This window comes from Neoarius graeffei, chromosome 13, assembly GCF_027579695.1.
Source record: "Neoarius graeffei isolate fNeoGra1 chromosome 13, fNeoGra1.pri, whole genome shotgun sequence".
NCBI lineage: Eukaryota > Metazoa > Chordata > Actinopteri > Siluriformes > Ariidae > Neoarius > Neoarius graeffei.
This window is the reverse complement of record NC_083581.1, coordinates 70,812,697-70,874,929: the sequence shown is the minus strand read 5'-3', so window position 1 is coordinate 70,874,929 and position 62,233 is coordinate 70,812,697. Positions and strand designations below refer to the sequence as shown.

The window sequence follows — 62,233 nt, the reverse complement described above, 5'->3', positions numbered from 1 at the left end:
ATTTTGTATTTTATGAAATGTAATTTTCCATTTTTAATATATCTCCCTACTTACCTTCTTCTTTTGGGTGCTCCCGATTAAGAAGAAGAAACCTTTGTCACATGCACACTTCAAGCACAGTGAAATTCATCCTCTGTATTTAACCCATCTGAAGCAATGAACACGCGCACACACACCCAGAGCAGTGGGCAGCCACACTAGAGCACCTGGGGAGCAGTCAGGTGTCAAGTACCTTGCTCAAGGGCACTTCAGCCCAAGGCTACCCCACGTTAACCTAACTGCATGTTTTTGGACTGGGAAACCGGAGCACCCGGAGGAAACCCACGCAGAATTTTCTTCAGCTGAACACAGATAAAACAGAAGTAATTCTATTTGGAAAAAAAGATGAAAGACTCAGGATTACCACTATTCTTGACACAAAAGGGATTAAAACTAAAGAAATGGTTAAAAATCTTGGTGTTTTCATTGACAGCGAGCTAAACTTTGACAGTCACATGAAAGCAATCACTAAAATGGCATTTTATCACCTAAAAAACATTTCCAAACTAAGAGGACTTATGTCAAAAAATGATCTGGAAAAACTAATACATGCCTTCATCTCTAGTAGGGTTAATTACTGCAATGGCCTTTTCACAGGCTTGCCAAAAAAGACCATCAAACGACTTCAGCTGGTTCAAAATGCAGCGGCGAGGGTTCTCACACGAACAAAAAGAACAGAGCACATTACTCCAATTCTAAGGTCCCTTCACTGGCTTCCAGTAAGCTACAGAATTGACTTTAAAGCATTGCTGCTGGTATACAAATCTCTAAATGGTACAGGGCCCAATTACCTCTCTGATATGTTGCAGCGGCCTAACCCAATCAGATCTACCAGATCGCAACAGAAAAATTTACTATTAAAACCAGTTGTTAAAACAAAGTGTGGTGAAGCAGCTTTTAGCTACTATGCAGTACAGCTATGGAACCAACTCCCAGAGGACATCAAAAATGCTCCTGCTGTTGGCAGCTTCAAATCTAGGTTAAAGACCAAGCTGTTTTCAGATGCTTTCTGTTAAATAATTCATATTTTTACATTTTTTTATAATCTTTACTTTCTCTGCATGTTTTAAATTTACTTTAACTTTATTCTATTTTATTCCGCTGGTTTCTTTTTCTTTTTCTCCTTTTTCTTTTTGGCATTTTATAATTTTATTTCTACTATTGTTTAATTCTTATTATTTTCTTTTAATTCTTTTAATTGTTTTAGAATAAAAATAAAATTATTTTATGTAATTTTATTTCTCTATTGTTTACTGTTTTTGTTTTACTTCTGTAAAGCACATTGAACTGCCATTGTGTATGAAATGTGCTATATAAATAAACTTGCCTTGCCTTGCAGACACGGGGAGAACATGCAAACTCCACATAGAAAGGCCCTCGCCGGCCGCTGGGTTCCCTAATCAGGATCAGCCAGAAGAAGAAGAAGTCTTTCTTGTGTCATCCATATATTATTGTTATTTGCACTAACATTTTAATATTAAATAAACAAATCAAAAATCAAATTAGGGGAGTAATTTCAAATAAAATAATGTTTTAAATCCTTAGGACTATATGTTAGGGATTTTTTTGTTATCATTTTTGAGCTTTATCACAATCAATAGCTGGATGTCACAAAATTTTCTTCAGCTGAGCACAGATAAAACAGAAATAATTCTATTTGGAAAAAAAGATGAAAGACTCAGGATTACCACTATTCTTGACACAAAAGGGATTAAAACTAAAGAAATGGTTAAAAATCTTGGTGTTTTCATTGACAGCGAGCTAAACTTTGACAGTCACATGAAAGCAATCACTAAAACGGCATTTTATCACCTAAAAAACATTTCCAAACTAAGAGGACTTATGTCAAAACATGATCTGGAAAAACTAATACATGCCTTCATCTCTAGTAGGGTTGATTACTGCAATGGCCTTTTCACAGGCCTGCCAAAAAAGACCATCAAACGACTTCAGCTGGTTCAAAATGCAGCAGCGAGGGTTCTCACACGAACAAAAAGAACAGAGCACATTACTCCAATTCTAAGGTCCCTTCACTGGCTTCCAGTAAGCTACAGAATTGACTTTAAAGCATTGCTGCTGGTGTACAAATCTCGAAATGGTACAGGGCCCAATTACCTCTCTGATATGTTGCAGCGGCCTAACCCAATCAGATCTACCAGATCGCAGCAGCAAAATTTACTATTAAAACCTGTTGTTAAAACAAAGTGTGGTGAAGCAGCTTTTAGCTACTATGCAGTACAGCTATGGAACCAACTGCCAGAGGACATTAAAAATGCTCCTGCTGTTGGCAGCTTCAAATCTAGGTTAAAGACCAAGCTGTTTTCAGATGCTTTCTGTTAAATAATTAATATTTTTACATTTTTTATAATCTTTTTCTCTGCATGTTTTAAATTTATTTTAACTTTATTCTATTTTATTCTGCTAGGTTTTTTTTTCCCTTTCTCTTTCTTTTTCTCCTTTTTCTTTTTGGCATTTTAATATTTTGTTTCTACTATTGTTTGATTCTTATTATTTTCTTTTAATTCTTTTAATTATTTTAATTAATTATTTTAGAATAAAGATAAAATTATTTTATGTAATTTTATTTCTCTATTGTTTACTGTTTTTGTTTTTACTTCTGTAAAGCACATTGAACTGCCATTGTGTATGAAATGTGCTATATAAATAAACTTGCCTTGCCTTGCCTTGCCTTGCCTTTAACATCTTTTGGGGTTTTATTATTTAAAAAAAAAAAAAAAACACGTTAAACCAAATGGTTCTGAGCTGAGCATCAGCCAGTCAGCAAAAGACGAAGAAAGCGCTTAAGGAATCACGTGGTTTAAAACCGCATCTCGGTTTCCATAGCAGTGCTGATGGAGCTCTGTGATTGGTTAAAAGAGGCTGCGGTTTAGCCAATAGAAATGTGTGCTTTTTACAAATCGCTGTATACCCCGGAAGTCAACATACTGGTGTGGCGTTTGGGAAAAGAAGTACTTTTGTGTATTTCATAGATCAAACTTGATAACAAAACGAAAAAAACAAACAAACAAGCAAACAAACAAGAATTTTGAGTTAAAGTTAACTGGTATGTATGAGTGGATTTGTTTACTGGTATAGCGCGTTAGTTATAGTTCTATAGTTCTAGAGCTGTAACGGCTAGCGGAAATGCTCGCTTTCATTCACAGCTATAGCTGAAGAGTCAGAAAGTGTACATAAATAATTACTATAATTTGATCTAAAAGTGTTCAGATAAAAACTAAAATTGTAATGCAATAACTTCTTGTATTATACTAGACTATTTTTGTGTAGTTTGCTGATTATGTATTATTTGTACATGTATACTGTATACATAATGCTGTATATATATACCGTATTACGGAGTATATTTGTATGCATGTATGTCCTATTTATGTTTTGTTCATGCATATTGTTGTTATATGTTGTTATATTGTTGTTACATTAACCTGTAATATAAAATGGAATAGTGATAAATATTCATACTGAGATACACAGTACTGTGCAAAAGTCTTAGGCTATCTATCTATCTATCTATCTATCTATATACAGTGGTGCTTGAAAGTTTGTGAACCCTTTAGAATTTTCTATATTTCTGCATAAATATGACCTAAAACATCATCAGATTTTCACACAAGTCCTAAAAGTAGATAAAGAGAACCCAGTTAAACAAATGAGACAAAAATATTATACTTCGTCATTTATTTATTGAGGAAAATGATCCAATATTACATATCTGTGAGTGGCAAAAGTATGTGAACCTTTGCTTTCAGTATCTGGTGTGACCCCCTTGTGCAGCAATAACTGCAACTAAACGTTTCCGGTAACTGTTGATCAGTCCTGCACACCGGCTTGGAGGAATTTTAGCCCGTTCCTCCGTACAGAACAGCTTCAGCTCTGGGATGTTGGTGGGTTTCCTCACATGAACTGCTGGCTTCAGGTCCTTCCACAACATTTCGATCGGATTAAGGTCAGGACTTTGACTTGGCCATTCCAAAACATTAACTTTATTCTTCTTTAACCATTCTTTGGTAGAACGACTTGTGTGCTTAGGGTCGTTGTCTTGCTGCATGACCCACCTTCTCTTGAGCTTCAGTTCATGGACAGATGTCCTGACATTTTCCTTTAGAATTCGCTGGTATAATTCAGAATTCATTGTTCCATCAATGATGGCAAGCTGTCCTGGCCCAGATGCAGCAAAACAGGCCCAAACCATGATACTACCACCACCATGTTTCACAGATGGGATAAGGTTCTTATGCTGGAATGCAGTGTTTTCCTTTCTCCAAACATAACACTCCTCATTTAAACCAAAAAGTTCTAGTTTGGTCTCATCCATCCACAAAACATTTTTCCAATAGCCTTCTGGCTTGTCCACGTGATCTTTAGCAAACTGCAGACGAGCAGCAATGTTCTTTTTGGAGAGCAGTGGCTTTCTCCTTACAACCCTGCCATGCACACCATTGTTGTTCAGTGTTCTCCTGATGGTGGACTCATGAACATTAACATTAGTCAATGTGAGAGAGGCCTTCAGTTGCTTAGAAGTTACCCTGGGGTCCTTTGTGACCTCGCTGACTATTACACGCCTTGCTCTTGGAGTGATCTTTGTTGGTCGACCACTCCTGGGGAGGGTAACAATGGTCTTGAATTTCCTCCATTTGTACACAATCTGTCTGACTGTGGATTGGTGGAGTCCAAACTCTTTAGAGATGGTTTTGTAACCTTTTCCAGCCTGATGAGCATCAACAACGCTTTTTCTGAGGTCCTCAGAAATCTCCTTTGTTTGTGCCATGATACACTTCCACAAACATGTGTTGTGAAGAACAGACTTTGATAGATCCCTGTTCTTTAAATAAAACAGGGTGCCCACTCACACCTGATTGTCATCCCATTGATTGAAAACACCTGACTCTAATTTCACCTTCAAATAAACTGCTAATCCTAGAGGTTCACATACTTTTGCCACTCACAGATATGTAACATTGGATAATTTTCCTCAATAAATAAGTAAATGACCAAGTATAATATTTTTGTCTCATTTGTTTAACTGGGTTCTCTTTATCTACTTTTAGGACTTGTGTGAAAATCTGATGTTTTAGGTCATATTTATGCAGAAATATAGAAAATTCTAAAGGGTTCACAAACTTTCAAGCACCACTGTATGTGTGTGTGGTGGTTAGCACTGTCGCCTCACAGCAAGAAGGTCCGGGTTCGAGCCCCGTGGCCGGCGAGGGCCTTTCTGTGTGGAGTTTGCATGTTCTCCCCGTGTCCGCGTGGGTTTCCTCCGGGTGCTCCGGTTTCCCCCACAGTCCAAAGACATGCAGGTTAGGTTAACTGGTGACTCTAAATTGAGCGTAGGTGTGAATGTGAGTGTGAATGGTTGTGTGTGTCTATGTGTCAGCCCTGTGATGACCTGGCGACTTGTCCAGGGTGTACCCCGCCTTTCGCCCGTAGTCAGCTGGGATAGGCTCCAGCTTGCCTGCGACCCTGTAGAACAGGATAAAGCGGCTACAGATGATGATGATATATATTTGTTTTTTCGTACAAACTTTGTTATAGATTTCTGTTTTATGACTTCTACATTATCAAGTCAACAACACAAAAACATTTTAAAGTTCCAAACGTTTGTTTTCCAGCACAAAATTAAATGGTAAAGGGAAAAAAAGTTTGTATCTGAGCAGCATATTCCATCAGAGCCCACTTTTCAGATTAAAAAAGAAAACATAATGAAGGCTGCTGGGTTTTGGTGCAAAATGAAGAAGCGAGTGTGACAATCAAAGTGTCCAGAAGAACTGTGGCTGGTTCTGGAAGATGCTCAATAAAACCTACAGCTCATTTCCGCATAAAACTGCACTTGTTGTACCTGAGACTGCAGTGTTTTGTTTTCTTTTTAAAGCAAAGGGTCGACTCGTCTCACACCAAATACTGACTTTGTTTCATTTATTATGGCTTACTGATTACTGTTTATTGTATTTTTTTTTTTAATGTTGAAACATTTCATTTCATTATTTTTAAGCTATTTTTGGTCGACAGCATTTCTTTCCATGTGCCTCAGACTTTTGCACATACTGTATATAGGGGAGAGTGGGGAGACTTGGGACGGTTTTTGTATTCCCATAAATTAGTTTCAACCAATTGGGTTTTGGATGACATCAGAAGTTAGATTTTGCCCTTTAGAGTAAGTGACTTACTTTGGAGCCACGAAGCTGGACACTGCATTGAGGTTTGTGCAGTTTAATATTTTCATCAACTAAAACTTGTATTTTCTACTTCACCTCCACCTCCATTCTATGGTGTAATGTACGCTGGTGAGTTTGGGATTTGTTAGGAATTAAAGTATGGAGCCTAGAGTTACTGTATATAGAGTGGCGGCTACAATTATCAACAACTTAATGATCTTTTGGCTGTTGTAAAAGTAGAAAAGACTTTCAGTACGTAAATTGTGCATGAATAATTACTCAAACTTCCACTGGAAAAAAACCCCCCTGAGTTGATTCCTCGGTCACAACCGGCTGTACGTGCTCCTACGGCTGGTCTACGTGCAAGAAACGCACGGAGGGCGCGCGTGTGACGTGCTGATTTTTGAGCCGTAGACTGGCCGCAGACCGGCCGCAGAGGTTCTTTGTCATGTCAAACAAACTCTACGGGCGCTTACGTTTTTTTCAGGTTGCAAGACAAACTTACAGCCAACGTGCGTCTTTCTCCATGAACAAAAAAAACGCAGCGATTTGGGGAAACGCCAAAAATCGCACGGACAAAAAAAATCGTACATCCGGTTGTGACCTAGGCTTTACTTAGTGTATCAGATCACGTGACACCATTCCACAATGATCGACACCTTTGTCCACAGTTATCGACACCTTTCCACAATTATCGACATCCAGATGATTATTTATTTAAAAAATAAAAAATCAGTATGTGGTATTGTTAAAAAAACATAGTTTTTATTTAAAATTTGTTTTACATAGACTTGTATTTAGTCCAAAATATCTTTTATATAAATATATTGATGTCGGTGCTTGACATAAATGAGGAAATAATTCTAATGTTTGTAAACAAATTAATTAATCATGTTTAACCTGCGTCAGAAAATCTTTTTGTTCTGCTTCTACCCACTTTCTATTTTCGTAGATCACGTTTTGTTAATCATTCATTGTTGTTTGTATTAATTTCTAGGTTTGTAGTTTACCAATAATTCAAACAATGCTCTAATTTGTTGCAGTTAGATTCAGATTGGTGAAACTTCAGTATTTTCAAACAAATGATTTTTTTTTTTAATTGAGATTTTAAACTTGCATCTAAAAATATAAAATATCTACTGATTTTGTAATATGTGGTCGATATTTACAACAAATTGAAAAAAAAAATTCTGAATGGAATAGAAAAATCTGAATATTTCAAGAATGTAGTTTTTTATATGCTTGGAATTTAATTCTGGTCAAATTCTGTTCATTGCAATAGGATTCCAAATACTCTGTAAACATTCCATTCTATCATGGATCAGAAAAAAATTATAAATCACACCACTTTTTTTATTTTTATTTTTTAAAGTACTTCATCGATCACCAACGTTACACAAAGATCGATCCATAACAGCTGTAAATGTCTCTTAATTCCACAGGGTGTCGATAATGGTGGACACCGGTGAAAGTGATCACTATTATCGACACCTCACGTGACTTCTCAAACGCGCGTTTCGATACAAAATGGCGACTGTCAAATGAAAGAGTAAGAAACAAAGTAGGTTTCGATAAGGAGATCATGAAATATCGGTGAATTTGATAAGTAAAAACATGTCCGTGATCTTTCCACCATGCTTACCTGCGATAATAACGTTCAGGTTTTCCTCAGATTGCTGATCGTGCTGAAAAAAATTCCATCTCAGGTAACGAGGTGTGTCATCAGACGACAAATTCAAAGGGCGAGGGCGGTCTTCTGGTTGATTGATTAACCAATAATAACTGTTGGAACTGAAACTCACCTTTGTAAAATTGTTTTGTATTGGTAAATCTGAAAAGGTGTCGATAATCATGGACTGTCGATAATTGTAGCCGCCGCTCTAGTCTTATTATTAAACTTAAATTCTGGGGAAAATGCATTCAAGGATTTTTTTTTCCTAGATGGGGAGAGTCGGGACAGTTCATGATGTTAGTTTTTTTCTTGTGGTTTACAAATTTAAAATCGTTTGTTAAAAATGTGGGCGTGTACCTGCATGAGGATTAAGCTTATTTTATTCTTTCTTGACAATGGAACTGTTTTGTCGAGTCAGGTTTTGGGTAAACGGATATTTTTCTATTACTGTACCAGCATTATGTGTTCATACAGTTCATACGTTGCTAGTTTTGATGATAAATAAAAATGAAACATGTAGGCCTAGGTATTTTATTTTTGTTCCATGTTTTCCCGCTGTGCCCCAAGTCTCCCAGCATAATGTCTGATGTCTCTTGGAAAAAAAATGACAGAAAAAGTGAAGCCTGAAGGCCAGTATATGTGACAAGCTGAGAAATTAATGTTGTGGTAAGAGGGTATAGTAAATACTCTGTAATGCAATATGAACGTGACGCTACCTGCAAAGAATTTTACACAATCTACAAAAGCTGAAAACTTGTCCCAAGTCTCCTGGTTCTCACCTACGTTTTTTTTTTTTTTTCTTTTTAAACAGTAAAATGGCCTCCTCTCCAACAGCACTGCGTCCCCAAAACAATAGCCAGAAGGAGCATGTGAGGTAAATAAGCTATTACACATCCTAGAACACAACATTTCGACTCATTATATCGCTTTTATGTGAAGAGGCCACATCTGTTAAGCAACATTTGTGATTATACAAACTGCAAAATATCATCATGGTATCTCTTTCGATCTCTGATTCGCACAGGATTTCGAAGCACCAGGAGTTCAACAAAGTTCCTGAGGATTTAAGGGTCAAACATTACACTGCTCAGTCGTCCAAAACAGGAGCTGAGAACAAAGACCCGAATGAATCTGCCAAACCCGCAAAAGGAGTTCATAAACTGACAGGGGTCAGTAGGCTTCCTGTGCTTGCAAAATCGCTCCAGCCGGCTGTAACCAGTGTATCTCCAAATCCGGCTCATAAAAGATGGGAAGAAAGGCCTCTGCTGGTAGGTTCTGATTTTGCCCATTTCCTGTCGTACACTTCAAATATTCATCAATAAGTTTTGGAGCAAAATGAAGTGAACTTTCATATTCCAACCTCATGAAAGAAACCAACCCTGTGTCCGAAATCGCTCACTCATTCACTACTCCCTACTCCCTACATAGGGAATTACGATATAGAGGACTAGTCTGGCTAACGCGACTTCAAAGCTCTACGAGCATTTGGTCTGGCAAAGATATTAAGCCCAACCGTTTCCCAAAGCGCGTGGTTGACCCGCCTCCCTGAAATGCCTCAGTTTGCTACTGGTCGAAGCCAGAAAAGGCTGTGACGAAGCTTAAACCAATCACATCACTCTTTCCTCTGACGTATGTGACGCGACGGAAACTGCTTGAGTAACAGGAAGAAGATAAATACCTCCAGGGCTGCTCTTTGCTCCGTTTTCAATGAGAACTTCCCGTTGAATGCTTTCAATACAGCATCTACCGCTGTGTCAAAGGCTTGCCGCTGCTCCATGTTCGTAATGTTTCTAGTGAATGAAGCGCTTCCGGCATAGATTCTGTAAACAATCTATGGCTTCCGGTCGCAGTTCTACTACGTCACTGCCTTGAACACGCTTCTACCCAGGGCCGTTGGAGATGCTCAAAGTTGATTGGGTCCTGATTTTTCGGGAGCTTGGAAGAGCTGGAGATAGCTTGCCTTGCCAGACTAAGCTCGCAACAGGCCCTCGTGTTGCGTCACACTTGGGATGGGCGGGCCCAGGCTAATAGAGGACTATATAGTGAGCTCATTGGTAAAATTAAAAAACACTTTCGGATACTAGTCCGTCGCGCTGGTATTTACGTCATTACTGTCGCACAATTAAAACGTGCCAGATCAGTCGGCTGGTGGGTTTTCAAAATAATAAACGCATGCATACCTATATTTTTGTCATAAATCCATATTATACTGAGCGCATTTCCCACATTAATCAATACAAAGTACGTGCATCTTTCAGTTCTTTTAAATCAAGGCTGAATATTTTCTTTCTTCTTCGCCGCTGCCTTTTATTAAATCAAATTTGAGACTTTTAATTTGATTTCTTTCAGCACGACCGCAATGCATGATGGGATATATTGCTTTGGTTAGTGACCATTATTGTACACTACTTTTCGTGATGCATTGTGGGATACTTTGAGTGCACTATATAGGGTGTAAATAATCCTCACTATCGTTTCGGACAGCACTACAAAATGGCGAACTCACTATATAGTGCCCTAATATATAGCGAGTAGGGAGCGATTTCGGACACAGGGCAAGTATTTTTATTCTGCGTGTTAATTCCTGTGAAGTTTCTCTAAAAATTAATTGACTTGTGACCTGATCTCAGCACAGATACAGGACCAATCAAAAGTTTGGACACGCCTTCTAATTCACTGTTGTTGTTGTTTTTTTCCTTTATTTTTATTAATTAAAAACAACCACAGCAACTTGCCAACAATTAAATATTTTATTTATTAAGGATCACTCATACTTCTTATCCACTTATAGTACCAGTCAAAAGTTTGGACACGCCTCGATAATAATAATTCAAGTCACTTCATGTCTTAAAGTAATGATGGATGTCGTTCCTCTTTACTTAGTCGATCGGGTCTTGACATAATATGGATTACTACAGTTGTGGTGTGAAATAGGGCTATTTACTGTATTTTTATTCTTATTTACTGTTTGATCTCAAATACATTAAGAAGGCAAGAAATTGTGCTAATTAACTTTTGACGAGGCACACCGATTAATTGAAAAGCGTTCCAGGTGACTACCTCGTGAAGCTGGTTAAGATAACGCCGATAGTCTGCAAAGTGTCATCAAGGTAAACGGTGGCTACTTTGAAGGAGCTAAAATATGAAACGTATTTTGTTATTTAAGCACTTTTCCTTAGCACGTAATTCCTTATCTGTTCAATATGTTATTTCATAGTTTTGATGTCTTCAGTATTGTTCTACAGTGTAGAAACAATCTGCAACCAGTGATGAGTCTCAGGTCCAGGAGGACCTGGATATTGGGGAAAGTCGAGTTACCCCTTAATCACTATTGCTCCCAGGTCCGCTCTGACCCAGAGTGGTAGCACCTGCCTGGGTTCCAGTTATAGGTTAAATAGTATATCACCAATAAGGCGCTGGCAGCAGGACGCTTTTCAGTGCAATGTGGCAGATGAACTCAACAGGATCAATGGCGCACCACCAGATGGCATGCGGAAGAGCCGCTCAAATGGCCAACGGATGGCATCACTCGGCAAGCCAGTTGTCACTACAGGGCAACTTCCATACCCATCAGGTCTGTGGCACTTCTGTGCACCACTTGGCATCAGGTCTGGAGGTCCAGAGAGGCAACATGATGGGGGCATGGCATTGCTTGTCTTACCTTACTGTACAAACTGCTTCATTACCTCCCTTGCGACGGAGTAAGCGGGTTGAGATATTGTAATCAGTGTGGTTTGTTTGTGTGTGTGTCCGTTAACAATCTAGCATCTAGACGGTTGCACTGATTGACTTCAAATTTTCAGGGTAGGTGTGCAATCGTCCGTATATTACCTGATTAAATTTTGGGGGTAATCGGGTCAAGGTCACCGGAAAGGTCAACCTTTCGGTCAAAATATCATATTTTCCATTATAACTCAAAACGGTTGCCAATAGAGAAACGTCTACTGTTTTGAGCATATAGGAACTCCCATATGGCCTTTCATTTGGCTGCATGATCTTTGACCTTGAGTGACCCTGAAAGGTCAAACCCGAGGTCACGGATTTTCAGAGGGGTGTAACTTGAAAACGGTTGATGGTAGACAGATATTTACCATTATCAACTTATAGGAAGTGCCATATGGGCTTTCATTTGGCACCATGATCTTTGACCTTGAGTGACCTTGAAAGGTCACACTGAAGATCATGGATTTCCAAAGGACTATAACTTTTAAAATGGTTCATGATGGCCAGATGTTTACCATTATCAACATATAAGAAGTCCCATATGGGCTTTCAGTTGCCGCCATGACCTTTGACCTGGAATGACTTTTTGAAATGTCAAACTCAAGGTCATGGATTTTCATAGGTCTATAACCTGACAGTTGATGATTGAGAAATATTACCATTATCAACCTATAGGTATAAAATAAGTGCTGCCGGGTGAGGTTTGTTTTGCCTGACAACACTTGTCAGGATAGGAGAAAAGTATGCGAGAGCTCACGAGATCAGACATTCTGTGGCGGTTCGGCCGGGCCGTTTGTGCCGCTTCTGCGGATGACTCTGGCGCAGGCCTCGTGGCCCATCTGCTTTTCTGCGTATTCTAATGAAACAGTCATCATTGCTAACAATGGACAGCTGATGACAACGTAGAAAATAGTCAAAATACAGAAAAACCTATGAATTAGTAGGGTGTACAAACTTTTGGCTGGTAATACCGGTATACGTCATCATATAGATGGCATCATCATCAGGTGCCATGCCCAATTTGAGCTTTGACTACCATGCTTTCTTTCCCACGACTGTGCATTCTAATCCTCTTTTCTAATCAGTGGCGTAGATGGCCATGCTGATGAGTCATTGGAGAAGTGTACGCCACTGTCAGGTTCTAATGTACTTTTTCACTTCTGTAGGGTAAAGCTCAAAAGAGGAAGACCTGCACCAAGCCCGTCCCTTTCAATTTGTCGCAGTCTTGGACCCGCAACCAAAAGGGCACTGAAGCTTCGTCTGAACCAGCAATCAGGTCTAGAAATCCCACAACCTGTCTGACTCAACATACACCGGGGAAAACTCTCAGCGTCTCTCAACACGGAAATAAGACTGGAGCTGCTTCTCAAAATACTGCCTCGAGAGAAAAATCTACAGAACATACAGGCAATACAGTGACGAATCGTGTCTCTTTAAGCACAGAGATTCACACAACTGCAGCATTTAGATTGAACAACGCAGAGAAAGGCAGTGACATAGTATCCGTGATTCAGAAGGACTTGAGCACAAAACTGGGAAATATCACACTTGCACACTCGGAGCTTCCCAAGGATGGAAGGTTTTCTTCTAAAGCTGGTGGGTGTGAAGATCAAACAGGCTTCCGTCCAAGCACTAAAGGCTGTATACAGACTCTTTTATCGGCTGATTGTAAAACAGGTGAGTGCTGTGATGGTCTGCAGCAGGACTGTGTGATTCTTTTCTCTTTATTCACTGTAAATATCACGTTTTCTGACACGGTTAAGTCTTGAGGATGGAAAGAAAGAAAGCTGGGAAATTGTGACAGCAGCAAGTTTCAGACATGCAAACAAAACACACTACAACGTAAAGTACGATGAAAAATGCATCCAAGAACAAGCCGACTATACAATACAAAGATAAAAATTTACCGATTTAAAAAAAGTTTTATGTATATACAGTAAATATAATTTTTGCATTTGTGAAAAATGCTATAATAATAATTAGTGGAAAAAAGATACAATCTTAGCATCAAATACTTTTATTCCATGTTTTTTTGCCTTTTTTTTTGTATTTTTTTGGATTTTGTTTTCGAGTAGAGTTTTTATTTCGTCCTCGATTGGTTCAGCAACACGCTCCGCCATTTTGTTTTTCTCTACTCGCAGTATATGTGCTGATATCCTAGTAGTAGAGTAGCCAATCAGAGCGTGCAATATTTTTATATAAAACTTCTATCCACATTCACTGGATATGAGCAATCGCACACTCTGATTGACTACTCTACTATGAGACTATCAGCTCATATACCGTGAGTAGAGTAAAGCAAAATGCCGGCGCATGTTGCTGAACCAACCGAGGATGAAAGAAAAACTCTACTCGAAAACGAAAATACAAAAAATACAAAAAAAAGCAACAAAATATGGAATAAAAGTATTTGATGCTAAGAATGTATATTTTTCAAGAATTATTATTATTATTATTATTATTATTATTATTATTATTATCGCATTTTTCACAAATTGCTACTTTCATTTTGCCGGTTTGCTTACATTCTAAGCGGAAATTATTTTGTCAGACGTTTTGTATAAAGTTTTTATTTATCGGATTTGTGAAAAATAAAAACGCTCCGTTTCACAAAATCCTGTGACTGTGGATAGAATAAAACGGTTGTTCCACTCAATCTCATCGTACATGGCTTTTGGCCAACTCGGCGCTATGCACCTCATTGGCTATCAGCTCGTGTACGACTCGATTTTGTGGAATAACTGGTGTGTGTATGTGCTTGTTCAGGTGAATGTGCATTAATAGTACTAAAAAAAGAATCGAGATGAATGAAATAATATAAAAACTGTGCAAAAGTGACAGAATTGAAAGGAAGAAAAATAAATAACTAAATAAAAGCAAGTAATCTCTATAGTTACAAAGTGATGGGAGGACCAGGACCAGGGTTATAAACAGAACTATTCAGCAGCGAGTTCAGAGTTCTCGCTATCAATAATGTGCGATAATAAAAATTGAGATGAATGAATATAAAACTATGCAAAATATGGCAGTAAACAAATACAGAGGGCTTTGTTGTTTCCCAGTAACGTGGCAAGAAGAGAGAGGATGGTAATCAAGTGTAAGTGATACCAGGAAATAACTTGCTTTGCAGACAACATTAAATTGACTCGATGATTAAATGGGTTTAACAGCTTTGCGAGTGGGCAATGAGGAACTGGAGCCAGATGCTGCAATTCCAGATGCGCCTTTTATTTTAACTACACTTTTCAGTGATTTAGATGTTAATCCACAGACCCACACCGTGGAAAGATACAGCTCTCTCTTTCAGTACTGGCTCTCTGAAAGACACGTTAAGAGACAGCCAGTAATTAGACACATATACCTCGTCACATGTTACTTTCTGGTTCAACCTGCCTCCTTGCCGTTCACAGCCGACGCTCGACCACGCCCTCGCTGCCACAATGGGATAGCAAAAATGGGCCATCAGGAAAAATGTGGGGGGAGTCAATGAACTTTCCTCTGTATCCATGGCTCAAGTGCCCTTGAGCAAGGCACCTAACCCCCAACTGCTCCTCAGGTGCTGTAGCATACAGTTAGGTCCATAAATATTTGGACAGAGACAACATTTTTCTAATTTTGGTTCTGTACATTACCACAATGAATTGTAAACAAAACAATTCAGATGCAGTTGAAGTTCAGACTTTCAGCTTTAATTCAGTGGGTTGAACAAAATGATTGCATGAAAATGTGAGGAACTAAAGCATTTTTTAAACACAATCCCTTCATTTCAGGGGCTCAAAAGTAATTGGACAAATTAAATAATTGTAAATAAAATGTTCATTTCTAATACTTGGTTGAAAACCCTTTGTTGGCAATGACTGCCTGAAGTCTTGAACTCATGGACATCACCAGACGCTGTGTTTCCTCCTTTTTAATGCTCTGCCAGGCCTTTACTGCAGCGGTTTTCAGTTGCTGTTTGTTTGTGGGCCTTTCTGTCTGAAGTTTAGTCTTTAACAAGTGAAGTGCTGCTCAATTGGGTTGAGATCAGGTGACTGACTTGGCCATTCAAGAATATTCCACTTCTTTGCTTTAATAAACTCCTGGGTTGCTTTGGCTTTATGTTTTGGGTCATTGTCCATCTGTATTATGAAACGCCGACCAATCAGTTTGGCTGGATTTGAGCACACAGTACGTCTCTGAATACCTCAGAATTCATCCGGCTGCTTCTGTCCTGTGTCACATCATCAATAAACACTAGTGACCCAGTGCCACTGGCAGCCATGCATGCCCGAGCCATCACACTGCCTCCACCGTGTTTTACAGATGATGTGGTATGCTTTGGATCATGAGCTGGACCACGCCTTCACCATACTTTTTTCTTTCCACCATTCTGGTAGAGGTTGAGCTTGGTTTCATCTGTCCAAAGAATGTTCTTCCAAAACTGTGCTGGCTTTTTTAGATGTTTTTTAGCAAAGTCCAATCTAGCCTTTTTATTCTTGAGGCTTATGAGTGGCTTGCACCGTGCAGTGAACCCTCTGTATTTACTTTCATGCAGTCTTCTCTTTGTTAGATTTGGATATTGATACGCCTACCTCCTGGAGAGTGTTGTTCACTTGGTTGGCTGTTGTGAAGGGGTTTCTCTTCACCATGGAAATTATTCTGCGATCATCCACTACTGTTGTCTTCTGTTGGCGTCCAGGTCTTTTTGCATTGATGAGTTCACCAGTGCTTTCTTTCTTTCTCAGGATGTATCAAACTGTAGATTTTGCCACTCCTAATATTGTAGTAATTTCTCGGATGGGTTTTTTCTGTTTTCGCAGCTTAAGGATGGCTTGTTTCACCTGCATGGAGAGCTCCTTTGACCGCATGTTTTCTTCACAGCAAAATCTTCCAAATACAAGCACCACACCTCAAATCAACTCTAGGCCTTTTATCTGCTTAATTGAGAATGACATAACGAAGGAATTGCCCACACCTGCCCATGAAATAGCCTTTGAGTCAACTGTCCAATTACTTTTGGTCCCTTTAAAAACAGGGTGGCACATGTTAAGGAGCTGAAACTCCTAAACCCTTCATCCAATTTTAATGTGGATAGCCTCAAATGAAAGCTGAAAGTCTGGACTTTATGTCCCTGTCCATTATATAACTATAACTTGAATATGTTTCAGTAAACAGGTAAAAAAACAAAATTTGTGTCAGTGTCCAAATATATATGGACCTAACTGTAGCTGCCCACTACCCTGTGTGTGTGTGTGTGTGTGTGTGTGTGTGTGTGTGTGTGTGTGTGTGTGTGTGTGTGTGTGTGTGTGCTCACATCCTCAGATTGGTTAAATGCAGAGAAAGAATTTCACTGTGCTCTCATGTACACGTGACACAGAAAGGCTGAAAATTCCTTTAAAAAATTCCTAAATGTAACTGTAAATGGTTAAAAAGCATGTTCATCATTTTCAATGAATAAAAATCATCATCGTTGGCAAAGTGCTGTTATGTAAGAAGACAAAACACTTCAGGATGCGCCGCTGTAGGAAAATAATCAACTTTGGAGTGGAAGAGTAACTCTTTGCATCGGGCGACATCACATCTTGCTGTCGTTGATTATTTTCCCATAACAGCATGGCCTATAGTGTTTTATTCCTTTTATAACCCAGAGGTCCAGATAGATCTTGTCTTCCCCCTACCCACATATGGTCTGTGATCTGTGACTGGTGGAAGCAGAAGAGCTGAGAAACAGCCGACTTGAACGTACACGACTCAAGTATTTTTGAAACATTTCAGTCATCAACAAGTTCAAATCAAAACAGTTTTAGTTTGGCTTTTGACCGATTTACTTCTGTATTTTGCAATAACCCAGAATGCCTCATTAAATAAACGCTTTTAGTATAAATACGTAGGTGATTATAGGAAATCGTGCACTGATTGGTCGAGAATTTCAGACTATTTCTCGATAATCACCTCAAGTGACTCGGCAAAACGCCGGCCAATCGCTTCGTCACCATAATTGAGGAAGAATTACAAATGATGAAAGAAAACACTGTCCATAAAAGCACTAAAGATGCTACGACGTTTGGTCTAAAACTATTCAAAGGTAAGGTGGGCTTGTGATTTATTTTATTTATTTCAAAACAAAGTATTTTATGTGAGTCGCCATAGATAAGTGACACAAGTTTGCGCCGCGCTGTTGTTACATTTGCATGCCGCTTTTGAAGTTTGAAGTAAAATTTTTTTTAAGACGATTTTTTAAAATCATCACCTGTGTATTTATACTAAAACAATTATCCACCTCAGGCTCAGTGAATATCGGTGAATAATAACCTCGACTTTGTCTCACTTATTATTCACCAGTATTCACTTTGCCTTCGGCTAATAATTGTTAATTAATATGTGGCCTACGTCTCGATTTGTTTTTTCTTTCTCGTTTACTGTTGCTTCGTGAAGAATTGATTTAAACTGCCTGCTACATTTATTTGTAGCCCACACTAATCACTCGATTCGTAATTCAAAGTATTTTTCATTTGATCCTGTTTAATATTTAAATAATATTGGCAGTAACCTTCCAGTTGGTGTAGCGTTCATGAGTAGTGTTAGTGAATGCTAATAAAGTGGTCAAGCTAGTGCTGTTGAGAGCAAATAGCACAGGCTAACGACCGAGAAACTAAGCCCATGTTTACATTAGACCGTATCAGCGGATCATCAGATTAACGTTTTTAAAACGATTAGTGTGCACACAGCAACACCAATACACGATTTGCGTGCACACAGCAACACCAATACACGGATACGCTCGGCTCCGCAGGCATCCTGCGCTCCAAATCACTCCGCCCTGAACAGCGAGTGCCCTCTGGAGGGTGCGCACTCCGGCCTCGCGCAGCTCACAGAGCGCGCGAGTGAAGTGCACAAGCAGTGATTCGGGACTGAGCCGCTGTGTGTGTGATCCCAGCGCATATCACTTACCACTTGCAAGTGGAAGGATGGCAAGCCTAAAGACAATCATAACTACACAATGGGCAGTATTTGCATCAGTATTTGCAGTATTTTCATACTTTTATACTCTTTAATGAAAGGTGATACAAGGCGGAAGTCCGCGCCGTTTTTCAGCAGTTGCATCACATGACCAACGCCAGCGAATCAGGAAGGTGGATGTCACAGTGACGTTGTCCAATGACGACGCCAGCTAGAGCTCAGCACAGCGTATCCGCGTATTCTCAATGTTTACACAGCACCGGAGCTGACACGATCTGGATTGAATACGTGGACCCTGGCGGATTCCCGTTTCCCGGCGTTTCCAGGCGGTTTAATGTAAACGGACAGTGCATCTGCGAAGAAAACGAGACAAATATGGTCTAATGTAAACTTGGCCTAAGATTTCTATCTCCGGACTCTTCTTCCACACATGCTTGCTATAGTATTTTTCACTCAGACTTAAGTATTCATTTCCCTGTGTAATTTACGTAGTTACTTTTAAAATCAACATCGACGGAGCGACCTGGCAGCCAAAATTATCTCAAAGTCTTCCGTATTTAACAAAACAAACCTCACGGACATTTTTGTTGACAAATTATCATAGTCGCTCACTAGCGCGGAAGTTTTACGTCTTCTACGTGTCTCTTGTTCAGTTTTTCATTGTCCATTGGTATGTTTTTCTCTTATAAATCTGCGTGAAGAATATCTAATTAAGTTTTGGTAGCCTTTCGGGTGTTCAGCGCGTCTTTAGTTTCAGTTTTCAGTTTATGTATTTAGTCCTAACAGTAGCACTGGATTAGCCTCGTCCTTTCCCTTTCCTGGCAGACAAAGAAATGCTTCTGTGCATGCGCAGCAGAAAACTTTCTCATTGGATATTTGCATCAGCTCCGACGTGCGACTCGTAACAATATTGCATGCTCATTCTCCATTGGGTAGAGTGGTGTAATACGCGTAGGATAAGCGATATACGAACAATATTGCATGCTGTCAAACCAAATGAATGGAACACATGTTTTTATTCCATCAAAAAAAGTGTCCTGCATGCATAGTAATATTATTTATCGGATCAGCAAATATAAGTGAAATGTAAATCTGCTGATTATATGAGTCATCGCTGATATCTGATCATCACCAGCCCTTACGCACATCATCATTGAATCAGTACTGAATGTGCGACAATGATGATTATATTTGAAATATAGAACTTATTAAATGATCTAATAATTGATGCCTTCTTGAATCCCCAGGCGTGTCTGAAGGAGTGGGTAATGCAGCAGCTGGTGGTCAGACTCCACGTGTTTCCATATGTCCATCTGGACGCTCCAGTGTTTATCTGGTTAGTATTGATCCGAATGTGCATCATGGATAATTGAAAGCTTAACTATAGCTGCTGTTGTATCATCATCTGGAATCAACCTGGACAAAAAAATAACTCGCATCAGTGTTAATTGGTTATGTAGCACTAAACTGGACCATGAGATGTTGGCAAGGCTTTGTCTGCCTCTTGTGCTTCATGTCCAGAAAGAACATTTGTTTGAATCCCAATGCTGCTGCAGTCATCCATGGTCGGGAGTTCAAGAGAGCAACATTGGCCTGCGCTGTCAGGGAGGGAGGGCTGGTATACTCACTCTCTCTCCCGTCAGTTACAGCGACGCTAGCCAGTCACAGGCGTCCACAGGGTTCAACATTCACTATTTAATCCACTCATCCAGTGGGTTAAAGCAGCAAGATTTTTCACTTGTCCTGACCGTAACCTTTTTATTACAATGTATTTACTAGTTCAATGAAAGGAAGGTGTTGAACAAAGTTTATCAAAAACCAGGTATAGTTATGATAATGCTGTATTGATTTATAATTTCTCAATAAAACTCAAACTTTAACAATAAACAAAAACTATCCAATGCTTGTGGTTATGGTGCATGTGTTGTTTTCACCCATTACCTGAGCTGCAGTTTTAAGAGTTGGGATTTTCGTCTTTTTCCACTTTCTTTCGACAAAATGAAACCGAAAGAAAACAAGTTGGACATGATGGGGTGACAGAATCATGTTGTGAATGAAAACAAACCGTAAGTGAGTTCGGCATTGTCGTACGGTTTCGCAAAATATTTTACGGCATTTGTGATGGTTAATGTGAACCATACAAAAGAAAAATACAACAAATGTCCAAATGAAATGAAGATTCACCGCAGATATTTATTTTATTGAGGTGTTCGATCACCATTTCTCCGATTTTGATGAATTCAAAATCTAATAATCTATAATTAGATATTACAACGGGGCGGCACGGTGGTGTAGTGGTTAGCACGGTCGCCTCACAGCAAGAAGGTCCTGGGTTTGAGCCCAACGGCCGACGAGGGCCTTTCTGTGTGGAGTTTGCGTGTTCTCCCGTGTCCGCGTGGGTTTCCTCCGGGTGCTCCGGTTTCCCCCACAGTCCAAAGACATGCAGGTTAGGTTAACTGGTGACTCTAAATTGACCGTAGGTGTGAATGTGAGTGTGAATGGTTGTCTGTGTCTATGTGTCAGCCCTGTGATGACCTGGCGACTTGTCCAGGGTGTACCCCGCCTTTCGCCCGTAGTCAGCTGGGATAGGCTCCAGCTTGCCAGCGACCCTGTAGGACAGGATAAGCAGCTACAGATAATGGATGGATGGATGGATGGATATTACAACGTGGTTATTTTTACACGCGCACCTGCTGTACTAGGCTTCCCGGGAATTTCATAAGCGATAACGCAGCCGGATCACTGAGGTGATTGAACTAGTTTTGTAGGAACTTTATTGATGTAACTCTTGAATAATTACTATAAAAATGGTGATTTTCAACTTGTCCTGTCAGACAGGCAGATGCAAATTTGACTTGTCCAGACCAAACATTTGGTTGTCCCGGACAGTCGGACTACCATTAATGTCGAGCCCTGATCCGTGAGCTCAGGCATATGGAAGTGGGCGGATAGTGTCTGTTATGCCACCCCCGAATCTTGCATAAGCAGCATTTCATAAAGATGCCGTCGGCTGGTGTCACATGCCTCAGGGGAATTAAAGTGATGCCTTTCGCCCTCCCTGCTTGGTCGCTGTCATGTGATAGGGGAGACCTATCTGGTGGGTGGGAACTGGCCACATCTAAAACAGAGCTTATACTGAGATATTGAGTATAAACTATAAGCAGCACTTGTGCATTTTTGTCTTCATTTCATTCAGTACTGGGAGCATTTCATAACACGAGCACTTCTTGTGGTACTCCAATGCATGTGTTTTGTTGCCGGATAGACAAAATGGTCTTGATGTAAATGTTTTCTGGGGCATAACCTTTTCATTGTAATAGGTATTAGAATTGGGCTTGCTAAGAGGCTAACGAAAATTATGTTTTAGCCTCAGAGAGTCTCGGTGAAGAAGAAGGGCTGTCGTGGTGTTGAGGCCATGTCAGGTTAGTGCGGCTCATGTTATATTTGTGATCCTGAGAACAAGTACTAGGACTAATAGAACTAGAGTTCTGTTCAGTAATGCTTCATTGAAAGTAATTTCTTGTCCAGATATATCAGGAATTATTCACACTGTGGTAACATGATCACCTGTTGTGCTTTTAGAGAACACCGTGCCGTTCTCCCCTGACCCATCAGCCCTCCGCAGTATTCTACTCAACGAGGGGGTTAAAGTCCGAGATCCTGATGGAGCGACACCGCGAGTGTCTACCTGCCCCTCAGGCAGAGGCACCTCCATTTACTCTGTGAGTCGACTTTGACAGTTTTGTTTTATTTGTATCACGCGTTGTTTTATTTTCTCATGAGAGAATTTTTCATTGCTACTTTGTTTTTCAGGCTCAGAGAGTACCTATAAGAAAGCCTCAGACACACACAGCAGCAGCGATTGGAGAACCTGCAGGTAAATTGTGCTTCACTTCATTTTTTTTTTTTTTTAGTCTTTGCAATAATAACTGGGATTAGTCTGAAAGGTGCAGTCACTGATTCGAATCGAATCGACTTTTTGTCAAATTCGGTGAAAAGGAATCCGGAAATCCAGAAATGCATCTCTCTGTGGTCAGGCTCGTGTGTTTACATCAACACGGAATGGTGCTTGGGGTTTTTTTTTCTGTTGTTTCTGCTTTAGTAATTATTATCCTGTCTTGCCAGCGAGGGCCATTCTGTGCGGAGTTTGCATGTTCTCCCCGTGTCCGCGTGGGTTTCCTCCGGGTGCTCCGGTTTCCCCCACAGTCCAAAGACATGCAGGTTAGGTTAACTGGTGACTATAAATTGACCGTAGGTGTGAATGTGAAGGTGTGTGAATGGTTGTTTGTCTCTCTGTTACCCCTTTTCCACCAAATCAGTTCCAGGGCTGGTTCGGGGCTGGTGCTGGTTCACAACTCGTTCAACTTGCGAGCCAGCTGAGAACCAGTTTGCTTTTCCATAGCTCGCTGAGCCACGTCATTACGTCGCTGTATACGTCATTACGTCGCTGTATACGTCAGTTACGTCGCTACGTTTACATAAACCTTGGCGTGAATATCAAAGCAAAAACAACACGGAAGAAGCAGCAGCAACAACAACAATAATAATAATGGATGACTTCGCGTTTGTACAGCTGCTGCTTCTCGTCGCTTAAAAATGGCGATCTTTCGCGGTCTTGTTATTGTTGTTGGTCTTAACAACTCCGCCCCCCCACTAACGTAAGCGGTTCTTTCCTCTGGCCCAGCAGAGAGTTGGTGCTAGCCTGGAACCGGTTTTTCTGGCCCCAGAGCCAGTTCTTTGTCGGTGGAAACAGAAAACCCGGTTCCAAACTTTAGAAGCACTGGCCCCGAACCAGCCCTGGAACTGCTTTGGTGGAAAAGGGGCTTCAGTCAGCCCTACGATAACTTGGCGACTTGTCCAGGGTGTACCCCGCCTCTCACCCATAGTCAGCTGGGATAGGCTCCAGCTTGCCTACGACCCTGTAGAACAGGATAAAGCGGCTAGAGATAATGGATGGATGGATATCCTGTCTTGCGACGTTTGCGCACGTGCATTTTTTTTTTTTTATATATATATAGTCCTTTGTAGATCGCTGCATTCTTATTTAGTTCTGTGTTTTGTGGAAGAACGTTGTTTAATTTCACTGTGTACTGTACCACCTGGATATGGTTGAAATGATGATAAACCCACTTTATGATCATTTGTCCGTACAAAGTCCGCGAAGGGTTTTATCGCCACGAAGACCTAAAAACACAAGTTTGCTAGCACAGTGGGGTTATTTGGATCGAGTCATAATTTGAAACGCTATGCTAGGTAACGTTACCTTCCTTGTTAGCTTTACGGTCCTCTCTTCAGTCACTGTAGTTTTGTAAAAACAATCTAAACAACTCACTGTCAACCACTTTTTGTGGTTTGGAATGCCGTGTCGGTGTGTTTGCATGTAGTACGTTTGATGACTTTTTTATTATTATTATTATTATAATGTTTGTTTTGCTTCAGCTATGAGAGACACAGTCACAGAAAGATATTCCATCATATTTCTCGTTTGGTCAGTTAAGCCACTTGTTATTGTCATCGCCTTGCTATGAATTTGAAAGGCGGGGCTTCTGAAGAAGCACTGATGGGAGATGTGTATTTGTTTGGCTGTTGTTCAAATGTTAAGAGTCTATCTCCAGAATTGATAACTCACCCTTTAAAGGTCGTAGGCAATGGTCGGAGGTGAAACATAGAATATCAACTTTATTGTCTAGAAGAACGACCCAAAAAGCGAATTCAGTCTTCTTAGTGTCTAATTTGCACCCTAAAATTTAATAAAACGGTTAAAATATACTGTTTTGCCCAAGTTCCGAAGGTTTGTTTACATCTCAGTTATGCGCACTTTCACCACCAGGGGACCGTCGTCGTGACGTCATTTAAGCCAAACAGACCGGGAGCAGCTCTGTGTTTACTTGCGAACCGAGCACACGTGTACGGACTTTGGTCGTGAGAGGTTGTGTAAAATATCTGAAAGCGATAGCAATTTTGAAGTAGGAACTCTCCAAATTAAATATCGAGAGGTGAAACCATATATGTATGAACCTATGGCTGTTGCGAAGCAATCTGTGAATGTGGCTCACTGGTTTGACCATGCGGCCTCGGAATCGGACAGCGACTCGGCTGACTCTGATCGCGGTGACCCCGGACCTCAACAAGACTCGCGCCCAAACGATTTATCCTGGTAGTTATGATAAATTCCTACTTTCGTCGTAATACTAAACAAGAGCCCTTTTGAAGAATAATTAAACCGCCCTCCCTAGTGGATATAGGGAACGATTGTGTACGATTGTGTAACGGACAGTGTGCCGGTAGGCCACATTAGCCTGCCATCCGCGGCATTATACTATTTATAGCCTACTCCAGGATTTTTTCTAGAAAAATTTAGTATGAGGGCGCTCACCATGGCGAGGGAGCGAAGCGGGGGGGTGCCGGTTGTCCCCCCCCCGCCGTGCAAAGCCTTTGAAAAAATGCTCCAATGGGACATTCTGAGGCTATCTGAGAGGGAAATTGTAGCAAATTGTCTGTCAACATTGAAAAAGAAAGAAGTAATCATCTTCTGCCCCGGACAGTCTTTGGCTTTCTTCCGCTTCGTGCCGCGGGATGACATCTTTATATGCCCAAGTGTCAACAAAAACAACTCGCGAACTACTTCTGTCAAAAGCTCCCGCGCCGGTGGGTGAAAGGTCATTCAGTCTCGAGAAATCTCGCTCTACAAGTCAGCTGACCTTGTATGTAACCCATGTCAAATCTCGCGAGAGCAGCCGCGACAAGTAAATAACTAAACAACATGGCGCCTCAGTCTGGAAAACGCCAATTCGGATTGTTTTTGCACCGTCTGGCGGTGTATCTACTATGATTGGAATATTTTTGGAGCAATTATAACGTATTTGATGATCAGACACATTGTCACGTAGTGTTGCTGGGATGTTTTCACGGAGTCGGTAAGGGGGCGCACGCCGAGAGTAAGAGGGCGCAGCGCCCCTGTTCCCCCGTTTAGACGAAAGCCTGTACTCTGAGCGAGGAAATCTCCCTTTGTCTCATTTCCACAATGATTGTACAGGATTCCTCAGGATTCTTGACTTGTCAATTGCAAGCAAAAGTAAAAATGTTTACCTCCAATCTTCTCCTTTTTGCTTGAGCGTTGCTGCTCCGTTTCTTCTTTGACTGCTTGATTTTGTTTCAAGCGCAGAATCCCCTCTCTCCGCCTCGTCTCCTCTTCCGGAAAAAGCCAACCCTCTCGCTCTGCCTCTTCTCCTTTTTTGGAAAAAGCCAATCCTCTCATTCCACCTCTTCTCCTCTTCCGGAAAAAGCCAATCCACTCTCTCTGCCTCTTCTCCTCTCTCGAAAAAAGGTCTTCCTGAACTTCTTCCTGAACCGGTCCCGTTGTTACAGTTCACTGCACAACAATAAGGCATGTTTTGTTTTGTTTTGTTTTTTGTTTTTTTTAATTCGCGAACTGCACTCAAGCCGAACGACAATGTAAGTAAACGGAAGTGGACTCAACTCAAGCGGTTTGTTTGTCTTAAATGACATCACGCGTGTGGTCACAAAAATAGCCGAATGGAAATTCGCAAGAAGCTACATTGATGTTGCGACGTGGGCGTTCTCTGAGCTTTCTACTTATTTCTGGTTTCTACTTAAAAGATTAATGCTTTCCAGCTAGGTTAACTCGTCTTTGCTCGGGTTTTCCACAGCATTTGTTCTAAAGTAAGCAAGTGTGTTTTCTTTGTTTTTGAGCTGTGTGACGGAGGTTGAAAGTTTACTCCGGAGTAGGAATGGCGGCTAGTGGTGTGTGTACAAGATCAACGAGCGCTGCAGCAACACCAACTGATTCTGCTTTTGTGAAACAGTTCGACGACTACATCTCAAATTCACAAGTGTTTCAGGAAGTCATTTTGAGAGCGGTCAACCGAGCCGTCCAGCAGGCAGTTGAGCCATTGAATGCTAGAATTAGTGAACTGGAGAAAGAAGTCGCCATTTTGAAAAAGCAACTTGAAACAACCCAGGCCAAGACGAACCACAACAAGCAGTATTCGAGAAGAAACAATATTAGAGTTTTTGGGATTAAAGAGGAGGAAGGGGAGAACTGTTATACCAAAGTCCTGGATTTGTGCAAGGAGAAATTGAAAGTGGATATCAGTCGGAATAAAATAGACAGGGCTCACCGTGTCGGTCGTCCCAAGTTAGCACGCCTTGGCCAGGCAGAGGCGCCGCCAAGGCCTATTATCGTGAAGCTCTCGGGCTACATGGTGAAGATGAAAATCATGCGAGCTAAGAGCGGGCTGGGGCGCAAAAAGATCTACATAAATGAAGACCTGACCAAGGCGAACTATGATCTGCTTATGGCGGTCAAAAAGGAGTTGAAGAAGAGTGGGGATGGTTTTTCCGTTTATTCAGTCGACGGGACCATCATGGTGCGGAGGGATGATCGAGTCTTTCGAATCACAAAGTTTGAAGACCTGACAAGATTCGGTTTGACATAAGCTGCCGAAGAGGATGAAGACGCCGTGGATACCTAGAGCTAGAGAGTTTCTTGCCTATTCAGTATTCATTTCTACTACTTTACTTTTATTGTCTTAATATGTGTTCTTGTGCAGCAAATTGAGGTGAGCAGTATCAACATTTTTTTTTGCCTTTAAATGGGAGTTTCTATTGAGTTATATAGGATGGCAATGGAGCACTTGCATGTGACGTCACAGCCGATCCAGATTGTGACAGACGCCATCGTGTCGGTCAAACGCCATATTCCGCCTTCTACTTCTACTTCTGGTTCTACTTCTGCTTTTACTTCTACCTTTTCTTCTGGAAAACCCTACTATATACAATTCTACTACAACGGCTGCGGCTACAAGCTCTCCCTACCTGTGCACGGTTTTTATGTTTTTTGTGTGTATTTTTGCATGTTGTTCGTCTGTACCGGACTTCAATATCCACTACAACCGTATGGACTTACTGGACATTGGTTTCCAGCAGAAAATGACGGTTTGTAGCGATTTCCATCGCATGCACAACATTCCGGACGAGAAAAAAAAAAAAAAACATTCCGGACGAGATTGCGAGACCAGCGGGGTCTCCGTGGATTGTTATTGGAAGCAAAGCGAAGGAGGCGGCGCCGGGAGCGGAAGCAAAAGCGAGGCTGCAGAGCCGGCCTGTTGACTAAGCTCAGAAAACAGCTACTCAAACCTCCACTGCCAAGCCTCTACCTCTCCAACGCCAGATCCATGTAAACAAGACGGACGATTTGGAATTACCTTATTCTATTCTATAATCGGCTGGTCAGTGCTATACTCAATACTTAAGTGACTTACCCATCCAATGAGGATTATTTTCTTGTTTACAAGATGCCACATCTGAGTCGCTGACAAATCCTGAATTTCTGTAGAGATAACTGTCCAGAGATTTATAAGCACGCAGTGCTTCACCACTGAACAGCGAGGGAAAGTTAATGAGGTAATCATACACGTCCGGGTATTCCGCTGGCAGTTCAAAATCCGGTCGTGAAAACTCCGTCCGGTAAGCCATAAGGGTCACAAATCTGTAGATCGTTTATTTTAGACATACATCTAGTTATCTGTTCATTAGAAAAATGAGCCGTGTAGTCCGTCGGTTGAAATTGATCCATTCTGTACATGAGTGCAGCAGTATTCAGCAGTGTTTTTGACCGACAAGATGGGGGTTGTGTACTTTCCGGTCACGTGACTGCAAGATCTCTATAGGGCTGTTTAATTCTCTAAGATTGGTTCTCCGAGCAAACATTTCCTTTTTATCTAAAGGCTTGTTATTCCATTGTTTGCATGTGTTCGTATTGCTTGCTATTTTTTTTCTTATGTGCGCCGAGGTTGAGTTTAATCCCGGGCCTAGGGATCGTTCGGTTTTCTTGTTGATTGGTCATTTAAATGCGCGCAGTATTAATATATCTCGTGAATCAAGTGTAGTTGAAAAGTTCGAGGAGATCACTTCAACAATGTCGAAGGAAAATTTTCATATTTTTGGTTTGAGTGAGACATGGTTGAATGACACCATCCCTAACCACTTATTCGATATTCCGGGTTGTTGTCTGCTTTTTCGTTTGGACAGATCAGATGGTAGGAGGGCGGGGGGGTGTGGCGTTATATGTCAAATCTGACCTTGTTGCTAAAAGAAGAATGGATCTGGAATCAAAAGATTTTGAAGTACTTTGGGTTGAAATAAAAATTAATTCACTTAAACTCCTGTGCGCGGTTTGTTATAGGCCGGAAAACGCCAAAAGGGAAAGGAATCTTTTTTTTTTTTAGAGCACTTACAAAATAGTATCGATAGAGTAAATCACAACCCAAATACCTTTTATTGTTCTTTTGGGCGACTTCAACGCCCAGTATAATGCTGATGTTCCATCTGACTGCACTGATTTTGGAAGTCTTTTGCACAGCTGGATGGAATGCAATGGTTTATCGCAGATTAGAAATGAACCGCCTCGCATTACTGATTCTGGTTCCACTCGATTTAATGATAACAAATTGGCCAGGCTTTTTTGTAAATTCGGGCAAGCTTAGTCCACCGGCTATTTGCGACCATTGTTATATTTTTGCTAAGGTTAACATTTCTTTACTTAAACGAAAATGCTATAAGCGTTTAGTAATTTTAATGAGGAAGAGTTGAACAAGACGCTTAGCGAATACCTTTGGGACTTGATTGAGAGTGGGTGTAGCGATATGAATGTTGTTTATAATGATTGGTTTCGTGATGTCAAACGTATAGTTGAGCAGTTTATTAGGCATAAAACAGTTGTCATTCGCCCACACGATAAACCCTGGATGGATAGCGAAGTGAGGCAAGCCATTAGAAAAAGAAACCGGCTACTTAAATTCTACTCCATAACAAAATCGGCAGCATCTTGGGAAAATTATAGAGTTCAGAGAAACCGTACCTGTTCATTAATTAAATCTAAAAAAGTGTAATCTCATCTCATTATCTCTAGCCGCTTTATCCTGTTCTACAGGGTCGCAGGCAAGCTGGAGCCTATCCCAGCTGACTACGGGCGAAAGGCGGGGTACACCCTGGACAAGTCGCCAGGTCATCACAGGGCTGACACATAGACAACCATTCACACTCACATTCACACCTACGGTCAATTTAGAGTCACCAGTTAACCTAACCTGCATGTCTTTGGACTGTGGGGGAAACCGGAGCACCCGGAGAAAACCCACGCGGACACGGGGAGAACATGCAAACTCCGCACAGAAAGGCCCTCGCCGGCCACGGGGCTCGAACCCGGACCTTCTTGCTGTGAGGCGACAGCGCTAACCACTACACCACCGTGCCGCCCCATATTATCTCATCTCATCTCATTATCTCTAGCCGCTTTATCCTTCTACAGGGTCGCAGGCAAGCTGGAGCCTATCCCAGCTGACTACAGGCGAAAGGCGGGGTACACCCTGGACAAGTCGCCAGGTCATCACAGGGCTGACACATAGACACAGACAACCATTCACACTCACATTCACACCTACGGTCAATTTAGAGTCACCAGTTAGCCTAACCTGCATGTCTTTGGACTGTGGGGGAAACCGGAGCACCCGGAGGAAACCCACGCGGACACGGGGAGAACATGCAAACTCCACACAGAAAGGCCTTCGCCGGCCACGGGGCTCGAACCCAGACCTTCTTGCTGTGAGGCGACAGTGCTAACCATTACACCACCGTGCCACCCCAAAAACTGAAATATTATAAAAAATTAAATGATCGGCTTTTTGACCCTGAAGTTAGTGTAAAAAAGTGGTGGGGGACTATAAAGTTAATTTACTGACAAAAGCTTCATGGTTCAATCCCATCTTTGGTAGATAGCGGAGGGGTGGTCAGTGATGCGCGTGAGAAAGCGAATTTATTTAATTCATATTTTGTTAGTCAAAGTAACATTGATGACAGTGCAGCTGAACTCCCTAATGAAACAGTGCTCTTTCAAGATTTAAAATTTTTGTCAATTATAACTGCACCTGAAGGAGAAATGAACGATTTGCTATGCAGCGTGGATATTAGCAAGGCTTGCGGGCCTGACGGATTTGGTAACAAAATTATTAAAATACGTTCAAGAGGCCTAACGAGGTCTTTTAGTAAGCTTGTAAATCTCTTTTTCGCGCTTGGTGTTTTTCCGGATGCACTAAAACTTGCAAATGTGATTCCTATTTTCAAAAAAGATGATCGACAGGAAAAATCAAATTATCACCCGGTTTCACTTTTAAATTCTCTATCTAAAATAATTGAAAAAGTAGTTTTTATTCGAATGTATAATTTTCTCCTGGATATTAGTTTCTTAAATCCACTGCAGTCTGGCTTCCGTCCAGGTGACAGCACCGTGAACCAACTTGTTTATATGACACACAGAATTTATGAGGCATTCGAACAGGGGAAAGAGGTACGCATGGTGTACTTAGATATAAGCTTTTGATCGTGTCTGGCATGAAGGACTTATGTATAAACTTAAAGCAATTGGTGTACGAGATCCACTTTTCACTTGGTTCAGGAGCTATCTTTCGGGCCGTAGCCAAAGAGTCGTCGTCGATGGGCAATCGTCTGAGTGGGCAGGTATAAAGGCTGGGGTACCTCAAGGCTCAGTGTTAGGGCCCTTACTTTTCTTGGTATACATTAATGATATTACTGACAATTTCCAATCAGATTGCTTACTCTATGCAGATGATACCTCTTTATTTGACATAGTCAGTGACCCCAATGTGTCTGGAAATAAGCTTAATAACGATCTTGCCAAGATAGGTAATTGGGCCAACCGTTGGCTTGTTACTATTAACCCAACAAAAACAGTATGTATGACGTTTTCAGTTAAGCGCACCAAGCCCTTTCATCCTGACCTTTTTCTTGACGGCTGCAAGGTCAAGAACGTATCACAACACACCCACTTAGATGTCACTTTTATGAGCAATCTCTCGTCAGGCTTATGTTTTGAGAATATACGAAAAAACATGTAAACGTGTAAATATGCTCAAAGGAATTAAGCTTAAAGTTGACAGAAAAACTCCTGATAGGCTGTATAAAAGCCTGATATGTCCAGTTATGGAATATGCAGGTGTGGTTTGGAATGGTTGTAATGAAAGCGAGAGTGATCTCCTCGAACTTGTTCAATATGAAACTGCAAAATTAGTGACGGGCGCCATGAGAGGAACTAGCAGACAACGTGTGTTAAATGATGTGGGATGGGAGTGAATGAAAACAAGAAGAAAAATTCATAAACTCACGCTTTATTTTAAAATTGTTAATAATTTAGTGCCTTCTTTTTTACAATTGCAATTATCGCTTCGAGTATCGGACAGAACTAGTTATTCTTTAAGGTCATCTAGCAATTTTTCTTTATTTTCTAGCCGTACTGATCGCTTTAAAAAATCTTTTTTTCCATCCACCACCCTTTTGTGGAATGATGTTAATATAAACATACGAAATCTGGACACTTTAAGCCTGTTTAAAAAAGAACTGTTAATTGTTTTTCAAGTACCAAAATGTAACGAGCTTTTCTTTTACGGCATAGATAGATACACCTCTATTCTTCATACTAGACTTCGACTAAATGCCTGTGCTTTAAATTTTTATTTATTCAAAATAATTTTTATTTATTCAAAATTTTTATTTATTCAAAATACATTGACCGATTGACGCAAGCCTTCGTCAATCGGTCAGTGTAGTAATAATCCTGAAACCATCAAGCACTATTTCTTGCATTGCCCGCTACTTGCCGTCCCTAGACAATCTCTGCTCGCCTCAACTGCATAAATCTTTGCAAATAAGTGGTCGCATATGTCTGAAAATGAAAAAGTTTCTGTCTTTTTGTTTGGTTCATCTTTTCTGTGTCTCGAATCAAATGAAAATCTATTTTGCAATGTTCAGATTTATATAGCTAAAACCAAACGCTTTTGTTAAGGTATTCATCGAACAACAGATAAGGGTTTTTTTTTATTTATTGTTATGTTTTGGCACCACCTGCTTGTATTTTTTCCTCTTTTTTCCATACATATTTTTCATTTTTTGTCCGTTATTCTCGTCCACTAAATTATGTAAAGAAAATTAAGAGTGAGCCCTCTAGATGAGTATTTAGTGCTCTTAGGGCAAACTCCTATATATGTTTAAATAAAATAAAATAAAAAAAATTTGCCACGATCCACGCTCACTTATTTTAATTATTACTTACTAACAATACTTCTTGGGACCAGAAGAAAATTACAGAGGGTTTTTTAACATATAAAGTGTCAAATGTGCATCAAATTTAAACCGTTGCCTCTGAGCTTTAATGATTAGTAATAGTAGTTTAGATTCCTACAGGCTGCAGTGAAACAGAAGGTGTTGGGTTTTTGCAACAGCTTTTGCCAGAGAGACTCACTGGCCACTTTATTAGGAATACTCAATGCATAAAACCAGCTGGGGGCGGCACGGTGGTGTAGTGGTTAGCGCTGTCGCCTCACAACAAGAAGGTCCGGGTTCGAGCCCTGTGGCCGGCGAGGGCCTTTCTGTGTGGAGTTTGCATGTTCTCCCCGTGGGTTTCCTCCGGGTGCTCCGGTTTCCCCCACAGTCCAAAGACATGCAGGTTAGGTTAACTGGTGACTCTAAATTGAGCGTAGGTGTGAATGTGAGTGTGAATGGTTGTCTGTGTCTATGTGTCAGCCTTGTGATGACCTGGCGACTTGTCCAGGGTGTACCCCGCCTTTCGCCCGTAGTCAGCTGGGATAGGCTCCAGCTTGCCTGCGACCCTGTAGAACAGGATAAAGCGGCTAGAGATAACGAGATGAGATAAAACCAGCTGTTTTATGCAATTCTCTAATCAGCTGATCCCTTGACATCAGCACAATGCATCAAATCATGCAGCTACAAATCAAAAGCTTCAGTTAATGTTCAGAATGGGAAAAAATTGCGATCTCAAAGTGCGACTTTCTTTCACCGTGGCATGGGTGTTGGTTTGAACAAGATGCACTGCTGGTTTGAGTATTTCAGAAACTGCTGATCTCCTGGAGTTTTCACACACAACAGTCTCTAGAGTTTACGGCCCCCGTCACACTTATTTGGAATTAGCAGAATCAAGTAGAACCAGCCGGAATGAAACATTTTTCAAAATTCGTGCCACATTCGAGCGGGAATTTCAAACTGACCAACATTCTTACAGCTTTGTAAGAATGCCGTTCGAATACTTAGAATGCGCTTCAAACCCGCCTCGAATGATTCTTGTACATTCCGGGTGTATTAGCTTTTGAATGCAGTTCAAATGTAGTTGGAACACAGTAGGAATACCTAGAATGTTGTTAGAATGCAGTAAGAATATTAAGAATGCACTTCGAATGCCGTACGAGTGCGGTTCGATTGCTGCCCAAATACCACCCGAAGTCTGGTCGGAAGGTGCCTCGAATGCTGTACGAATTCACCTCAAATGCAGTCAGAACGCTCCCGGAATAGCCACCGAATATTATAGGGGTGTTCACACGGCAACTTTTACTCCGGTGTAGCACCGGGGCTGCCCCGGTAGAGCGTTCACACGGTACAAAGTTATACCGGTGTCGCCCCTGAAAGCTGCTTAAACCGGTGCAAATCTAACCCTGCTCGGGAGGAGGTTTAAGAAATTTACTCCGGAGTAAATGCACAGCCCCACTTGCGGTCACACGGCAGTTTCTGCGACCGTGCAATAGTAGCAAAAACTTTATTACTATAATTTCCTTTGATAGTAATAAAGTTTTGATATCATTTCCTTTTATTATTATCATTTCCTATCATTATTACTATTATTTCCGATAGTAATAATGCGGAAATGAAATATGCGCATGCGTGAAAATGTACTTCCTTTTCCCGGTTGTCATGGCATCATCAAGCGCCGGGAAAACAACGTGGATGAAGACACCAGTGTTGCCAGATATTGCTGACTTTTTCCAGCCCAAAATATGTTCAAATCCACCAAATGCACTTAAAACTGACAATCTGGCAACACTGGAAGACACGCAGTTCTGTTGTTGTTGATATTCGCCATTTTGGAAGCGCAAAATACCAGGATGCAAATTATGCAATGCCCGTATGTAATCAACTCTCCTCACGCGTAGCGAGTCTACCCCTGTAGCGTTCAGACGTCCCATTTTATATCGGTGCTGCCCCGCAAACTAGCATTTACTCCGGAGTAAATTTCTTAAACCACCTCCCGAGCAGGGTTAGATTTGCACCGGTTTAAGCAGCTTTCAGGGGCTACACCGGTATAACTTTGTACCGTGTGAACGCTCTACCGGGGCAGCCCCGGTGCTACACCGGAGTAAAAGTTGCCGTGTGAACACCCCTGCTAGTTTGCGGGGCAGCACCGATATAAAATGGGACGTCTGAACGCTACGGGGTAGACTCGCTACGCGTGAGGAGAGTTGATTACATACGGGCATTGCATAATTTGCATCCTGGTATTTTGCGCTTCCAAAATGGCGAATATCAACAACAACAGAACTGCGTGTCTTCCAGTGTTGCCAGATTTGGCAGTTTTAAGTGCATTTTGACGGATTTGAACATATTTTGGGCTGGAAAACGTCAGCAATATCTGGCAACACTGGTGTCTTCATCCATGTTGTTTTCCCGGCGCTTGGTGATGCCATGACAACCGGGAAAAAGAAGTACATTTTCACGCATGCGCATATTTCATTTCCGCATTATTACTATCGGAAATGATAGTAATAAAAGGAAATATCAAAACTTTATTACTATCAAAGGAAATGATAGTAATAAAGTTTTTGCTACTATAACACGGTCGCAGAAACTGCCGTGTGACCGCAAGTGGGGCTGCACCGGTGCTAACACGCTTAGAATGTACTTCGAATATCCCGGAATATACGAAGAATTTTTATTCCGACGGCATTCCGGCTCATTCGAGGCACATTCGGGACATTCTGGCAGGATTTGAAGTGGCTTGCCATTTTGATTTTTCCCTCAAACATGGTCAGAAATCAGAGCCTAATCTAGGGCGCGTAATACGCGATAATACGCATTTTTTATCGGTCTGTCGCACATCCACTTTTTGGGCACGAGAGTGGTATCGCGTATCTATTCATTTTGTCGCGCATTTATAAGTAGAGAGCGTGTAGTCGCGTTTTACTGAATCTTGTGCGTATCAATTTGTCAGCACCAGCTAGCAAGCACTGCGGTAAATATAGCGTTGTTTACACACTAATCGGCAGTGTTGGGCACGTTACTTTCAAAAAGTAATTAGTTATAGTTACTAGTTACTTTTCCCAAAAAGTAACTGAATTAGTAACGGAGTTACTTTGTCATTAAAGTAACTAATTACCAGGGAAAGTAATGATTCCGTTACATTTTGTCACCCCCTCCCCCCCCCCCCCCCCAAAAAAAAATCAAATTACATTTAATTAGTGTAATCATTATAAAAGTGAATGTTAAATGTGTTTAATGACTGAAATGGACACTTAACAGAACCAATCAGTAACATTATCTACACTATATTAATATTTTTGTGGGACAATGTGAGAAGACATCTATCAAATTTAATATATTTTTGTAGTTATTAAAATTGTTACTAATTACTGGCCACTGACGAGGACAAACGCTTTGTTCCTTGACATAATGTGCATTGCACGTACACATTTTTGCCTTTTATTTCAAGTAATGAAAAGCAATGGCTGTATTTCCAATTTGAAAGCGCAGTGTTAGGCTGACCGCTCGCCATCGCTGTGTCTTCTGATTGAAAGAGTGTGCAGTAGGCGTGGCCTACCTACGTATGTTGTCCAAATCTACTCTGATTGGCTTACTGTGCCGTTGTCTCGCGTCTCCCCGCCCCACGCTAAAGCAGAGTAAAGAAAGGCTGAACGAGCAGCGTGCCAGATGAGAACAGCTTTAATAAAGTAACGCATAGCATTTTATTGTAAGTAACGGGAACGGCGTTATAACGATGTTAAAAGTAATTAGTTAGATTACTCGTTACTAAAAAAAAGTAACGCCGTTAGTAACGCCGTTTGTTTCTAACGCCGTTATTCCCATCACTGCCAATCGGAAAATATCGGAAAGGACCGAAGTATTCCGAATGGTTTATTTAGCGGGTAAAACAGTTTTATGAACTATTATATCATTGGTCACTGAACCGGAAGACAGTGTATCTCAACCAATCGTGTGAAGTGTTTTAAAAATACCCAAAAGCACATGGCATATCGTTCTGTCTCATCCAAACATAACAAAACGCGTGGTCACGTTGAAAGACCTTTGGACGAAAAAAGAAAAAAGGAAACAAAACAAAGACACAGAAGTGACAGATGCTAATCCAGCCGACATTACACAACCCGATAAAAGATATTATGAAATAGATTTAATCTGTTCTTGTATAATGGTAGGTACTGTAACATTACTGTAAATAATAAGAGATTATCATGATACTGTTTAGGAAGTCTGAATTTTGGGATTATCTCTAGTCATCTTTGTCAAAAACTAGTTTAAAGATAAGTTCTACATGAATGCTAGTTGTTGTTTTTTTGTTTGTTGTTTTTTTTTGTTTGGGAGTAATTTGTTTAATTCAGTTTAGTATTATGTTATTAATCATATTCAAATAGTCAAGGTGCTTAGTTGATATATAAGTTTGTGTACAGATATGATCTTAGAGTAATTATATGACCGTGTGAAGACATACTAAGTCATTTGATTCTGATTGATAATGGTTTTTGAAGTTTGAATTTGATATTATTTTCCTAATGCCAATATACAATTAGTTTGATAATGTTTGGTATTATGTAAGTTTTATTTAAAAATATTATGAAATATATTTAATCTGGGGCGGCACGGTGGTGTAGTGGTTAGCGCTGTCGCTTCACAGCAAGAAGGTCCGGGTTCGAGCCCCGTGGCCGGCGAGGGCCTTTCTGTGCGGAGTTTGCATGTTCTCCCCGTGTCCGCGTGGGTTTCCTCCGGGTGCTCCGGTTTCCCCCACAGTCCAAAGACATGCAGGTTAGGTTAACTGGTGACTCTAAATTGACCGTAGGTGTGAATGTGAGTGTGAATGGTTGTCTGTGTCTATGTGTCAGCCCTGTGATGACCTGGCGACTTGTCCAGGGTGTACCCCGCCTTTCGCCCGTAGTCAGCTGGGATAGGCTCCAGCTTGCCTGCGACCCTGTAGAAGGATAAAGCGGCTAGAGATAATGAGATGAGATGAGATATTTAATCTGTTCTTGTGTAATTGTAGGTACTATAAGATTGTAAATGATAGAGACTTTTTAGGAAGTCTGAATTTTGAGATTATCTCCAGTCATTTATGTCAAAATCTAGTTTAAACAGGTAGATTGTTTAATGTTTTTCACTTTCATGAAAGGTGGTCTGAACAAAACAAATATGATAGCATTTTGAAATATTTGATAGTGATTTTATTTTATTCAGAAAGTCAGATTTTTCATCTTATTATTAATTTATAGTGGCAAGACTACATGGATTTTAGACTTAACTATATCAAATGATGTAATATTAACCTAGTCATATTTGATATGCAATATTAACCTAGTCATATTTGAAATGCAACATTATACTACTGGTGGTCAAATTGGTAAAAATAGGCTAGTCACATGATTTATAGTAAAACAGTAACCTCGTCATATAACAGAAAACTAGTTATATTTGTAAGGTTTTGCAGTATATAATTCTTCATATAGTTTTTGATCTAAAATCTTTACACTTTAAGTTCAGATCTGATCATAATGTTTGTGCAATACTATAAACTGTGGATAAGTGTTTGCCGATATGGTTTTCATATCACTGTATTAAAGGATATGTATAGTGCCATGATTATGATATTATATAGATTAACATCTGATATGAATGTTTGTTACATGTATTTAGTTGTATTAATAAAACTGTTCTGTTTATAGATGTACTCTTGAAAACATCTACCAATGTATTACTTATTTTTCTGTCCCCACTAACTGGAACAAATGAGGGATAGTTTTACCCATGTTAATATTTTCTGTCCCCTGTTTCTGCAACTAGTGAGGGATCTGTCCCCTATTTTCAGATTCCTAGACTAGGCTCTGAGAATGTTTCGAATGCTGTTGGAATGCCATAAGAATATTTAGAATGCAGTTAGAATACACTTCGAATGCCATTCGATATTTCTCCTCTACGAATGTACCTCAAATGTTTTGAGCATGAGCAAAACATTCGGGCCGACCACAAGAATGGGCCCGAATGTTTGGAATGCACTCAGAATGCAATCAGAATTTTTAGAATGCACTTCGAATATCCCAGAATATACGAAGAATTTTCATTCCGACTGCATTCCGGCTCATTCCGCCTCGAATGTGTCTACCCTATACACAGAATGGTGCGGAAAAAAAAAAACAAAAAAACATTGAGTTGAGTGACAGTTCTGTGGGTGGAAACAAACGCCTTGTTGATAAGAGAGGTCAGAGGAAAATGGCCAGATTGAGCAGTTCGAGCTGCCAGGAAGGATATAGCAACTCGTATAATCAGTCTTTACAACTGTGGTGAGCAGAAAAGCGTCTCAGCATGCAACAGCAGAAGAACACATTGGGTTTCAGTCCTGCAGCCAAGAACAGGGATCTTATCCTGTGTCTGAAATCACTCCCTACTCAGGGCACTATATAGTGAGGACGCCATTTTGTAGTGCTGTCCGAAACCTTAGTGAGGATTATTTACACCCTATATAGTGCACTCAAAGTATCCCACAATGCATCACGAAAAGTAGTGTACAACCAATGGTCACTAACCAAACCAATATATCCCATCATGCACTGCAGTCGCGCTGAAAGAAATCCAATTAAAAGTCTCAAATTTGATTTAATAAAAAGCAGCGGCAAAGAAGAAAGAAAGTATTCAGCCTTGATTTAAAAGAACTGAAAGATGCAGGTACTTTGTATTGATTAATCTGGGAAATGCGCTCAGTATAATACGGATTTATCACAAAAACATGCATGTGTTTATTATTTTGAAAACCCAGCAGCCGCCTGATCCCACACGTTTTAATTGTGTGACAGTTATGACGTAAATACCAGCGTGACGGAGTTGTGTCCGAAAGCGTTTTTTCATTTTACCAATGAGCTCACTATATAGTCCTCTATATAGTAATTCCCTTTGTAGGGAGTAGTGAACGAGTGAGCAATTTCGGACACGGTTAAAATCAAGAACAGGTTCCTATTAAAGTGGCTGGTGTAATTTATAGAGTTCAGTCTCACAGTGTGGATATTACTAAATGTGGACATAATGAGATGGATTTCAATCATGTACTTGCAAGAGCCGCTGTTCCTGATGGACATTCCAGTCACTGGTTCTCATTTGATCATTAAGGACTCTTTAAATCTGTTATTGCAGCGGGTTAAGAGTTCTTTAGCGTTCTCTATGCAGAGAATGAACTATTGTGAACGTTTAAAAGTATGGATTTCCACTTTAAACACTTAGGTTCATATGTAATCATTTGCAGGGTTCGCTGTTTGGTGAGGGATTCTGCAAGCACATGCAGTTTCCCCATTTTTAAAGTACAAATACAAAAAAATACCATCTTGTAAAATTGCCATTACCCATCATTCCCTTTTGGATTAATGCTTATTAATACTGTCTTGTCAGACTTGTATTTTAGTCCATGTAAAATGTTTGTTTTGAAGCTCTACTGATTTGTCTTCTCTAGGAGGCACTGTAACGTTCTCTCCTGACCCATCAGCCCTCCGCAGTATTCTCCTTAATGAGGGGGTGAGACAGGGAGCTGGACTGACACCCAGAGCCTGCCCCTCAGGCAGAGCAACCTCCATTTACTCTGTGAGTCCACTAAAAAAAAAAAATCACGCTCCAGTTATTCCTGGAAAGGAATACTGCAGCATTTTCAGCCTTATCGAGCCTATATGGAATTTCTGTAAACAGTGGTTTTCATGTCACTGTGCCTAAAATATGAAATGGAAACCCTGCTAAGCTGAATCTTAAATGGACACGAGGAAAGGTTTTAGTCAAGAAAATATCATGTTATATGGATGAGTGTTTTACTGAGAAAATGTATTGTATTTGTATTGTACTTGTATTTTTCATACGAACTACATCCGGGACATGGAGAACCAAAACCGAGACATAAATCTATTTTTTTCGCGGTCGGGTTTCCATCAAATCCTGCGCTCTGATTGGCTGGCGAGCGGGTCCGTATCCGACGATACGGACCCCGGTTATGGACCTCTGGCGACTCGCTCATTCACAACAACAAACAACATAGTAGCATGTTTTGTCAACATTTATCTTTTTTTATAAGATTTATTTATAAGATTATCAAAAATCTTATAAATGTTTGCCAGCATTTCTCAGGAGAATAGCATTAATTTTACATCATGGATAGCGATAACAACAGTCTTCACAGCGAAAGCGAGTTTTACTACCCTGAGGAAGAAGAAATAAAAGAAAACATTTCAGGAGAAAGCTAAAAACCTCTAACTGTTGTTAACGCCGAGCAAAAACATGGCTGAATCCTGAATGGCTCAATTTTGTATAAATAAGGGACTACATAGGCGGCAAAATGTAGTTTTGTTTTTTTTTCCTGCCGTGGAAGTGCACTTGTATACCGAGGAGGAAGCAGTTTGCATTACAGCCGTGAATGAGGATTCAAAATGGCGGCTTGGCTCGGTTTTCCCTTTCGGGCGCTCTCGTTTTCTGTTAGAATTTGGTAAAGAAAAAAATAAATATATTATTTACCAGCTTAAGGTCGGTCCGTATGGTGAAATACCATGACCTCGGCCTTGAATACTGACCTCAGCCCAGAGGGCCTCGCTCAGTACTTTCAAGACCTCGGTCACGGTATTTCACGATACGGACCTCCCAGCTGGTAAATAACATGTATGTACGTCACTTATGAGGAAATCGATGAATTGTTTTTATAACTTTGGTTACTTTGATATAAGTATAAAATGATATAAAATACATCGCGGATCTGAGTGACATATTTAAATAATATCGGTTGGTGTTGAGTGGTATATCAAATATATTCTATTCAGCTAGCATGATATTGAACCAATTGAAGATGAGCTCGGTGAATGGAATATATCTAATACACCATGAAAAAAGCCATTATTATTATACATACACATTTGATGAAACAATTATAGATTTTACAAAAAGTTAAGAACAGGGGAGTTACTTACCAATATCCATTGCTGATTCTGATCCAATGTTATTCAAGTCTCCATCACTTTTCATCACCTCCAAGTAGAACTTTGACAATATGTCAGCTATTGCTGTCTTTTCCAGTTTTTCAATGTCCGTTGATATATTTTTCTCTTGTAAATATGCGCGAAGAATATCTAATGAAGTTTTGGTCGCCTTTCAGATATTCAACAACACGTCTTTCTCTTTCAAAATTCTCTCAATCTTCCGTATTTAACGAAGCAAACCTGGCGGCCATGTTGGTTTACAAATTGTCACAATCGCTCGCTAGCGTGGAACTTTTACGTCTCTGATATGTCTCTTTTCCAGTTTTTCAATGTCCGTTGGTATCTTTTTCTCTTGTAAATATGCATGAAGAATATCTAATGAAGTTTTGGAAGCCTTTCAGGTGTTCAACGCGTCTTTCTCTTTCCCGACGAACAAAGAAATGGTTCTGCCCATGCACAGCAGACAACTTTCTCACTGGATATTCGTATCAGCTCTGACATGCGACATCATGTCATCTTGCCAATGTGAAGTATCGTAACGATATTCAACGCTCATTCTTCATTGGGTAGAGTGACGTAATACACGTAGGATAAGCGATATGCTAACAATATTGCATGCTATCAAACCAAATGAATGAAACCGGCTAGAAGGGAAGAGAACACGTTTTTAAAAAGTGTCCTGTATGTATAACAATTCCCAATATTTCACTCCAATGATGTCACTCCTTGTGTTTTCCTGCTGACTTAACGCACGTTGTCAAAATGGCGAACCGGTTCAAAATTTCCTCCTGATTAGTCTCATTAATGAGTGGTTTTCTTATGGACACACAGCTGTTTAGTCCCAATCCTGTGCGTTCTCATCACATTGTGAGTGTGGAAATGCTCTTACTTTCTCTGTTAAACAGCAGTGAGTTCTACTGTCGATATTTTTATTTATTTATTTATTTATTTATTTATTTTAAATGATTCGACTTCACTAAGCATTTCAGTGATCTCTGATCATGGTCAGTCAGGATCTTTTTCCAGCCACATTTTTTTCCATGAAGATGATGATTCACCACTATCCTTCCAGGCTTTAAAGGAACAGTCCACCGTACTTCCATAATGAAATATGCTCTTATCTGAATTGAGACGAGCTGCTCCGTACCTATCCGAGCTTTGCGCGACCTCCCAGTCAGTCAGACGCAGTCAGACGCGCTGTCACTCCCGTTAGCAATGTAGCTAGGCTCAGCATGGCCAATGGTATTTTTTGGGGCTGTAGTTAGATGTGACCAAACTCTTCCGCGTTTTTCCTGTTTACATAGGTTTATATGACCAGTGATATGAAACAAGTTCAGTTACACAAATTGAAACGTAGCGATTTTCTATGCTATGGAAAGTCTGCACTATAATGACAGGCGTACTAACACCTTCTGCGCGCTTCGGCAGCGCATTGATACGGAGCTCAGATATCAATGCGCTGTCGAAGCGCGCAGAAGGTGTTAGTACGCCTGTCATTATAGTGCGGACTTTCCATAGCATAGAAAATCGCTACGTTTCAATTTGTGTAACTGAACTTGTTTCATATCACTGGTCATATAAACCTATGTAAACAGGAAAAACACGGAAGAGTTTGGTCACATCTAACTACAGCCCCAAAAAATACCATTGGCCATACTGAGCCTAGCTACATTGCTAACAGGAGTGACAGCGCGTCTGACTGCGTCTGACTGACTGGGAGGTCGCGCAAAGCTCGGACAGGTACGGAGCAGCTCGTCTCAATTCAGATAAGAGCATATTTCATTATGGAAGTACGGTGGACTGTTCCTTTAATAAAGCGTTGGACAGTTCTTAACCCAATTCCAGTCATTTTAGAAGTCTCCTCAGTTGTTTTCTTTGCTTAATCCAGGCTAATAATCTGACCTTCTGAAGCACAGTAACATCTATTCCATGAGCATGGGATACATCTTTGGACATGTTTGTTTAAAAAATGAGAAGCTACTCACTGCATCAGTTAGGGTTAAAAGAACTGTTGCCAGCTGAAACACATTAATCACTGCAGTAACTATCCAGTCAAAGGCTCTTCAGTATTTGCTCATTTAAATCCAAATGGTGAAAAAAAAAATCATTTTTTATTTTTTGGCCGGGCAGTGTATTTCACAAACGCGTCTGGATGGAATTTAGCAACTTCTGTTATAAGTGAGTTTAAGTGAAGAGTTTTTTTTCTCACTGCAGGAAATCATGTCATAATCCCACATTAAAGACAGATGAAAAAAGATGGCATGGTCCTTTCATGTGTTTTTATTTTGTGAGGTTTCTACAGAAAGTTTCACATGGTGTATTTTGTGTCCATTAGCCTCGGAGAGTACCTGTGAAGAAAGCTCCATCGGAAGCCTCGACAGCTGGTATGTTTTTGCTCTGAGAGCAAGTTCTGTTCTTTCTACAGTATTCCTGTTGAACATTCTCTTCACATCGTAAATGAAAAAGATATGACCGTTTTATCTGAAAGAGAAGGAATGGCAAAGATTACCGTATAGAGGCTTTGCACCGTCACGTGACCCGGTAGCAACAGTAACTATGCTGCTATGATAGGAGGCATGCTTGTAGGGCTTTATTCAGACGAGTTAGTTGTATGGGAAGGTTTTGCAGCATTTTCAAATCGTTCTGAACGAAACAAAGACATCAAATTTTTTTTCATTTACCAAAAGTAATTCATCATCAGAGCGTAAAAAAACTAGACAGATTTCTAAAGGTAGAAGACAAAAATGGCTTGTAAACATACAAAGTGCAGCGAGGTGCTCATTCTTATACTGTGAAGGGAACATGAGTGTAAAACTACGGTCACACTACAGCTCGTGATGCTTTGCAATGGATTATCAATGAAAATGAGGCATTTTGATGATGATGCATGGCGATAAATAGCCGAGATAAAAGTTGTGGTTGCACAGCAGATGAACACTTGACTGTCACGCCTTTGCACGCTCAGACCCAGTCATTATGGGAAACACCTGATGATGATTTGAGTGCAGTCAGCACACACATGTAAGGACACAGAGGCTTTGTGAAGTATTCTCATGATCACGGCCACATTTGTTTCTAACCGTGTTTATGGCTCTGCTTTCAGTTTTGTTTGTATTTTGTTTCTGTAAATCTCATGCCTGATAAACACTCTTCCTGCATGTAGACCCGTCTACTGTTGCATACCTGACAGAAGACTTCACAAAGACTCTGTGAAAACAGTGTCCTTATCTGTGCGTGCTGATTGCATTCAAATCAGTATCGGGTGTTTCCCATAATGACTGGATCCCACGCACAACGCGCACTGAAGGATCCACAAACGTAAATGTACTTTTTAAGTCTCGGCGAAGGTTGGGCTCTGCCGAGCCACTCATGTTCAGTTCTGTGTATAAGAATGAGCACCTCGCTGCAGTTCTGAAATTATTATTATTATTTTTTTTAATTCTTACCTTCGTGGAAATGAAGTGAGCATACCATCGGGTTTTTGACCGCTCTGTTTGACACGGAGTCCTGCCAAATGTTTGCGAGGCATTTTTTCACTTCTATGTTTTGAAATCTCTCTAGTTTTTCCCCTTGATGATGATGATGATGAATTACTTTTGTCTCATCTCATCTCATTATCTCTAGCCGCTTTATCCTGTTCTACAGGGTCGCAGGCAAGCTGGAGCCTATCCCAGCTGACTACGGGTGAAAGGCGGGGTACACCCTGGACAAGTCGCCAGGTCATCACAGGGCTGACACATAGACACAGACAACCATTCACACTCACATTCACACCTACGGTCAATTTAGAGTCACCAGTTAACCTAACCTGCATGTCTTTGGACTGTGGGGGAAACCGGAGCACCCGGAGGAAACCCACGCGGACACGGGGAGAACATGCAAACTCTGCACAGAAAGGCCCTCGCCGGCCACGGGGCTCGAACCTGGACCTTTTTGCTGTGAGGCGACAGCGCTAACCACTACACCACCGTGCTGCCTAATTACTTTTGTTATATTAAAAAATCTGAAGTCTTTGTTTCATTCAAAACGATTTGCACATCCAGAAACGCAGCAAAACCTTCCCATACTGAACAATAACAACTAAATCGTCTGAATGAAGCACTACAAGCTGCCTCCTGTCATGGCGGCGTAGTTACCGTTGCTATGGGGGTCACGTGACAGTGCAAAGCCTCTATAATCAAAATGGTCTAGTTCTGAATGTTTATTTAAAGATGACATCGGCATATACTGATATGTCTATTTTAGCAGGCGCTGTGTCGTTCTCCCCTGACCCATCAGCACTTCATAGTATCCTGCAAAATGAGGGTGTTAAAGTGGGCAGTTTTGGTGTAATGACCCCTAGAGTGTCTGTCTGCCCCTCAAGAAGAGACACCTCTATTTACACAGTGAGTCCATGATTTAAGGCTGTTGTTAATGTTATCAGTGGAGCAGCATTTCTGAATTAATTCTATCGATTTAAAACGAGTCACCTTGTCTGCTCTAGGCTCAGAGAGTACCAGTGAAGAAAGCTCGAGCTGAAGAGGAAGCACACACCGGTCAGGGTTTTTCTTCTGTCTGGAAGTGCACGCACTGTTTTAGTCACATTTCTGCTGATGTTCAGCCTGTTTGCTGATTAATATTTGATCCAAGAAAGAGCATATAAAAATGTTTCATTTGGTAGTTTGAAGCCTGACATTGATGATCAACACAAATGGCTATAATTTGAGGTATCCTCCTGTAATACAGGTGTCAGCCAAACTCCCATCAGGAAGTGGACGCCGCAGCGGGTTCCTGCCTCCCAGACCCACTCTGTGGTCAGTTCACATCATGGTTTGGTCCATTTTTGTTTTGCTCAAATAACTGTACAAGGCCTAATGTGCGTAATGTGTTTGTGAATGTTTTAGAGGAGACTAAACTCTACGCATAAACCACACCTCCTCAACATCTCCCCTGGATTTGGTGAAACACAAGCCCTCAGCACGGCCAGTTCCTCCCAGCAGGAAGTAAGAAATTAATAAACTTAACACTCTGAAAGACACGAGTAAGGAATAAAACATGATAGGATGTGCTGTTACAGGAAAATAATCAATCACAGTGATGTTTTGCAATTCAGCGTGAAAGGGATTTCATGTTATCGTCCCAAAGTTGATTAATTTTCCAGTAACAGCATGTCACAAAGTGTTTTACTCTTCGTATATCACAGCATTTTCCCAAGAATTACAATTTTTATGACAACACGTCATGTGTTTTTATCTGTTTATAGTTACATGAATGTAACATTGTGGAATGTTGTTGTTGTTGTTTTAATTTGTATTTGGAAAAGCACAAATCCCGCAGTGGTCATTTTACAGAACATCGACATTACTGCAAGGCATTTAAATAATTTACATCCAAAACAAAAACTCTGCAGTGTGTTTGATAGCCATTTCAGTGTCTGGCTCTTCCATTGGTTTTCTTTTCTAACAACAGGTTTAATTATTTACATCCATCCATTATCCGTAACCACTTATCCTGTGCAGGATTGCAGGCAAGCCAGACCCTATCCCAGCTGATTATGGGTGAGAGGCGGGGTACACCCTGGACAAGTCGCCAGGTCATCACAGGGCTGACACAGAGAGACAAACAAACCATTCACACACCTTCACATTCACACTTACGGTCAATTTAGAGCCACCATTTAGCCTAACCTGCATGTCTTTGGACTGTAGGGGAAACCGGAGCACCCGGAGGAAACCCACGTAGACATGGAGAGAACATGGGTAATTCTGCCCCAAATCACCAGATTTAGAAAAATGTTCGCCACTGACCATCTCAGATTTGCTTCATACTTTCTGGAAATATTGTCAGTGTGCCCAATAAATAGTGTACAAAATTTTAGGCTTGTACCTTCATTAGTTTCTGAGATTTCAGGGCTTAAAAAAAGGGGCTTGGCCCCAATTTCACTGTTGAAACGCGTGCTACAGAAAACGGACCTAACTTCCATAAGTCATTACTTTTAAACTATTCATACAAGATACATGAAATTTTCAAGGATTGTTCTTCAATGCCAGACGCCTTTAAATACTAAAATAGAAAGTTCACAGTTCAATATTTGCTAAGTTATGGCTTGCTGAAAATCATAAAAAAATGTCTTCTATCGTGCTTTGGAGCAAATTTGACGCCCCATATCTCCACATTAAAGCACACCAGATCTTTCAAATTTTCTTATTTATTACTCATGTTATAGTACTCTTTAGGCAATCAGGTATGTGTTCAAAAGAAATCAAATTTTCTGATTTATTAGGCTTTAAAAATTAAAAAGAAAATTTGCGCCTATAATTCAAATGCATATTACAAATGTATGACAAAGTCTACCATAAAAACAATTATACCTCTGGAAAGAGCTTGTTTTGATTAGCAAATGCACAAAATATGAAGTTGGTAACCTAAACCAAACTATAAATATTAAGGTATCAATTACAGCATGTTTTACGATAGACGGAAATGCTGTTTTAACCCATTGACGCCTGAAACGCCTGCAAAAAAACGTCTGCAAATGCCTAAGCCAGTTTTTAGAAAAGGTCCCCATCTGCCTGAGGGTTTCTGAAATAAAAATAATTAATTGAAAACGCCTATGAAAAATTCAATATCTCAGCCTCTGAAGCACATAAAGACATGAAATAAGTTGCATTTAAAATATAAAATTCTCTGCTTTTATTGGATCATGCTCATTCAGCATTAACACTAACACATTTTTATAAAAAAAAACAAATCTGGCATGCGTCTTGAAAATAATGACAAATCAGCAATGCTGCGTTATGCAGCAACCAGCATTTGGGGCAATGTTGCGTTATGCAACAACCGGCGCTAGGGGCAATGTTGCGCGACGCAGCATCCGGCGTCAATGGGTTAAGGCATATAATCTACTCGGATGCATCCAAAGATGCATAAAAACTGAAAAAACCACAAAATTCATGAGGATTTTTATCACTATCCCTTAGAAGCACATATTTGAGCCTCCATTTGACAGCCAGATACATCCCCAGCTGAAAAAGGTCATTTACTTCAGTGACGGATCAGCAGCCCAATACAAAAACTATAAAAATTTCACAAATCTAATAAAGCATGCAGATGATTTTGGACTTTTGGCAGGGGGATAAAAAGTGAGCTATTATGTAATAAAAATGGGGGGGGAAAGGGGAAGGAAGGGGGGAAAAAGAGGGGAAGTGGGGGTCGGGGTGTTTTTGTTCCCTAACAGTCTCACTCAGCGATTCTGAAAAATCAACTGAAGTCTAACCTTGTAGGTTTAATGTACTCAGGGGGTGACACAGCCGTGTAAGTGGTTAGCACTGTCGCCTCACAGCAAGAAGGTTCTGGGTTCGAGTCCAGCAGCCGGCGAGGGCCTTTCTGTGTGGAGTTTGCATGTTCTCCCCGTGTCTGCGTGGGTTTCCCCCGCAGTCCAAAGACATGCGGTTAGGTCAATATGGGACGGCCTTGGGCTGAGGTGCCCTTGAGCGAGGCACCGAACTCCCAACTGCTCCCCGGGCGCTGTTAGCATGGCTGCCCACTGCTCTGGGTATGTGTGTGTGTTCTTAGCTGTCATGTGTGTTCACTGCTTCAGATGGGTTAAATGCAGAGAGGAATTTCACAAGTGTGTGATGAATAAAGTTGTTGTTTTTCTTCTTCTTCTTATCCTACGTGTATTACGTCACTCTATCCAGTGGAGATTGAGCGCTGAATATGGTTTACGATATTGCATGATTGTCAAGACAACATGACATCACACATCAGAGATGTAAAACTTCCATGCTAGCAAGCGACTGTGACAATTTGTAAACAAACATGGCCTCCAGGTTTGCTTCGTTAAATACGGAAGATTTTGAGAGAATTTTGAAAGAGAAAGACGCGTTGAACACCAGAAAGGAATGTGTATGTATAAATAATAATAATAATGGCTTTTTCCGTGGTATATCAGATATATTCCATTCAGCTGCGCATCTTGTTTAGTATCATGCTAGCTGAATGGAATATATCTGATAGACCACCAAAAAAAGCCCGCCAATATTATTTAAATATGTCACTCAGATTCGCAATGTATTTCATATGAAAAATGTGAGTTTTTCAACACGAGAAGATAAATTTCATATCTTCAGGCCAACATGTGGTTTTCTTTTTATTATATCGACACATTCACAAACAAAATGTACCCAGATTTATCAAAACAATTCATCGATTTCCTAACGAGTGACATATAGAGAAATGTTACTCAATGTCCCGGATGTAATTCGTATAAAAAATAAAAAAAAAATAGGAGTGGCGTATTTCCCAGTAAAACACTCATGTCTATATCATTAAAAAAATAAATAAATATTACCGTACCAGTCAATACTGTGCTGTGTAAGCAGAGGGCTTCTGAGGCTGTATTGTAATCAGTAGATATCTGAAATGCTTGATGCAACAGCTGTAGTCAAAACATAATATTCATTCCTTGGTGTGCTGATGTCAGTCCCAGATGTTGTTATGGGAGCGATGTAGTGAGGAAACAGAAGGAGAAGGATCCATTACAGCTCTTGCATCATCACACATTTTGAATATCCACACGTTTCACTCCAGGCTCAGAAGCACTCATGTTTTAAAATCCATTTATGTGGACCATCTGCCAAACACTCCCTCTGTAACTATAGAATATAAACCTGTTTGTTTTGCAGCCATCAGAGCTGCTCTTCTGGAAAATTAATCAACTCCTCCTTCCCAGTCAGGGCCAAGAGTTGAACAGAGCTGTGTTATAAAGGGACATTAAACTTGTTAACACAGAAATGTGAATCTGTGGCAGGAGGAAGTGGTTCAGAGGTTATTTCAGGAAGAAGCAGAGCATGAAGGGAACGAGCAGATGGAGGACAGCGGAGACGAGGTTACTCCGGGTCAATCGCTGCAACATCACCAGTCTGTAAGACACAAAACCTTTCGGTTCTTGCTGTGTTTGTTGCAAGTCATGATCTATGTACTTTAGTCTTTCTGCCTATTGATGTTTTTGTTTCCCATAGGCTGAAGATAAATTAAAGCATGACAGTGAGACAGATGCAGAAACAAACCTCTGCCGTTCAGAAAAAGAGAAGATCCCAGCAGCGCAGCCATTCATCCAGGCACCGCACAGGCAGTCGGTCATTGTCTTTTCATCTGGTCCGAAGCTGCTGGCTCGGAATGGTACTCAGACTCCCTCGATTCAGGCGTCTCAGCCTGCAGCACAGCTACAGCCATGTGCAGACCAAACCAACAGATCACAGAGTGAACTGAACTCTGAGACAGGCAGACCAGTGACTCCTGGCAAGCTATGCAAGACAAAAGGTAAAGTTAGATCCAGTGAATTGAGTAGAATCAAGTATTTTGCGCTTTTGTGTGCTTGTGTAAGCATTTATGGGTTGTGCTGCAGCTTCTAGCCTCAGCTTGGCCGTGTGTACTCTGAGACGCCGCCTGCCGCCCCTGGAGGAGATGTTTCTCGATGAAGAATGTGCTATGTACACTTCCCGTCGGCAGTCATGGCCGAGTCAGCCCCGCTGCTTGAACCCCGTGGCCTCGACACTCCTCTTTCAGGACTCCACTGTGAGTTGCTGTCATTCTTACACAATAATGTCTGTAGTATTCGAGAGGCCAGGCACTTGGACTTGTGGGATAAGCTTAAAGATGTTTTCACCCCTTCACCCGAAGGACGTCATCAGTTCACCGGATTAGTGGCAAACTTTTTTCAAAGTTATCCCACAGTTTACTCACCTTGGTTTAAAGCTAATACTCAGGGTGAGGGTATACTGTACATGACGGCAGTATAAATGAGACACTGGTCAAAATTTGTAGATTTTTAAATACCTTTGAAATCACAGTTGAGCAAAATGAATGAAATGTTACATTTGGGCATTGGGTGACAGAGAGTGGATGTGCTGACCTGTTGGGTTTTTTTTAATGGTTTGTTTGGGGGTTTTATTATGATTATTATTTTTTTTAATACCCCATCTCTGAAGGGGGGGAGGGGCATGCTGGTTTACCTCTGTCTGTCCGTCCGTCCGTTTGTATTTCCGTCTGTCCGAAATACCCTTTTTCCCAGCAACCACAAATCATAGCCACTTGGTACCGAGCTTCAGCTTAGGGTTCTGTACCGTGTATACTGTTTTCAAGTCTGTCACACATCAACTTCCTGTTTACCGACTGAATGTATTTACGAAACATATAGGGTGGATTTACAAAATTTTCGTAACACTTTTCTGAGCAACTACAAATCACAACTGCTTGATATTTGGTACCGAGCTTCAGCTTGGGGTTCTATACCGTGTATACCGTTTTCAGGTATGTCACACATCAACTTCCTGTTTACCGACTGAATGTATTTACGAAACATATAGTGTGGATTTTGACGCTATTTCAAAATGACAGTTTACCAGGATGCTATTCGAAATCCCTGGGGAGAGACACTGCTCTTTACTTACTTGTTTGAGTTAATTATTTTGTGAAGTCAACATTCATAATAAGTGTCGAATTCCTTCGATTGCTTGCGTTCTGATATAAGCGAGAGCGGGGGGATACGTAAGTGAGCCGTAGCACACAGTTGACCTTGTTGCTTTTGGTATAGATCAGAGGTTGTCAAATAGTAGGCTGTCATCTGGATACAGGTTCAGCAAAATGCTTCGACAGACTAAACCAAGCATTTGAAAAAATTCAGGAGCAGTCAATGTATGAAAAAAATTTGTTTTTTAAATTTAAACCTGAACCATTGTGTAGATTCTGTCGTTTATCCTTATCTTGTCACAGCCAATCACATGCATTACTGTAACTTATTTATCTGAAGGTAAATGGAAGTGGTTCATACAATACTGTGCAAAAGTCTTAGGCACATGTAAAGAAATGCTGTCGACCAAAAATGGCTTAAAAATAATGAAATGAGATGTTTCAACATTATAAGCAGTAAGCCAGGCGGCACGGTGGTGTAGTGGTTAGCGCTGTCGCCTCACAGCAAGAAGGTCCGGGTTCGAGCCCCGTGGCCGGCGAGGGCCTTTCTGTGTGGAGTTTGCATGTTCTCCCTGTGTCTGTGTGGGTTTCCTCCGGGTGCTCTGGTTTCCCCCACAGTCCAAAGACATGCAGGTTAGGTTAACTGGTGACTCTAAATTGAGCGTAGGTGTGAATGTGAGTGTGAATGGTTGTCTGTGTCTATGTGTCAGCCCTGTGATGACCTGGCGACTTGTCCAGGGTGTACCCCGCCTTTCGCCCGTAGTCAGCTGGGATAGGCTCCAGCTTGCCCGCGACCCTGTAGAACAGGATAAAGCGGCTAGAGATAATGAGATGAATGAAAGTCAATATTTGGTGTGAGACGACCCTTTGCTTGAAAAACTAGAGACCTGTGCAGGTTTGTGCTCAGCCTTTTACGGTACGTCAATACCAGGATTCGAACCGACGTTGCAAAATCTGTTCCTGTCTTGGACAGCGCTCGAGATCACTCAGCCATAGAGGATTGCATCACAAGTTGAGGGTTACAGTGGTGCTTGAAATTTTCTATATTTCTGCATAAATAGGACCTAAAACAACATCAGATTTTCACACAAGTCCTAAAAGTAGACAAAGAGAACCCAGTTAAACAAATGAGACAAAAATATTATACTTGGTCATTTATTTATTAAGGAAAATGATCCAATCTGTGAGTGGCAAAAGTATGTGAACCTCTAGGATTAGCAGTTAATTTGAAGGTGAAATTAGAGTCAGGTGTTTTCAATCAATGGGATGACAATCAGGTGTGAGTGGGCACCCTGTTTTATTTAAAGAACAGGGATCTATCAAAGTCTGATCTTCACAACACATGTTTGTGGAAGTGTATCATGGCACGAACAAAGGAGATTTCTGAGGACCTCAGAAAAAGCGTTGTTGATGCTCATCAGGCTGGAAAAGGTTACAAAACCATCTCTAAAGACTTTGGACTCCACCAATCCACAGTCAGACAGATTGTGTACAAATGGAGGAAATTCAAGACCATTGTTACCCTCCCCAGGAATGGTCGACCAACAAAGATCACTCCAAGAGCAAGGCGTGTAATAGTCGGCGAGGTCACAAAGGACCCCAGGGTAACTTCAAAGCAACTGAAGGCCTCTCTCACATTGGCTAATGTTAATGTTCATGAGTCCACCATCAGGAGAACACTGAACAACAATGGTGTGCATGGCAGGGTTGCAAGGAGAAAGCCACTGCTCTCCAAAAAGAGCATTGCTGCTCGTTTGCTAAAGATCACGTGGACAAGCCAGAAGGCTATTGGAAAAATGTTTTGTGGACGGATGAGACCAAAATAGAACTTTTTGGTTTAAATGAGAAGCGTTATGTTTGGAGAAAGGAAAACGCTGCATTCCAGCATAAGAACCTTATCCCATCTGTGAAACATGGTGGTGGTAGTATCATGGTTTGGGTCTGTTTTGCTGCATCTGGGCCAGGACGGCTTGCCATCATTGATGGAGCAATGAATTCTGAATTATACCAGCAAATTCTAAAGGAAAATGTCAGGACATCTGTCCATGAACTGAATCTCAAGAGAAGGTGAGTCATGCAGCAAGACAACGACCCTAAGCACACAAGTCGTTCTACCAAAGAATGATTAAAGAAAAATAAAGTGAATGTTTTGGAATGGCCAAGTCAAAGTCCTGACCTTAATCCAATGGAAATGTTGTGGAAGGACCTGAAGCGAGCAGTTCATGTGAGGAAACCCACCAACATCCCAGAGTTGAAGCTGTTCTGTACGGAGGAATGGGCTAAAATTCCTCCAAGCCGGTGTGCAGGACTGATCAACAGTTACCGGAAACGTTTAGGTGCAGTTATTGCTGCACAAGGGGGTCACACCAGATACTGAAAGCAAAGGTTCACATACTTTTGCCACTCACAGATATGTAATATTGGATCATTTTCCTCAATAAATAAATGACCAAGTATAATATTTTTAAGAACTTGCATTCTTAAACACGCTCAAACTCGGTCAAACATACACATACTGACAGGTGCCTCTATAGGCTTCAGCCACATGCTGAGCCAAAAATAGTAGTCTCAGGTCCAGTGAGTGCAGTTTTATGCGGAAATGAGCTGTAGGTTTTACTGAGCATCTTACAGAACCAGCCACAGTTCTTCTGGACACTTTGACTCTCATATTCACGTCTTAATTTTGCACCAAAACCCAGTAGCCTTCATTATGTTTTCTTTTTTAATCTGAAAAATGGTCTCTTATGTAATATGCTACTCAGATACAAACTTTTTTTTTCCCCCTGTAACATTTAATTTTGTGCTGGAACGTGAATGTTTGGAACTCTAAAATGTTTTTGCACTAACTCGATAATGTAGAAGTCATAAAATAGAAATCTATAACAAAGTTTGTATGAAAAAAAATAAGGTGCCTAAGACTTTTGCATAGTACTGTGTATATGTGGGTGGCACGGTGGTGTAGTGGTTAGCGCTGTCGCCTCACACCAAGATGGTTCTGGGTTCGAGCCCGGCGGCCAACAGGGGCCTTTCTGTGTGGAGTTTGCATGTTCTCCCCGTGTCCGCATGGGTTTCCTCCGGGTGCTCCGGTTTCCCCCACAGTCCAAAGACATGCAGGTTAGGTTAACTGGTGACTCTAAATTGACCGTAGGTGTGCATGTGAGTGTGAATGGTTGTCTGTGTCTGTGTCTCAGCCCTGTGATGACCTGGCGACTTGTCCAGGGTGTACCCCGCCTTTCGCCCGTAGTCAGCTGGGATAGGCTCCAGCTTGCCCGCGACCCTGAACAGGATAAGTGGTAATGGATGGATATATATATGTGTGTGTGTGTGTGTGTGTGTGTCCATCCATCCATTATCTGTAGCCGCTTATCCTGTCCTACAGGGTCGCAGGCAAGCTGGAGCCTATCCCAGCTGACTACGGGCGAAAGGCGGGGTACACCCTGGACAATTCGCCAGGTCATCACAGGGCTGAGACACAGACAACCATTCACACTCACATTCACACCTACGGTCAATTTAGAGTCACCAGTTAACCTAACCTGCATGTCTTTGGACTGTGGGGGAAACCGGAGCACCTGGAGGAAACCCACGCGGACACGGGGAGAACATGCAAACTCCACACAGAAAGGCCCTCGTCAGCCGCTGGGCTCAAACCCAGGACCTTCTTGCTGTGTGGCGACCGTGCTAACCACTACACCACCGTGCCGCCCTGTGTGTATATGTGTGTGTGTGTGTGTGTGTGTGTGTGTGTGTGGATTAAAAATAAAATATCAATTTTCCCCTCTCTCTTGTCTGATTAGTGAAGTGACAAAAAAAAATTATGATGTAAACAGAACATTTGAAGATGTTTGGTCAGTGTGTGTATTCTCTGCTGTGTCGATGGTGCAAGTCAAAAGTTTGAGTATGATGCGCCAATGCAAACTAAAATTCAACATAACCATTAAAATTTTTTGTCTGATTTATTATCCAAGAACTAATCACTGATAGTTAAACATTAAAAGGGAATTGGCGAGTGGTGAGTAGCGTTAGTTGCTGATCTGGACCTTCATAAACTGTACTTGTATAGAGCATCATATACATCAACAATGACTGTTAGACTAATTAGTTTGCTTTCACTTTTCTGTGTCCCTCTCCACAGCGCTTTGTGCCCATTATCGTGACGTGTCTGAGCCCGAGTCCTGTTCCACACCGCTCCTCACCCATCAAAGCGTGAACACTGAACACAAGCATCTGATTATTTGTGTAGATTTCCTGCATCGTTAAAAGTGTCTCTCACTAAGTTTCACAGCCGTGACGTTGATCGCATTCCTCCAGTCTGAACTGTATGACTGCATGACGGTCTAGCTTGAGAAGAGACATCGGAGCATCTTCAAAATGACGAGACGAGTGAATCCGAGTCAGGGTCACTACAGACTGAACACATGACGCAAAACAGTCTGAACTCCAGTGTAATTCACAATTGTTTGTCAGACCATGTTTATCATTCGTGCTTTCCAGACTGTATTATTTTTATTTGTTTTTTTTTAAATACTCCTCAGATTCTGTTAGAATACACAGATACCACTAATTGTAGTTTCCTAACCTTATACACACTTCTGACTTAAGTAATTGGTTTTATGTCGTTTAACTGCATTTTTAAATGAACCATGCAAACTGGATTGTATTAATTATGTGTGTAACACTAAAGCTGTCAAGCTTTCAGTGCTCGTTCACTCACTGAGTGACTCGGGTCGTCGAGTATCGTCCCAAAAGGCAGATGGAAATTGTCGGTTGTTTCTTGTGGAAGCACATCTGCTTGTTTCAGAGTCTATATTTAATAATAAATGTATATCAAGGACTTCAGAATCAAGTTTTGGGGTTGTTTGTGGGTGTGAGATTTTTTTATATATTTTTTTTAATTAGTCCACTAGAACAGGATTTTGAGGAGAAATTGTATAATGCTAATTAGTCATGTCATTAAACATCTGTCAGTTATTCACTTTAGAAACTTAATGGTTTCCTGAGACTTGTAAGTTCATGAAATTTGAGTGAAAGAAGCATTGACGTTTGACGTTATTGCACTTCTTTGGCTAGGAGTAAAACTAATTTCCAGTCAAGGATAAGTAAGTACGTGGGTTTTTTTTTTTTTTTAATTGTGGATATTTTTTTTTTTTGGTTTGTTTTGGAGGGGTTATCTTAATGTTGTAGTTATTAAAGGCCTACAGTGGTGCTTGAAAGTTTGTGAACCCTTTAGAATTTTCTATATTTCTGCATAAATATGACCTAAAACAACATCAGATTTTCACACAAGTCCTAAAAGTAGATAAAGAGAACCCAGTTAAACAAATGAGATAAAAATATTATACTTGGTCATTTATTTATTGAGAAAAATGATCCAATATTACATATCTGTGAGTGGCAAAAGTATGTGAACCTCTAGGATTAGCAGTTAATTTGAAGGTGAAATTCGAGTCAGGTGTTTTCAATCAATGGGATGACAATCAGGTGTGAGTGGGCATCCTTGTTTTATTTAAAGAACAGAGATCTATCAAAGTCTGATCTTTACAACACATGTTTGGGGAAGTGTATCATGGCATGAACAAAAGAGATTTCTGAGGACCTCAGAAAAAGCGTTGTTGATGCTCATCAGGCTGGAAAAGGTTACAAAACAATCTCTAAAGAGTTTGGACTCCACCAATCCGCAGTCAGACAGATTGTGTACAAATGGAGGAAATTCAAGACCATTGTTACCCTCCCCAGGAGTGGTTGACCAACCAAGAGCAAGGCGTGTAATAGTTGGCAAGGTCACAAAGGACCGCACGGTAACTTCTAAGCAACTGAAGGCCTCTCTCACATTGGCTAATGTTAATGTTCATGAGTCCACCATCAGGAGAACACTGAACAACAATGGTGTGCATGGCAGGGTTGCAAGGAGAAATCCAGTGCTCTCCAAAAAGAACATTGCTGCTCATCTGGTTTGCTAAAGATCACATGGAGAAGCCAGAAGGCTATTGGAAAAATGTTTTGTGGATGGATGAGACCAAACTAGAACTTTTTGGTTTAAATGAGGAGTGTTATGTTTGGAGAAAGGAAAACACTGCATTCCAGCATAAGAACCTTATCCCATCTGTGAAACGTGGTGGTAGTATCATGGTTTGGGCCTGTTTTGCTGCATCTGGGCCAGGACGGCTTGCCATCATTGATGGAACAATGAATTCTGAATTATACCAGCGAATTCTAAAGGAAAATGTCAGGACATCTGTCCATGAACTGAATCTCAAGAAAAGGTGGGTCATGCAGCAAGACAATGACCCTAAGCACACAAGTCGTTCTACCAAAGAATGGTTAAAGAAGAATAAAGTTAATGTTTTGGAATGGCCAAGTCAAAGTCCTGACCTTAATCCAATGGAAATGTTGTGGAAGGACCTGAAGCGAGCAGTTCATGTGAGGAAACCCACCAACATCCCAGAGTTGAAGCTGTTCTGTACGGAGGAATGGGCTAAAATTCCTCCAAGCTGGTGTGCAGGACTGATCAACAGTTACCAGAAATGTGTAGTTGCAATTATTGCTGTACAAGGGGGTCACACCAGATATTGAAAGCAAAGGTTCACATACTTTTGCCACTCACAGATATGTAATATTGGATCATTTTCCTCAATAAATAAATGACCAAGTATAATATTTTTGTCTCATTTGTTTAACTGGGTTCTCTGTATCTACTTTTAGGCCTTGTGTGAAAATCTGATGATGTTTTAGGTCATATTTATGCAGAAATATAGAAAATTCTAAAAGGTTCACAAACTTTCAAGCACCACTGTATATATAGGGGTGGACAAATTATGACTTTATTACACCGTACATGGAGCAGTTGGAGGCTGAGGTGCCTTTCTCAAGGGCACTTCAGCCATTCCTGCTGGTCCAGGGAATCAAACCAGCAACCTTTTGGTCCCAATGCTGCTTCTCTAACCATTAGGTCATGGCTTCCCCCAGGTAAATCATCCTGGTTGTCTGGAACCCTAACGATGAATAGTCTAAAATGGTATCTAACATAATGTAACGATATCGTACATGGTAAGCAAGTTATCTCGTTAAGGGCATTAAGAAAGACTAAGGGAAATAAACAAGTATATACATTCCTGTACAGTGGAAAACTGTGTAGCCATAGTCCTGACCCTGGTGAAGTTTTCGATGTAGCACATAGTGTTGGCAACATGAACAAAAAGCTATACATTCCTAATTCTGAAAAGTCATCCATACATGATCGTGCTAATTTAATCCATTCTGTGGTGAACTGTTACTATTAGAGCTGGGACTTGAGCTCAGCCAAAACTTACCAGACGCACCAAAAAAGCAACAGAGCAAAGGATTTTGTAAGGGATTAGCGGCAGGGTGCCAGGTCGCTCCGTTGTGTGTAGCTGTCGATGTTGATTTTAAAAGTAACGAAGTAAATTACACAGGGAAATGAATACTTAAGTCTGAGTGAAAAATACTGTAGCGAGCATGCAGCGTGGAAAAAGAGTCTGGAGACAGAAATCTTAGTTTCTCGGTCGTTAGCCTGTGCTACTTGCTCTCGATAGATAGCACTGGCTTGACTGCTTTATTAGCATTCGCTAACACTACTGATGAATGCTACACCGGCTGGAAGGTGACTTCACTGCTGCGCTGACCATAGACATATAAACATAGACGCCGCCTTCTGCGTAGAATCATACGTCATCCTCGCCGCCATATTGGATGTGGCAAAGTGGAGATTCTTCAACCGTCTCTGGTATAGCGTCTAGACAGTAGCCGAGAATAAAGATGCCTCATTCATGTGCTGCGTTTAACTGTACCAACAGGTTTACCGTCCAAACGAGATCACCTTTCACAGCTGAGACTGGAAAAATACTTTTCATTGTATTTGGTCATTATAACGTAATTTTACGAACAGATTTTTCTGACTTTGTGGCTAATATGAAGTCACGCGCATAATAGCCGCTCGGTGAAACCTGTCTCCAAACAACGAAGTATTTCCTTCGTAACTACGCTGATTGTTGTTAGTTGCTTAGCTAACTTTTCACATACTATGTAGGTTTCCCAAAAATAAAGACATGAAAAAGCAGTGGGAGACAGCTGTGCGACGGGAAGGGTTTTCTGCTACTCCGTCATCCATGCTCTGCAGTGAACACTTCAGAACAGAGGATTTGGACAGAACAGGTCAGACAGTCAGGATCAGAGAGGGAGCTGTTCCTTCAGTCTTCAGTTTCCCAGCTCATCTCCACCGGGTAGGTGTAGAGTTATAAGCAGTGAGAATTAGATAATATAGTTCCACACTATGATGAACGTTTTTGAACGTATGATGAATGTTTTTAACCTTTCTGAATGTGAAGGAATCAGTGATGTATTTTGTTTTGGTATGACGTTAGAACCTGGCCGAACTCAGTTTGGCGGTCATTCAGCTCACTTTATTCAACGAGAGTAGGTCTGTGTGGTGACTCAATAAATAAAACAGTAAATTTTTATTTTCATTCACTATTTCCAGTTTTTCCACTATTTCCATCATTTATCATATCCAGTCTTGTAGGTTGGTTATTGTGGCCTCAGGTTTTGGTAGCTTGCTACGGTATGCTGACTGATTAGCTTACCTGAGCTATCTATCGCGTATCTGTCGCTAGTTTGCAGTGTACAGGGTATTTCGCACACTATTTATAACCATCACATTAAAAGTTATATGTGTTGTTTTGATGCCTGTTTCCCAAATATATACGTGTGTGTCTTAATGGGTGAATAAAAGGCATCGAGTTAAATATTATTGTAGAAAGGGGCTTTATGAAGTTCAGTCCATTTACTTGCATTGGTTTACGGGGAAGATTTGCCACATCCAATATGGCGGACACTCTGACGTATCCCAGCAACGGGCCACCAGCTCAATGCGGCGTCTATGTTTATATGTCTATGGCGCTGACGATGCCAACTAGCAATTAAGCTTGCATTGGCCTTTGAAAAGGCTGAGGGTGATACATTTTTGGTCCCTCCCACTATAAATCAAAATCTGATTGGTTAATTCATCTGTTACTTCCTACATAAAGATACACTGCCATGGCCTTCTGTCCCAGCAATGAAGTCCTAACCAATGAGTGAGCAGCTCGAAACTCTTCTTAGCCGAGACACAACAAACAAAACAATCTCATTGGACCACTTGATTTTAATGTTTTCAGGACAGTAACCCTTTCATTTCTGAAGCAAATTTGATAGAAGATGAGGCCAAATTAGAAGAGAATAATTATAATGAAAGAATGAAATAAATTCAGTATAACATTTCAAATGCTGATATGTTTGTGTCTTCTCTGAAGCCCAAGAAAGCCCTGACAGTTAAAGCATCAAGGAGAATCGCAACCTCACAAATTGTGTTGTGTTTAAATATATGCACCAAATTGATGGTCAGGTTTATTTTTATTTCTCCAACCAATTGTTGAATTTAGTGGTCAGTCAGGCAGCTACAAAAAAAAATAAAATAAAATTGTAAGCCTGCCCTGGGTGCCCAGGTTACTAAACTCGTCTCATCTCGTTATCTGTAGCCGCTTTATCCTGTTCTACAGGGTCGCAGGCAAGCTGGAGCCGATCCCAGCTGACTACGGGCGAAAGGCAGGGTACACCCTGGACAAGTCGCCAGGTCATCACAGGGCTGACACATAGACACAGACAACCATTCACACTCACATTCACACCTACGGTCAATTTAGAGCCACCAGTTAACCTAACCTGCATGTCTTTGGACTGTGGGGGAAACCAGAGCACCCGGAGGAAACCCACGTGGACACGGCTCGAACCCGGACCTTTTTGCTGTGAGGCGACAGCACTAACCACTACACCACCGTGCCGCCTACCTTTAAAATGTACTGTATAAATAAAAGAGAAGACTCCTGGATAATAGTGGAAGTTAGTGATACATACAGTGCCCTCCACAATTATTGGCACCCCTCATTAAGATATGTTCTTAGGCTTCGAATAAATTCTTTTTTTTTTTTTAATAATATAGGACAACAATGCAAAAAAAGAGAAAAATCCAACCTTTAATTCAAGTGCATTTATTCTTTGGGAAAAAAATCCCACATTCAGAAATAATTCTTTTACATGAACTCGTATGTGCCACAATTATTGGCACCCCTGATGTTAATACTTTGTGC

General features: G+C 40.9%; 1 protein-coding gene across 2 annotated transcripts; it reads left to right on the top strand.

The window, feature by feature from the left end:
- Positions 1–2,974: 2,974 nt before the first annotated feature.
- On the top strand, positions 2,975–56,933 carry troap (trophinin associated protein). Of its 2 annotated transcripts, none has more exons than XM_060938451.1 (18): positions 2,975–3,103; positions 8,696–8,758; positions 8,909–9,152; positions 12,774–13,284; positions 19,794–19,882; positions 21,914–21,968; positions 22,129–22,268; positions 22,360–22,423; positions 40,142–40,269; positions 43,975–44,023; positions 45,888–46,024; positions 46,123–46,174; positions 46,365–46,432; positions 46,523–46,621; positions 50,431–50,544; positions 50,642–50,942; positions 51,028–51,197; positions 56,227–56,933. In XM_060938451.1, the coding sequence occupies exons 2-18, from the start codon at positions 8,700–8,702 to the stop codon at positions 56,299–56,301; spliced, it is 2,355 nt and encodes a 784-aa protein (XP_060794434.1). In that variant the 5' UTR covers positions 2,975–3,103; positions 8,696–8,699; the 3' UTR covers positions 56,302–56,933. The 2 variants fall into 2 exon arrangements, with proteins under 2 accessions (XP_060794434.1, XP_060794433.1); XM_060938450.1 differs by having other exon boundaries at positions 45,885–46,024.
- Positions 56,934–62,233: the final 5,300 nt, after the last annotated feature.

Excerpts from the sequence above, each read along its gene's own strand:
- troap (XM_060938450.1), top strand. The coding sequence starts at position 8,700 with ATGGCCTCCTCTCCAACAGCACTGCGTCCCCAAAACAATAGCCAGAAG. Across the intron at positions 46,175-46,364 it reads TGAAGAGGAAGCACACACCG|GTGTCAGCCAAACTCCCATC; the intron begins GTCAGGGTTTTT and ends CCTGTAATACAG. Across the intron at positions 51,198-56,226 it reads TCCTCTTTCAGGACTCCACT|CGCTTTGTGCCCATTATCGT; the intron begins GTGAGTTGCTGT and ends CCCTCTCCACAG.